Raw genomic sequence first — 71,757 nt, forward strand, 5'->3', positions numbered from 1 at the left:
GTATTTGTGTGACGTGGCGAGTGTAAGCCAACTATGTGAAGGAAATATGCCCTAGAGGCAATAATAAAGTTATTATTTATTTCCTTATATCATGATAAAAGTTTATTATTCATGCTAGAACTGTATTAACTGGAAACATAATACATGAGTATGCCTCTACTTGACTAGCTCGTTAATCAAAGATGGTTGTGTTTCCTAACCATGGACAAAGAGTTGTCATTTGATTAATGGGATCACATCATTAGTTGAATGATCTGATTGACATGACCCATTCCATTAGCTTAGCACCCGATCGTTTAGTATGTTGCTATTGCTTTCTTCATGACTTATACATGTTCCTATGACTATGAGATTATGCAACTCCCGTTTGCCGGAGGAACACTTTATGTGCTACCAAACGTCACAACGTAACTGGGTGATTATAAAGGAGCTCTACAGGTGTCTCCAAAGTGTAGGATCGAAGTATGTCTAGAGGGGGGGTGATTAGACTACTTGACCAAATAAAAACTTAACCTTTTCCCAATTTTAGTTCTTGGCAGATTTTAGCTATTTTAGTACAAGTCAAGCAATCGTCACACAATTCAAGCAAGCATGCAAAGAGTATATTGGCAGCGGAAAGTAAAGCATGCAACTTGCAAGAATATAAAGGGAAGGGTTTGGAGAATTCAAACGCTATTGGAGACACGGATGTTTTTCCCATGGTTCGGATAGGTGGTGCTATACTACATCCACGTTGATGGAGACTTCAACCCACGAAGGGTAACGGTTGCGCGAGTCCACACAGGGCTCCACCCAAGGGCAACGGTTGCGCGAGTCCACGAAGGGCTCCACCCATGAAGGGTCCACGAAGAAGCAACCACCCACAAAGGGTCCACGAAGAAGCAACCTTGTCTATCCCACCATGGCCATCGCCCACGAAGGACTTGCCTCACTAGCGGTAGATCTTCACGAAGTAGGCGATGTCCTTGCCCTTACAAACTCCTTGGTTCAACTCCACAATCTTGTCGGAGGCTCCCAAGTGACACCTAGCCAATCTAGGAGACACCACTCTCCAAGAAGTAACAAATGGTGTGTAGCTAATGAACTCCTTGCTCTTGTGCTTCAAATGATAGTCTCCCCAACACTCAACTCTCTCATAGGATTTGGATTTGGTGGAAAGAAGATTTGAGTGGAAAGCAACTTGGGAAGGCTAGAGATCATGATTCATATGGTAGGAATGGGATGTCTTGATCTCAACACATGAGTAGGTGGTTCTCTCTCAGAACAAATGATTTGGAATGATGTGTGTGTTCTGATGGCTCTCTCTTGGAATGAGAAAGAGGTGGAGTGGTATATATAGCCTCCACACAAAATCCAACCGTTACACAGTTTTCCAATCTCGGTGGGACCGAATCATAAAACTCGGTCTGACCGAAATAGTAAACCTAGTGACCGTTAGGAATTTCGGTGGGATTGACATGCAACTCGGTAGGACCGATTCGGTTAGGGTTTGGGCATAATGTAATCTCGGTGAGACCGATTACACAAACTCGGTGAGACCGAGTTTGGTAATTAGCTAACCAGAGAGTTGGTCAGGCAAACTCGGTGGGACCGATTTGCTCTTTCGGTGGAACCGAGTGGAACTCGGTGAGACCGAAAAGTTACAAAGGGGAAACACTGAGTTTACATTGCAATCTCGGTGGGACCGATTCGCTCTTTCGGCGGGACCGAAAAGTTACGAAAGGGAAACAGAGAGTTTGCAACCCCATCTCGGTGGGACCAAGATCCTTATCGGTAGAACCGAATTGCTAGGGTTTGGCAGTGGCTAATGACAAGTGAAACTCGGTGGCGCCGGATAGGAAGAATAGGTAGGACCGAGTTTGGCTTAGAGTTTAGGTCATATGTGGATATTGGAAAGTAGTTGAGGGTTTTGGAGCATATCACTAAGCACATGAAGCAAGAGGCTCATTAAGCAACACCTCATCCCTCCTTAATAGTATTGGCTTTTCCTATGGAATCAATGTGATCTTGGATCACTGAAATAAAAATGAAGAGTCTTGAGCTTTTGAGCTTGAGCCAATCCATTGTCCTTAGCATTTTGAGGGTTCCACTTTCATATCCATGCCATGCCAATCATTGAGCTTTCCTGAAATAATCATCTTGGAATAGCATTAGCTCAATGAGCTATATGTTGTTATGAATTACCAAAACCACCTAGGGATAGTTGCACTTTCAATCTCCCCCTTTTTGGTAATTGATGACAACATATAGATCAAAGCTTCGACAAATGATAATAAGCATGAAATATATCGTCGCTTTGAGAAGTATGTGATAAGTAAGAGCTCCCCCTAAATTTGTGCATATTTAAAATTTGCTTTGGACTACAAATGCACAAAGAGTTAGAATCATGGGTTACTCTTCCATGTCACATACATCTTGGTGGAGCGCTCAAAATGATAAGATTGAAATACATGCACTCATCACCAAGAATAGTGAATGATCACAAACAATAGATAGAATGATAATATTTAAGCAAGCATTAAGCAAACATTAAGTGTAGCTTATGATCAAACACATGATCATCGATGTCTCACAAATAATGACATAGTATCAAGCACTCAAAAGCAGAAAAGGTTCGAAAAACCACTAAATAAAACAAGAGAGAAAAGCAACACTCTCTCTCTCGAAGCCTATGATCTATACATCTTCTCCCCCTTTGGCAACAAGTTACCAAAAAGTTCCTAGAAAATGCATAGTGCTAAGTCGTCGCTCAGGCTTGATCTTCCGGTGGTGGTGGAGTCCGGATCACTCCAAGGAAGAAGGCTTCTGTAGATGTTGAAGTAGTTGCTGGAGTTGGAGCTGAGGTAGACGCTGGAGCTGAGGCTGTAGCTGGTGCTGAGGTGGTGGCTCTGGTGTCAGCAACTGGCAGTGCAGACGACCTCGGGCCTCGTGGCACTCTAGAAAAAGCATGAGTGGTAGTCCTGCCTCTCCTCTCATTCATGTCCTCCTGGAGCTGCTCCACTGCAGACTGAACTTCTGTTACCTTGACATCCAAGTCATAGAACTTCTGTTCCATGATCCTCTCTAGGCTCTGCTGATTCTTAGTGAGGTTGGCCAGACTTTGCTCAATTCTCAGCGTGGATGCAATCAAGTAACTGAGCTGCTCTTGTTTGGTCTTCAAGAAGTACTTAGATGCCTCCGCTTGAGTAGGCATCCTAGCAGCTTTTTCCTTCTTCGCCTTCTCCTTCTTTGCATATGCTTGTGCAGACGATGGCTCATTCTCTGTCATCACAACTTCATTGTTCTCAAAATCTGGACGGATGGGCAGGTGTTCCTTATCCAACAAATATACGCCCATGCCCATCTTGGAGTTGATGAGCTCCTGAATCTGAGGGGCATATCCACAGCTCCTCTTCTGATCTGCAGCTGTCCTCTTAATGGTTTCCACAATGAGACTCATGACCTTGAATTTCTGAGGCACGTCAAAGACATGAAGCAAGTTGATCGTGTGACCTCTAATCATCTTGTGATCTCCAGACTTGGGCAGAAGGGTGTGCCTAAGGATCCAGTTGATCGTAGGCAATCCTGAGAGCAGATAGTGCACTGACCCAAACTTGAATGTGTCAAGAGCTTCATTGGGGATCTCCTTGTACATGTTGGACATGGAGTTATGGTCCATTTTCTTCTTGGCATAGATATCCAAGTCCTCATCTTGCTCTTCTGGGGCATTGATGATCTGTGCCCACTCAGCCACTGTAGATTGGTACCTTGTACCCTCTGACATCCATGTGATCCTTCCATCCGGGTAGAAGTGAGCTGTGGAGTAGAACTGCATGATGAGTTCCTCATTCCACTTTGTGAGCTTCTACCCAACAAAGTCCTCTACTCCACATGCTCTGAAGCTGTCCTGAACTCCTGGGTAGTACTCTTCATTCTCCTTGATGTAGGTCCAGTCGACCCATCTCATGTCACAAACGATTGGCTTCTTGTCAAGCAAAACAGTCTCATAAAAATCTTGTTGCTCCTTGGTGTGAAACCTGTAATCCACGGCAGTCCTTCTCCTAGAAGCATACGGGTCTGCTTCTCTCCACTTTCTGAGCCCTGAGTCTCTCCTGAGCTTCATGTCCTCAGCCACAGGATGAGCATCATTGTGGTCTGGGATCTTGGGCTTGAGCTTCCAAAGGACATTCTCTTCCTCATCCTCAGCAACAGTCTCAGGTACTGGGGACTTGTTCTTTTCAGCTGCAGGTATACTCCTTGTGTTTCTCTTTGGTGCTGTCTTAGGCTTAGATGCAGCCTTGGGTGCTTCCTTGGGCTTGGATGCAGCTGTTCCTGACCTTATGGCATCTCCCATAAGTTTGGCTGCCTTGGGCGCTGGTGCAGCTGCCTCTTCTTCCTCCTCCTCTTCTACCATGATGGAGGCTCTCCCAAGCACTTTGGCTACAGTCTTCTTTACCCTCTCTTTCCTCTTTTTGCCCTCAGCAGCAGTGGGCTCAATGGGAGCAGGTGCAGGCTTCTCAGTTGAGGCTCTAGCCTTTGACATTGGCTGCCTCCCTGCTGGCCTCTTGACTTTCAGGCCTGCCTTTGAGCCTTGAGCTGGCTCAACTCTTTTGGAAGTGGCCTCTTCCTCTGCCACATAGTCTTCATCCTCAGAATTAGACGTTCTCTTCTTCCTTTGATGTGTGGCAGCCTTAGGCAGATTGCTGGGTGTGCTCCTGCTGCCATCATCAGAAGAACTTGAGGGGCTAGTGCCCTCACTCATCACAACTTGCTGCTCTGAGAGGTTCTGGCTGTCACTTTGATCAGACATGTTGCAAACTGGCTGCTGACCCTGTGAATAGATCATGGATAAGATAGAGTGGATGAGCATCACAAAAAGCAGAGATTTTTGCAAAAGAATAATCCAAAAACTTAGTTTTAGTTTTCCACAGAAAGCATCTCGGATCTACCGATTTTCAAACTCGGTGACACCGAAGCAGTTTTGGCACCAGAACTGGTGAACTCGGTCAGACCGAGTCACAGTTCGGTGGCACCGAGACTGCTAGGGTTTCACAGAATTCCAAAATCGGTCGCACCGATAAGTTATTCTCGTTTAGACCGAGTTTCACTTGTGCAATGGCAAAAGCCAGATCGGTGGGACCGAGTTTTTCAACTCGGTGGGTCCGAGATGGTTTCGGCGGAAACCTAAACCTAGAATTTTCGAATCAAACCTAATCTATGAGTGTTTTGACTGGATAGAAGTGTTTCAATCGTGGCAAGAATCAATATGATCACAATGTGCTAGGAATCAGATTGAGGAATGGCACAAAGATCAAGTCCATACCCTAGTACGGCGTGGACTTGCTACGGCGGCAACAGCGGGGCAGAAATCTGTTGACGGCGACGGAGACCAGCGACTGGAGGCTGCTGGCGGCGAGAAGACGATCCGGAGACCATGAAGGCAGAGCAGGCTATCGCGCGGGCGAGGAGGTTTCGGAGAAATTTCCAAAATTCTGCCCGTCACTATATATAGCCCGACCCTGTCGGTGTGACCGAGTGTAACAACTCGGTGGCACCGAGATGCAAAACTGTGTGCAGTTATTGCAACTCGGTGTGACCGAAAAGTTCAAATCGGTTGCACCGAGATCGAAAACCTAGATCAACTTAATGAACTCGGTAGGACCGAAATGGAGTATCGGTCAGACCGAGATTCATAAAGAGGTTTTGGAAGTTTAAGTCTATGACGAATCGGGGACTCCGAGCGCTCCTCACACAGAGTGGTTCGAATCTGACTTGATCAAATTTTGTGATGCAGCATGAATAGAGTTTGAGACGAGAAAAGCATAGATAGCTAGAGGAGGTTCTTAGGCATTCTTGTCCATCCACTTGGCAAAAAGAAATAAAATCGAACAATCAAAACAACAAGTGGATGTCCTCGAATGAGTAAAATATGCAATCAGCATGCTCACACAATAAGATAGCAAATGAAACATGTGGCAAAGCATGCACAACCAATTCTAGCATCTATCAAGCAATTTGCAATGACTAGGTCATCTATATATGAGTATATTGACTTAGGAGTCAAGTGAGAACACTTGATCGTAGGTCATACTCATCGTTTAAGCTCAAGTGGGGTTACCACTTTTACGTAAAGCATTGTTTGGTTCACATCTTTAGAGTTGCGTTAGCTCAAGTCTTAGAGCAAAGCTCCCCCTAGATGTGATATCCCCCCTAAGAGGGATGAACTAACCTTGGGTTTTGTCGATGATGACTTCATGTAGATGTTGAAGATGTGGATGCTCAATGTTGATGTAGATCTCTTGGAGCTATCCATTTGAGTGAATTGCACTTTCAATACCTACATGGGTTAGTCCCACAAGGAACAAACAAGGATATCCATAGACATAGAGTGATGCACACAAAAGATGATGTCCATGAAAACTTTAGGTTACCTTGTCCCTTGTCTTACCAACAAGAGGGTTTGTGACTCCTTGAACTAGTGCAAGATGTGGAAGTTGATTGCACTTGTTCTTGCCACAATGATAAGAGTGAAGTATGTTGGTGGAGTCACCCTCAAGAACTCTCTAGTTCTTCTTCTTTTGGATCCACATCATCTTGATGGGAATCCTTGGAGTTGTAGTCGTACTTGATGAAGTGGAACTTGAAGAAGTCTTGGGAATCCACTTGACTAAGGTCTTAGGAGCTTCTTCAAATGCATCAATTTCCTCTTGAAGCTTGTCCTTGCCTTTTTGCTCGTAGTCTTGTGGTGGAAGATCATCTTGAACTTGTGTCCCCTTGAAAGAAGTATACTTCTCTTGTTGAGGGACAAACTTTGTCTTGGGGTATTGATCTTCTTCCCACTCAACTCCATTGGCATTGAACTTTCGTTCAAAACCAACACCTTGATTCTTCCGGTGCATTCCTTGCTTGCGCACAATTTCCTCGAATTGCTTACTCCCGGCAAGGCTCTTGTACACTCCTTTCTCTATAATTCCCTTCAATAAGCTATTTTCTTGCTCAAGTGTAACTTGGCTAAGAGAATCATTAGTGGAATCAAGAGAACTACTAGAGGCAACAATATTGGATTTAGCATGATCATTGTTACTACTAGAGGAGGAATCTTTCTTGTTAGATTTGACTTGAGGCATGTAAGTGGATAAGAGTAAACGTTTGGCAATGTAAGAAGAACTTTTCTTACGGAGATCATCATTGATTGCCTTTAAGAACTCATGCTCTTGCTCAAGATTGAGCTTTTCAAAGCGTAGCTTCTCATGAGCTCTTAAAAGTTCTCGATGATCTTTGAAGATAGTGTCATGAGCTAACTTAAGAGTTTTTAGTTCTTTAGTTAGAGCCTCAATCTTCTCCTTATCATTGTCATTCGTTTTATCTTGATTAGCATGATTAATTGGTCTTTCATCATAGTATTCATCACTAGAGTTGTCACCAATTAAATCATCACCTAACAAGTCATCTTCATCACTATTGAAATCAACATACTCGGGGTGTGTTACCTTAGGACCTTTGGCCATGAAGCATCTTCCAATTCCTTCATTTGGTGAGTCAAATATGTCGTAGGAGTTGGTTGACACAAGTGCTAGACCGGCAACACCTTCATCTTGAGTATCTTCGGAGTCGGAGTGATAACTTCTCTCAGAGTGGCTGTCGGAGTCGGAGCCGGATACCCATTCACCAACATGAGCTTGATATCTTCGTCTTGTGTAGCTCCTTGATGATTTTTCCTTCCTTTCCGAATCCTTGCTTCTCCGTGAGTATCTTCATTCATAACGATCATCTCTGCTCCTTCTCTCTCTTGGTGGTGATCCTTTGCTTCTTCTTCTTGGAGAATCTTCTCTTCTCTTGTAGGGAGCCGTACACTCATTAGAATAGTGTCCGGGTCTTCCACAATTGTAACAGTTTCGCTCTCGACTGGAAGATCTTTTGTCATTGTAGGACCTTGATTTGGAGCTTCTATCTTTGCTTCTACTCTTGTAGAACTTGTTGAAGTTCTTCACCATTAAGCTCAATTCTTCATTTAAGTCTTGTTTCTCACTTGATGATGTAGGGGCTTCACATGAGGCTTTGTAGGCACCACTTGATTTGTTGTGAAGTTCCTCTTTATCCTTAAGTGACATCTCATGAGCAACAATTCTTCCAATCACGTCCGTTGGCTTGAGATCTTTGTAATTGGGCATCATTTGGATCAATGTGCACACGATATCATATTTTCCATCCAAGGCTCTTAGGATCTTCTTGATGATGAATTTATCGGTCATCTCTTCACTTCCTAAGCCGGCAATCTCATTTGTGATGAGAGCAAGCCTAGAGTACATTTCAGCGACACCTTCACCATCCTTCATCTTGAACTTGTCAAGTTGGCTTTGAAGCACATCCAACTTGGATTCCTTGACGGAGTCGGTACCTTCGTGCATATCAATCAAAGTGTCCCAAATTTCCTTTGCATTCTCAAGGCGGCTGATTTTGTTGAATTCTTCGGGGCACAATCCGTTGAAGAGAATATCACAATCTTGAGCATTGTATTGCAACATCTTCAACTCTTCCGCGGTAGCTTCACGGTTTGGTTCTCTCCCATCAAAGAAGTCACCTTGCAAACCAACACACACAATAGCCCAAACGGCGGGGTTATGTCCAAGAATATGCATTTTCATTTTATGCTTCCAACTAGCAAAATTAGTACCATCAAAGTAAGGACCTCTATGGTGATAATTTCCCTCGCTAGACGCCATACTCTCCTAGGTTGTGAAACCAAGGCTATGACCACCAAAAGCTATGGAGATCAAGCAAATGGAGACCAAAGCTCTGATACCACTTGTAGGATCGAAGTATGTCTAGAGGGGGGTGATTAGACTACTTGACCAAATAAAAACTTAACCTTTTCCCAATTTTAGTTCTTGGCAGATTTTAGCTATTTTAGTACAAGTCAAGCAATCGTCACACAATTCAAGCAAGCATGCAAAGAGTATATTGGCAGAGGAAAGTAAAGCATGCAACTTGCAAGAATATAAAGGGAAGGGTTTGGAGAATTCAAACGCTATTGGAGACACGGATGTTTTTCCCGTGGTTCAGATAGGTGGTGCTATCCTACATCCACGTTGATGGAGACTTCAACCCACGAAGAGTAACGGTTGCGCGAGTCCACACAGGGCTCCACCCAAGGGCAACGGTTGCGCGAGTCCACGAAGGGCTCCACCCACGAAGGGTCCACGAAGAAGCAACCACCCACAAAGGGTCCACGAAGAAGCAACCTTGTCTATCCCACCATGGCCATCGCCCACGAAGGACTTGCCTCACTAGCGGTAGATCTTCACGAAGTAGGCGATCTCCTTGCCCTTACAAACTCCTTGGTTCAACTCCACAATCTTGTCGGAGGCTCCCAAGTGACACCTAGCCAATCTAGGAGACACCACTCTCCAAGAAGTAACAAATGGTGTGTAGGTAATGAACTCCTTGCTCTTGTGCTTCAAATGATAGTCTCCCCAACACTCAACTCTCTCATAGAATTTGGATTTGGTGGAAAGAAGATTTGAGTGGAAAGCAACTTGGGAAGGCTAGAGATCAAGATTCATATGGTAGGAATGGGATGTCTTGATCTCAACACATGAGTAGGTGGTTCTCTCTCAGAACAAATGATTTGGAATGATGTGTGTGTTCTAATGGCTCTCTCTTGGAATGAGAAAGAGGTGGAGGGGTATATATAGCCTCCACACAAAATCCAACCGTTACACAGTTTTCCAATCTCGGTGGGACCGAATCATAAAACTCGGTCTGACTGAAATAGTAAACCTAGTGACCGTTAGGAATTTCGGTGGGACTGACATGCAACTCGGTAGGACCGATTCGGTTAGGGTTTGGGCATAATGTAATCTCGGTGAGACCGATTACACAAACTCGGTGAGACCGAGTTTGGTAATTAGCTAACCAGAGAGTTGGTCAGGCAAACTCGGTGGGACCGATTTGCTCTTTCGGTGGAACCGAGTGGAACTCGGTGAGACCGAAAAGTTACAAAGGGGAAACACTGAGTTTACATTGCAATCTCGGTGGGACCGATTCGCTCTTTCGGTGGGACCGAAAAGTTACGAAAGGGAAACAGAGAGTTTGCAACCCCATCTCGGTGGGACCGAGATCCTTATCGGTAGAACCGAATTGCTAGGGTTTGGCAGTGGCTTATGACAAATGAAAACTCGGTGGCGCCGGATAGGAAGAATCGGTAGGACCGAGTTTGGCTTAGGGTTTAGGTCATATGTGGAAGTGGGAAAGTAGCTGAGGGTTTTGGAGCATATCACTAAGCACATGAAGCAAGAGGCTCATTAAGCAACACCTCATCCCTCCTTGATAGTATTGGCTTTTCCTAAAGACTCAATGTGATCTTGGATCACTGAAATATAAAATGAAGAGTCTTGAGCTTTTGAGCTTGAGCCAATCCTTTGTCCTTAGCATTTTGAGGGTTCCACTTTCACATCCATGCCATGCCAATCATTGAGCTTTCCTGAAATAATCATCTTGGAATAGCATTAGCTCAATGAGCTATATGTTGTTATGAATTACCAAAACCACCTAGGGATAGTTGCACTTTCACAAAGGTACATGTTGGGTTGGCGTATTTCGAGATTAGGATCTGTCACTCCGATTGTCGGAGAGGTATCTTTGGGCCCTCTCGGTAATGCACATCACTGAAGCCTTGCAAGCATTGCAACTAATGAGTTAGTTGCGGGATGATGTATTACGGAATGAGTAAAGAGACTTGCCGGTAACGAGATTGAACTAGGTATGGGATACCGACGATCGAATCTCGGGCAAGTAACATACCGATGACAAAGGGAACAACATATGTTGTTTTGCGGTCTGACCGATAAAAGATCTTCGTAGAATATGTAGGAGCCAATATGAGCATCCAGGTTCCGCTATTGGTTATTGACCGGAGACGTGTCTCGGTCATGTCTACATTGTTCTCGAACCCGTAGGGTCCGCACGCTTTAGGTTTCGATGACAGTTATATTATGAGTTTATGCGTTTTGATGTACCGAAAGTTGTTTGGAGTCCCGGATGTGATCACGGACATGACGAGGAGTCTCGAAATGGTCGAGACATAAAGATTGATATATTGGAAGCCTATGTTTGGATATCGGAAGTGTTCCGGGTGAAATCGAGATTTTACCGGATTACCGGGAAGTTACCGGAACCCCCCCCCCCCCCGAGAGGAATATGGGCCTTAGTGGGCCTTAGTGGAAGAGAGGAGAGGTGGCCAAAGATGGGCCGCGCGCCCCTCCCCCCCCTTGGTCCGAATAGGACAAGGAGAGGGGGCCGGCCCCCCTTCCTCCTCTCTCTCCTCTTTCCCCCCCTCCGTGAATCCTATTCCAACTAGGAAAGGGGGGGAGTCCTACTCCCGGAGGGAGTAGGACTCCTCCTGGCGCGCCTCCTCTTGGCCGCCCCCCCCCCTTTTGAACCTTTATATACGGAGGCAAGGGGCACCCCTAAGGACACAAGTTGATCCACGTGATCATATTCTTAGCCGTGTGCAGTGCCCCCTTCCACCATAGTCATCGATAATATTGTAGCGGTGCTTAGGCGAAGCCCTGCGACAGTAGTACATCAAGATCGTCACCACGCCGTCGTGCTGATGGAACTCTTCCCCGACACTTTGCTGGATCGGAGTCCGGGGATCGTCATCGAGCTGAATGTGTGCTAGAACTCGGAGGTGCCGTAGTTTCGGTGCTTGATTGGTCGGGCCGTGAAGATGTACGACTACATCAACTAAGTTAACGCTTCCGTTGTCAATCTACAAGGGTACGTAGATCACACTCTCCCCTCTCGTTGCTATGCATCACCATGATCTTGCGTGTGCGTAGGAAATTTTTTGAAATTACTACGTTCCCCAACAGTGGCATCCGAGCCTAGGTTTTATATGTTGATGTTATATGCACCAGTAGAACACAAGTGAGTTGTGGGCGATATAAGTCATACTGCTTACCAGCATGTCATACTTTGGTTCGGCGGTATTGTTGGACGAAGCGGCCCGGACCGACATTACGCGTACGCTTACTCAAGACCGGTTCTCCCGACGTGCTTTGCACATAGGTGGCTTGCGGGTGACAGTTTCTCCAACTTTAGTTGAACCGAGTGTGGCTACGCCCGGTCCTTGTGAAGGTTAAAACAGCACCAACTTGACAAACTATCGTTGTGGTTTTGATGCGTAGGTAAGATTGGTTCTTGCTTAAGCCCGTAGCAGCCACGTAAAACATGCAACAACAAAGTAGAGGACGTCTAACTTGTTTTTGCAGGGCATGTTGTGATGTGATATGGTCAAGACATGATGCAAAATTTTATTGTATGAGATGATCATGTTTTGTAACCGAGTTATCGGCAACTGGCAGGAGCCATATGGTTGTCGCTTTATTGTATGCAATGCAATCGCGCTGTAATGCTTTACTTTATCACTAAGCGGTAGCGATAGTCGTGGAAGCATAAGATTGGCGAGACGACAACGATGCTACGATGGAGATCAAGGTGTCGCGCCGGTGACGATGGTGATCATGACGGTGCTTCGGAGATGGAGATCACAAGCACAAGATGATGATGGCCATATCATATCACTTATATTGATTGCATGTGATGTTTATCTTTTATGCATCTTATCTTGCTTTGATTGACGGTAGCATTATAAGATGATCTCTCACTAATTATCAAGAAGTGTTCTCCCTGAGTATGCACCGTTGCGAAAGTTCTTCGTGCTGAGACACCACGTGATGATCGGGTGTGATAGGCTCTACGTTCAAATACAACGGGTGCAAAACAGTTGCACACGCGGAATACTCAGGTTATACTTGACGAGCCAAGCATATACAGATATGGCCTCGGAACACGGAGACCGAAAGGTCGAGCGTGAATCATATAGTAGATATGATCAACATAGTGATGTTCACCAATGAAATTACTCCATCTCACGTGATGATCGGACATGGTTTAGTTGATTTGGATCACGTAATCACTTAGAGGATTAGAGGGATGTCTATCTAAGTGGGAGTTCTTTAAGTAATATGATTAATTGAACCTAAATTTATCATGAACTTAGTACCTGGTAGTATCTTGCTTGTTTATGTATGATTGTAGATAAATGGCCCGTGCTGTTGTTCCGTTGAATTTTAATGCGTTCCTTGAGAAAGCAAAGTTGAAAGATGATGGTAACAATTACACGGACTGGGTCCGTAACTTGAGGATTATCCTCATTGCTGCACAGAAGAATTACGTCCTGGAAGCACCGCTAGGTGCCAGGCCTGCTGCTGGAGCAACACCAGATGTTGTGAACGTCTGGCAGAGCAAAGCTGATGACTACTCGATAGTTCAGTGTGCCATGCTTTACGGCTTAGAACCGGGACTTCAACGACGTTTTGAACGTCATGGGGCATATGAGATGTTCTAGGAGTTGAAGTTAATATTTCAAGCAAATGCCCGGATTGAGAGATATGAAGTCTCCAATAAGTTCTATAGCTGCAAGATGGAGGAGAACAGTTCTGTCAGTGAGCATATACTCAAAATGTCTGGGTATAATAATCACTTGATTCAAATGGGAGTTAATCTTCCAGATGATTGCGTCATTGACAAAATTCTCCAATCACTGCCACCAAGCTACAAGAGCTTCGTGATGAACTATAATATGCAAGGGATGAATAAGACTATTCCCGAGCTCTTCGCAATGCTGAAAGCTGCGGAGGTAGAAATCAAAAAGGAGCATCAAGTGTTGATGGTCAACAAGACCACTAGTTTCAAGAAAAAGGGAAAAGAGAAGAAGAAGGGGAACTTCAAGAAGAACAGCAAGCAAGTTGCTGCTCAAGAGAAGAAACCCAAGTCTGGACCTAAGCCTGAAACTGAGTGCTTCTACTGCAAGCATACTGGTCACTGGAAGCGGAACTGCCCCAAGTATTTGGCGGATAAGAAGGATGGCAAGGTGAACAAAGGTATATGTGATATACATGTTATTGATGTGTACCTTACTAATGCTCGCAGTAGCACCTGGGTATTTGATACTGGTTCTGTTGCTAATATTTGCAACTCGAAACAGGGACTACGAATTAAGCGAAGATTGGCTAAGGACGAGGTGACGATGCGCGTGGGAAACGGTTCCAAAGTCGATGTGATCGCGGTCGGCACGCTACCTCTACATCTACCTTCGGGATTAATATTAGACCTAAATAATTGTTATTTGCTGCCAGCGTTAAGCATGAACATTATATCTGGATCTTGTTTGATGCGAGACGGTTATTCATTTAAATCAGGGAATAATGGTTGTTCTATTTATATGAGTAATATCTTTTATGGTCATGCACCCTTGAAGAGTGGTCTATTCTTATTGAATCTCGATAGTAGTAACACACATATTCATAATGTTGAAGCCAAAAGATGCAGAGTTGATAAAGATTGTGCAACTTATTTATGGCACTGCCGTTTAGGTCATATCGGTGTAAAGCGCATGAAGAAACTCCATACTGATGGACTTTTGGAACCACTTGATTATGAATCACTTGGTGCTTGCGAACCGTGCCTCATGGGCAAGATGACTAAAACGCCGTTCTCCGGTACTATGGAGAGAGCAACAGATTTGTTGGAAATCATACATACTAATGTATGTGGTCCTATGAATATTGAGGCTCGTGGCGGATATCGTTATTTTCTCACCTTCACAGATGACTTAAGCAGATATGGATATATCTACTTAATGAAACAAAGTCTGAAACATTTGAAAAGTTCAAAGAATTTCAGAGTGAAGTTGAAAATCATCGTAACAAGAAAATAAAGTTTCTACGATCTGATCGTGGAGGAGAATATTTGAGTTACGAGTTTGGTGTACATTTGAAACAATGCGGAATAGTTTCGCAACTCACGCCACCCGGAACACCACAGCGTAATGGTGTGTCCGAACGTCGTAATCGTACTTTACTAGATATGGTGCGATCTATGATGTCTCTTACTGATTTACCGCTATAATTTTGGGGTTATGCTTTGGAGACGGCTGCATTCACGTTAAATAGGGCACCATCAAAATCCGTTGAGACGACGCCTTATGGACTATGGTTTGGCAAGAAACCAAAGTTGTCGTTTCTGAAAGTTTGGGGCTGCGATGCTTATGTGAAAAAGCTTCAACCTGATAAGCTCGAACCCAAATCGGAGAAATGTGTCTTCATAGGATATCCAAAGGAGACTATTGGTTACACCTTCTATCACAGATCCGAAGGCAAGACTTTTGTTGCTAAGTTCGGAAACTTTCTGGAGAAGGAGTTTCTCTCGAAAGAAGTGAGTGGGAGGAAAGTAGAACTTGACGAGGTAACTGTACCTGCTCCCTTATTGGAAAGTAGTGCATCACAGAAAACCGTTTCTGTGACACCTACACCAATTAGTGAGGAAGCTAATGATAATGATCATGAAACTTTAGAACAAGATACTACTGAACCTCGTAGATCAACCAGAGTAAGATCCGCGCCAGAGTGGTACGGTAATCCTGTTCTGGAAGTCATGCTACTAGATCATGATGAACCTACGAACTATGAAGAAGCGATGGTAAGCCCAGATTCCGCAAAATGGCTTGAAGCCGTGAAATCTGAGATGGGATCCATGTATGAGAACAAAGTGTGGACTTTGGTTGACTTGCCCAATGATCGGCAAGCAATTGAGAATAAATGGATCTTCAAGAAGAAGACTGACGTCGACGGTAATATTACTGTCTACAAAGCTCGACTTGTCGCAAAAGGGTTTCGGCAAGTTAAAGGGGTTGACTACGATGAGACCTTCTCACCCGTAGCGATGCTTAAGTCTGTCCGAATCATGTTAGCAATTGCCGCATTTTATGATTATGAAATTTGGCAGATGGATGTCAAAACTGCATTCCTGAATGGATTTCTGGAAGAAGAGTTGTATATGATGCAACCAGAAGGTTTTGTCGATCCAAAGGGAGCTAACAAAGTGTGCAAGCTCCAGCGATCCATTTATGGACTAGTGCAAGCCTCTCGAAGTTGGAATAAACGCTTTGATAGTGTGATCAAAGCATTTGGTTTTATACAGACTTTTGGAGAAGCCTGTATTTACAAGAAAGTGAGTGGGAGCTCTGTAGCATTTTTGATATTATATGTGGATGACATGTTACTGATTGGAAATGATATAGAATTTCTGGATAGCATAAAGGGATACTTGAATAAGAGTTTTTCAATGAAAGACCTCGGTGAAGCTGCTTACATATTAGGAATAAAGATCTATAGAGATAGATCAAGACGTTTAATTGGACTTTCACAAAGCACATACCTTGACAAGATTTTGAAGAAGTTCAAAATGGATCAAGCAAAGAAAGGGTTCTTGCCTGTATTACAAGGTGTGAAGTTGAGTCAGACTCAATGCCCGACCACTGCAGAAGATAGAGAGAAAATGAAAGATGTTCCCTATGCTTCAGCCATAGGCTCTATCATGTATGCAATGCTGTGTACCAGACCTGATGTGTGCCTTGCTATAAGTCTAGCAGGGAGGTACCAAAGTAATCCAGGAGTGGATCACTGGACAGCGGTCAAGAACATCCTGAAGTACCTGAAAAGGACTAAGGATATGTTTCTCGTATATGGAGGTGACAAAGAGCTCATCGTAAACGGTTACGTTGATGCAAGCTTTGACACTGATTCGGACGATTCTAAATCGCAAACCGGATACGTGTTTACATTAAACGGTGGAGCTGTCAGTTGGTGCAGTTCTAAACAAAGCGTCGTGGCGGGATCTACATGTGAAGCGGAGTACATAGCTGCTTCAGAAGCAGCAAACGAAGGAGTCTGGATGAAGGAGTTCATATCCGATCTAGGTGTCATACCTAGTACATCGGGTCCAATGAAAATCTTTTGTGACAATACTGGTGCAATTGCCTTGGCAAAGGAATCCAGATTTCACAAAAGAACCAAGCACATCAAAAGACGCTTCAATTCCATCTGGGATCTAGTCCAGGTGGGAGACATAGAGATTTGCAAGATACATACGGATCTGAATGTAGCAGACCCGTTGACTAAGCCTCTTCCACGAGCAAAACATGATCAGCACCAAGGCTCCATGGGTGTTAGAATCATTACAGTATAATCTAGATTATTGACTCTAGTGCAAGTGGGAGACTGAAGGAAATATGCCCTAGAGGCAATAATAAAGTTATTATTTATTTCCTTATATCATGATAAAAGTTTATTATTCATGCTAGAAATGTATTAACCGGAAACATAATACATGTGTGAATACATAGACAAACAGAGTGTCACTAGTATGCCTCTACTTGACTAGCTCGTTAATCAAAGATGGTTGTGTTTCCTAACCATGGACAAAGAGTTATCATTTGATTAATGGGATCACATCATTAGTTGAATGATCTGATTGACATGACCCATTCCATTAGCTTAGCACCCGATCGTTTAGTATGTTGCTATTGCTTTCTTCATGACTTATACATGTTCCTATGACTATGAGATTATGCAACTCCCGTTTGCCGGAGGAACACTTTGTGTGCTACCAAACGTCACAACGTAACTGGGTGATTATAAAGACGCTCTACAGGTGTCTCCAAAGGTACATGTTGGGTTGGCGTATTTCGAGATTAGGATTTGTCACTCCGATTGTCGGAGAGGTATCTCTGGGCCCTCTCGGTAATGCACATCACTGAAGCCTTGCAAGCATTGCAACTAATGAGTTAGTTGCGGGATGATGTATTATGGAACGAGTAAAGAGACTTGCCGATAACGAGATTGAACTAGGTATGGGATACCGACGATCGAATCTCGGGCAAGTAACATACCGATGACAAAGGGAACAACGTATGTTGTTATGCGGTCTGACCGATAAAAGATCTTCGTAGAATATGTAGGAGCCAATATGAGCATCCAGGTTCCGCTATTGGTTATTGACCGGAGACGTGTCTCGGTCATGTCTACATTGTTCTCGAACCCGTAGGGTCCGCACGCTTAAGGTTTCGATGACAGTTATATTATGAGTTTATGCGTTTTGATGTACCAAAGGTTGTTCGGAGTCCCGGATGTGATCACGGACATGACGAGGAGTCTCGAAATAGTCGAGACATAAAGATTGATATATTGGAAGCCTATGTTTGGATATCGGAAGTGTTCCGGGTGAAATCAGGATTTTACCGGATTACCGGGAGGTTACCGGAACCCCCCCCCCCCCCCCGGGAGGAATATGGGCCTTAGTGGGCCTTAGCGGAAGAGAGGAGAGGTGGACAAAGATGGGCCGCGCGCCCCTCCCCCCCTTGGTCCGAATAGGACAAGGAGAGGGGGCCGGCCCCCCTTCCTCCTCTCTCTCCTCTTTCCCCCCCTCCGCGAATCCTATTCCAACTAGGAAAGGGGGGAGTCCTACTCCCGGAGGGAGTAGGACTCCTCCTGGCGCGCCTCCTCTTGGCCGGCCGGCCCCTCCCTTTTGAACCTTTATATACGGAGGCAAGGGGCGCCCCTAAGGACACAAGTTGATCCACGTGATCATATTCTTAGCCGTGTGCAGTGCCCCCTTCCACCATAGTCCTCGATAATATTGTAGCGGTGCTTAGGCGAAGCCCTGCGACAGTAGTACATCAAGATCGTCACCACGCCGTGTGCTGACGGAACTCTTCCCCGACACTTTGCTGGATCGGAGTCCGGGGATCGTCATCGAGCTGAACGTGTGCTAGAACTCGGAGGTGCCGTAGTTTCGGTGCTTGATCGGTCGGGCCGTGAAGACGTACGACTACATCAACCAAGTTAACGCTTCCGTTGTCGATCTACAAGGGTACGTAGATCACACTCTCCCCTCTCGTTGCTATGCATCACCATGATCTTGCGTGTGCGTAGGAAATTTTTTGAAATTACTACGTTCCCCAACACTATGTACCTTTACCCCTTTTATCTATTTACATGGGTTATTGTGAAGATTACCTTACTTGCGACATTGCTTTCAATGCGGTTATGCCTCTAAGTCGTGCTTCGACACGTAGGAGATATAGCCGCATCGAGGGTGTTACACTTATACATGTTCCTATGACTATGAGATTATGCAACTCTCGTTTACCAGAGGAACACTTTGTGTGCCACCAAACGTCACAACATAACTGGGTGATTATAAAGGTGCTCTACAGGTGCAAAAGGAGTTTTGCGGAGGCCAGGGGGCCAAACGTCGGAGACCCTGGCGTCTTGCCCTGGGCGAGACGCCGAGGCCCATGGCGTCTGGGCCAGACGCCAAGGATTGTGGCGTTTGGTCCTGGAGTCTGAATGGGACTCTTGCCTTTCGGGCAAAACCGACTTTGAGGAGGCTTTTGCTCCAAGTTTCGACCCCAGGGCTCAACATATAAATAGAGGGGCAGGGCTAGCACCAAAGAAACATCAAGAAACACCAAGCCATGTGCTGGCTACCCCGTCCCCTCTAGTTTATCCTCCGTCATAGTTTTCGTAGTGCTTAGGCGAAGCCCTGCGGAGATTGTTCTTCACCAACACCGTCACCACGCCGTCGTGCTGCCGGAACTCATCTACTACTTTGCCCCTCTTGCTGGATCGAGAAGGCGAGGACGTCACCGAGCCGATCGTGTGCAGAACTCGGAGGTGCCGTGCTTTTGGTACTTGGATCAGTCGGATCGTGAAGACGTACGACTACATCAACCGCGTTGATATAACGCTTCCGCGAACGGTCTACGAGGGTATGTAGACAACACTCTTCCCTCTCGTTGCTATGCATCACCATGATCCTACGTGTGCGTAGGAATTTTTTGAAATTACTACGTTACCCAACACTTTGATAACTAGATGATGCCCTGCACGTTGTTGCAGGAATATTTTGCAACATATTTCAAAAAATATAATGCTTCCGCGAACGGTCTACGAGGGTATGTAGACAACACTCTTCCCTCTCGTTGCTATGCATCACCATGATCCTACGTGTGCGTAGGAATTTTTTGAAATTACTACGTTACCCAACACTTTGATAACTAGATGATGCCCCGCACGTTGTTGCGGGAATATTTTGCAACATATTTCAATGTGATTCGTTGTATGAATAATGAATAACTGAAGTAATAATATAAAAAGCTAAAACTGAAAATACATATAATTTATTATGTTTGATTACTATATAATTGTAATTTTTTTATTAACAATAAATAGCATAGTAGAATGAAAATTCTTTTGGATGTTTGCATGTTGAGATGAGTCTTTTTTTCATGCATGTTTAATGATGAAGTGACATGCTTGCATGATGGGAGACATATGATAGTGGAGGCGGGCATTTTCTCATGCATGCTATGGGATGATGTGGCATGCTTGCATGTTGAGAGAAATAGTTAGTGGGGGCTAGCTATTTAGATATAAAAGATTTGGTATGTGGGTGGACCGGTGCTTGGGTATTGTCCTTACTTGGACAAGCATCCCACTTATGATTAACCTCTATTGCAAGCATCCGCAACTACAACAAAAGTATTAAGATAAACCTAACCATAGCATGAAACATATGGATCCAAATCACCTCCTTGCGAAGCAACGCATAAACTAGAGTTTAAACTTCTGTCACTCTAGCAACCCATCATCTACTTATTACTTCCCAATGCCTTCCTCTAGGCCCAAATAATGGTGAAGTGTCATGTATTCGACGTTCACATAACACCATTAGAGGAGAGACAACATACAACTCATCAAAATATCGAACGAATACCAATTCACATGACTACTAATAGCAAGACTTCTCCCATGCCCTCAGGAACAACGTAACTACTCACAAAGCATAATCATGTTCATAATCAGAGGGGTATTAATATGCATATAGGATCTGAACATATGATTTTCCATCAAATAAACCAACTAGCATTAACTACAAGGAGTAATTAACACTACTAGCAACCTACTAGCACCAATCCTGGACTTGGAGACAAGAATTGGATACAAGAGATGAACTAGGGTTTTGAGAGGAGATGGTGCTGATGAAGATGTTGATGGAGATTGCCCTCTCCCGATGAGAGGAGCGTTGGTGATGACGATGGCGATGATTTCCCCCTTCCGGAGAGAAGTTTCCCCGGCAGAACAGCTCTGCCGGAGCCCTAGATTCGTTCCGCCAAGGCTCCGCCTCCTGGCGGCGGAGTTTCGTCCGAGAAGATGGCTTATAATTTTTTTCTCATCAAAAGACTTCATATAGCAGAAGATGGACATCGGAGGGCCACCAGGAGGCCCACGAGGTAGGGGGCGCGCCCAGGGGGTAGGGCACGCCCCCCACCCTCGTGGGCAGGGTGTGGCCCCTGGTGAACTTCTTGCGCTCGGTATTTTTTATATATTCTGAAAATGTCTTTCGTGAAGTTTCAGAACTTTTGAAGCTGTGCAGAATAGGTTTCAAATATTTGCTCATTTTCCAGCCCGGAATCCCATCTGCCGGCATTCTCTCTCTTTATGTAAATCTTATAAAATAAGAGAGAATATGCATAAGTATTGTGACATAATGTGTAATAACAGCCCATAATGCAATAAATATCGATATAAAAGCATGATGCAAAATGGACGTATCACACCCTCACTTGTTGGATCAAGGAGAGGACACCACCGAGCCGTACGTGTGCTAAACTCGAAGGTGCTGCACGTGCGGTACTTGGATCGGATTGGATCGCGACACGAGTACGACTACACCAACCACGATCTCTAGATCGTTAACGCTTTCGGCGTACAAGGGTATGTAGACACCACTCCCCTCTCATAGCTTTACATCTCATCTTGGGTGTTTCATAGATTTTTTTTTTGATTTTCATCTTTGTTCCCCTTCAAAAAATTCCTCAAATATTCAACATGGCTCCTTCAGAATCTCTTCCCTATTCATCATCTTAATTGAGGCACTCGTAATTGGTATTGAATAAATAAAACATGTCCGCCTCCATTGCAACACACGGACAATTAGGTTGCTAATAATAATATATACTCCATACTTGACGAACAAAAAAGAGAAATATATATATATTACTATATCATAATGGTTTTTTTCTCTTCTTGGGTTGAGATTTGTTTTAGCTTACAAATTATTATATTTTCAAATAATTTTTTACAGACTCATTGTGAACACGAACAAGTTCTCACAAATATATTTTTTTGCAACTTTGAAGTATGCTTTCTGATTTTTTTTTCTCTACTACTTCCTCCGTAAAGAAATATAAGAGTATTTAGATCACTAAAGCAGTGATCTAAACGCTTTTATATTTCTTTATAGAGGGAGTACTTATTTAAAACGAATGTAAGGTTTCGTCTTTTATTTTTGTTCCCACGACCCCTTCGTCCAATGTTTTCATCTGATAATCAATCACCTTAATTTATTTACCTTCTGAGCAAATTTCACTTTAATTTACTTTACCATATTTATATCTCGTTGCACGTGTGGGCATTGTCCTAGTACTTTTTTTGAAAAAACAGCGAGCCCGTCCTCCGTAACATTGCATTCACGTATTGCCGTCTTAATTATTGACGAACGGGCGGGGGCTAAATCGAGCTGGGTTGTATCAGTACCTGGCCATGGGCCGGGCCGGGCCAGGCTTGGGCCAGGCCTTAAAAAGCCCATGGCAGAAAACTGAGGCCCAGGCCCTCCCATGCCCTATCACCAGGCCTACTTTTCAAGCCCAAGCCTGGCCCATTTGGTAAAAAGCCTTAAAAAGCCCTTAGGGCTTAGGGCCATGGACCGGGCCTCTTCCTTAAAATGCCAATATCCCAAGCCCAAGCCCGTCCAAGCCCTGCTGGTGGGCTAAAAACTCAGGCCCAAGCCCGTCCCATGGGCAAGCCCATTGGGCCTAGGCCCTGGATTTTAGGGCCGGGCCTGGGTGGGCCGACAGGGTTGGGCCGGAGATGGCCAGGACTAGGCGTATGCATGAGCTCTTTCCGTAATTTTCGTTTAACACGAGACGATCTTTTTTTTTCGTTTGAGATGAGACGAGCACGAGACGATCTTAAAACCTAACACTTTTTTTGGAAGCTTCTTAAAACCTAACACCGAATTATTACTTCCAACTAGTAAGCGTGCACATGCAACGCACGTAATTCTTTAGCAAGGATGTATACAACTTTGTTTTCACAAGGTTACTTTAAAACCAACATTTCACAAATGATATGCTTTTTTATTGAGAACACATCTTATCTTGTTTCAGCATGCAAGGTTCCAGCAACAGATGTGCCTGGGTTAACTGTTAAAGTTGTGTAAATTCTCACTGCATTATCATACATTGTATTATCTCTATAAGCTGGACATTAGTCTATAACCCATGTACTCTTTAATATATAAGCGTGCAAGTTACATTCAGAGTGAACATAGCCCAGCTGAACAAGAAAGGGGGCACTTAGCCTACCGAAAGAGTGCTATGTGTTTCAGCACTTATTGAATGCAAAAACCGTCTGCATAATTTGCAGACCATAGCACAAAACAAGATCAAATCTTTGAAAGGACTTAAATTTAGGAACGGATGGAGTATATTTTGCACTGCTGTTTTTAGAGAAGAATATAAAATAGGATTAAAGGAGACATGCAAGTAATGGAGCAGGGAAATGATCTTGTCCTATTCTATACAGCTTTGCATTGCAAGTGTAGACCGTACATAGTAGGAAAATGACCACAGTGCAAACACATATTCACAAAGGACACTAAACACATGATTCAAATACGTCGTTTGGATTAAAATATGCAAGTTCACATCATGATAGCCAACTTTCACTACAACTCTCTTTCAAATTGTTTGTCCTGTGATGTGGCAAAGATATTCTCATACACTTGCAAGGATCATAAACCACCATGATTTCCCATCATCGATTAAAAAGTTCCTCTGCAGTATTTGGTCATCCTGTGCACAAATCATATATATGTAAATCTCAAATGAATGATTGAGATGGAACTATAACATCAAAACTATAATTGTCGAATGATTGATAATGTGAATCGCACAATCAGAATAACAAAGGAGATAAAAAAACATTCGACACTCGATACCCTTTAGGTACAAATGCCACCCGCTCATCACCCAAGTTCACAAGAACAGCTCCAATGTGTGACCAAACGCGACTCGGCTCCAGCCTGCAGGCATCCAAAGTGAGATGGTGTGACAGCTTCATGTTGCGGAAAGTAGTGGCTACTCTCGGGTGTAGTACACCCGAGTTAGCAAAAGATTGAAAAAATGTGATCAAACATTGTCCAAAAAATCTAAACTTTTGGGACATAAAACATTATCAGATGTGTGAGGTCCTTGCAAAATTTCATCTAAATATAACATCTGAGGAGCTCTCACCAAAAATAACAAAATCACTGCTCAAACAGTGCACAAAACTTTCAGCAGCGATTTTGTTTTTTTCGGTGAGAGCTCCTCGGATGTTATTTTTCGATGAAACTTGACACGAACCTCAAACATATGATAAAGTTTGATGTAGCAAAATTTCAGATTTTTTGGATTTCGTTTGATAAACTTTTTTCAAAGTTTTTGCTAACTCGGGTGTAGTACACCCGAGAGTAGAAAATCCAGTCTCTTCATGTTGCTGTAACTCTTCATAGTATACAACAAAATCTGATTCAAGCTTAACCACAACAATAGAAAACAATTGCTAGACAAAATATATTTTTTGCATAACCAGCAGGCACACCTCAAATTACCCAACTTTAATCAAAGTGATATATATGGTTCACGCTCAGCTCCCATAGCCATTCTTGTGCAGAAGAATGTTGGGCACATCACCTGGAAGGCACGGACATGCATGACTCACGGTAGTCTTGGTATATCAGTTTTTAATACTTTTGCATATAAACATCTTACTACAGTAAAGTGTGCTACCAAGTTATATTTGTATAGCTACAGAGGTTTCCGGTATACCTGAATATTTGCTTGGCCATTAGCATGTTTAGATGACGGAACATCTTCAGTTAACTGTGCTAAGTCATGCTGAAAAAAAATTACAGGGATCCTGAAGGAAAGAACACTGAATATGTCGAAGATAAGAACACTGAAGACTTGGAAAATTTCCTATGATACAAAGTATTGTCCCAGGTTACATTGTCCATCTTGGTCAGATCCAGAAAAAACTTCACCATCATAGAAGTGTTTACTATAAAATTTAATTGTATATTATGAAAAATATTCATGTGCACACAATCGCCTATACAAACCGGGGACTTCCTTCGCCATAAGAACACTGAAGACAACGAAGAAACTGACTCCAATGCTGAAACTATTTCAGGGTCATTACAAAAAGGAAGAAAAGACTTGGAAAAAAATATTAGTGATTCGCACAAGGAGATGTGGAAACAGTAGCACACCTTCTGTTACACTTAAGTGCGCAGCAAACTGCTTCTGATAGAATATTGACAAACATGCAGGCATGTGCGTGCACCATGCTTGTTGTGCAGCAAATCCTAATAAGAATTATCGGTGGTATAATCCTATGCTACCTAGACAAAATGAGGAGCAAAATAATAATATTAAAAAATTGTCTCGCACTGAAACAAAAATCAATAGCTCACCCAAGAATGCTACCTGAATATGAGCATCTAAATCATGTTCATGCTTAACTACAAAAAGGATAATGCCAAGGAGGCGGAGATGCAAGATAAATTAACAACATCGGCAGTGAGTTGTGAAAGAAAGCCCTAGTGGATAACATCACCAATTACTTGTTTATAGTTTGGATCCTTTCCAATGTAGACATTAGCAATAATTTTCTATGATACCGTGCATATAGGCTAATAATTAAAATGCAAAATGTCAAGATTTGGAAAGTAAAAGGAATCTAATTAGAGTTTTCTGCGAGAGGATTGTTACCAATCAAACAATCAGGAGTATCGTGTTTTGGGTGCATCTCTGTTAGCAAGTGCAGACTCAAGATCGAGTGTTGCAGAAATGATTTCTTCAGTAATATCAGTGTTATATCAGTGCCTTCTCAAATTACAGCAATCACACCTGCAAGAAATTTAGCAGTAAGCATGTTGGTTTCTAGCCACACTGAACATATAGAAACACAACACCATACTGATTCCTTTGGAGTTGTTGCCTCTGCAGCTTTATGTGCTCCCTTTCAGTGGTTCAACCTGGACAGGATTTGAACAAATGTCAGTGTTAAATCTAGCAAAAAACCGAAACAAAAAAAGATCATATATGGATGAACAAAGGCGTGGAATATATGAACACAGAGAGACTGAAATAGAGAGAGGGCTAGCTATATAGAGAAATCAATTAGGGGAACTCATCGAACATGTGGTGGGTATCCAGACGCTACATGGTGCAGTCCCTACCAGTGTGCCTCCCTGTAGGAACGGGCGCAGGGGCATTATGCATCCCTGGTGCGAGTTCGAGGAACAGATTTGCGGAGTCGATTGCCTAGCCGGAGAAATCCATCTTCACGGCCGAGCCCGGGGTGTCCCACGCCGTCGCTGATCGACGGAGAAGATAGACCCCGCCGCCGCCGACGCAATCTGAGCCCGCTGCCGACCGCCGCTTGTGCAGCCCACCTGGTCGAGATCAGCCGCCTCGATGCCCGGGCGCGCCGCCCCCTCCGACAACCGCCAGGCGCTCTCAGGAGAAGCGCCGCACACCAGCACCTCATCCACAATCCCGCGGCCGTGCTCCGCCTCCCTGTGCGCACCTCACCGCCCGCCGCGCCACCCGCCTCCACACCGGAGAGACCACCGCGTCGCCCGCATGACGCCACTCCCCCGCGCGTGGGAGGCCCGTCGGGGCGCACCGACTTCGCCCGCCGCCTACGACGGCCGGGCGCCGCCACCGCCGCCGGCGTCGACAGCCAGGGGAGCTCGGGGAGGGAGGCACTCACGGGGCTAGGGTTAGCGCCTTCAGAGCCGCCCACGCGAGCGGCACAGGAGGAAGGGGAAAAATCGATCGGTCCTTGTCGATCCGGAAATTCAGGGTGTCGCACGCGAGGACCAGGACGCGGAGGACAAAAAGTGGCAGACCATCTGCTCGGCAGAACGTTTGATCTCGGACGTTGATTTGGATGGCTCACTGTTGATGCAATATGGACAGTAGGATAAGTTTAAGTTGATTTGATTAGAGGGTTCTGATTATCCTGTGTACAATTTATTGTGTGGAGTTAGGGAAAATTATGTTTGCTCTTTTAATAGTAGTATAGATATAGATATAGATGTGCCTGCAGACGAGGACGACGACTATATAGCCGCCGATGCGGAGACATTGACAAGACTTTACGAGCCGATCATGGTCGCATCAAAGTTCGCCGTCGGCAAGGTACGAGATGAGGTGCACGCCGTCGCCACGTCGACCTTCGCACCGAGCAACGGCCACGCGCACGCAGATGGGGAAAGGGCAGATGCGATCGAGGCCTCGCTGAGCATCGACGTTGGGGCCGGCACTGGCAGGCACACCGGCGCGCTGGTTGGTGCGGCGGCGGAAGAGGAGGCGTCACAGAGCAATGTCTTCGACCCTGTCAACGTCTCGGCCGACAAACACGCACGCGCCTCGCCCGGCGTGGCGGCGAAAAAGAAGGTGCCGGCTGGTGCGGCGATGGAGGCGCGGACCAAAGCTCCCGACGCCATCGCCGCCGTGGAGGCCATCCTGGGTTACACCTTCGCGGACAAGGCCCTGGTAGAGGCGGCACTCACGCACGGCTCCTTCAGCGGGTCGCGGGCCGGCGGCGCGGGCGCGACGTACGAGCGGCTCGAGTTCCTGGGCGACCGCGCCATCAACGTGGTGGTGGCGAGCCACCTGTACAGCGCGCACCCGGCGCTGCGCCCGGGCCCGCTCACCCGCCTCCACAGCCTCAACGTCGACCGCGAGAAGCTCGCTCGCGCCGCCGTCGCGCACGGCCTCCATCTCTTCCTCCGCCACGCGACGCCCTTCCTCAAGCAGCACGCCAAGGACTTCGCGGCGGAAATCGCCGCCTACCCGGTCCACTCCAACGGGCAAGTCAGGGCGCCCAAGTGCCTCTCCGACATCGTCGAGTCGCTCATCGGTGCCGTGTTCGTCGACTCCGACGGCGACAACGAGCAGGTCTGGCGGGCGTTCAGGCGTCTTGCAGACCCGCTGATCGGGCCGGAGATGGTGGGGAAGCAGCCGATGATGGAATTCAACGAGCTATGCCGGGGCAAGATGCAGGCCAAGATCGTGAAGAAAGACTGGGCCAAGAGCCACACTGTGAAGGTGGTCATCGACGGGGAGACGGTGGCGGTCGCGACATACGGCAAGAACAAGCACGCCGCGCGGAACCGGGCCGTCAAGTCGGCGCTGGACATTATCAAAGCTAGGAAGGAGAAGGACTCGACGGGCACACTTACGTCGGCGCCGCATGATAAAGACAACAAGTCGGTGGGCGGTGACCATTGCCCTCCGACGAATGAGCAGCCGGTGCTTCTGAGGAAGAGGACGGCGATGACAGAGGCTAGACAAGAGTGGAAGCCGCCAACCTTGGAGGAATTGCTCAATCGAGTCTTTAATTTCACTGGATAATTGCTCGTGCAACGACATACATATTTTAGAGGATCAACATCAATCGTGTTTGACATATATCTTGCATCCATCATATTCTAGATTTTGTTAAGATTTGATTTCATTATGGATAGAGTAAGGTAATGAAAGTTTTGAATTAGTTGATATTTCGGTAAATGAGTATGAATAGGAGAACACAAGGAAAGTTTTGGTTTAATTAACATTTTGAAAGATTTTATTTGATATGATTGAGTTAGTGCAAAACATGATTTTGATAGGGTGTGTCTAGGGCACATCTAGATGTGCTCTAGTTATTGCACATCTAAATGAGTGAATCAAGTATAAAGAGGAAAAGAAAAATATCCACACGAATCTCAACGCAAGATCAATGACATAGGACTTAGATGTGCAATACTTATGGCACATCTAGATGTGCTTTAGCAAAACTGATTTTGATAAGATTTGATTGAGTTGATGTAGAACTTAGTTTTCAAGAAAAGTACCGATTCAGTTTAGATTATTCTAAACCAAAGAAAGGGGAGGCGGCGAAACCAAATTTGGTTTGGTTTGATTATATGAGTAGGGGAAAGCAAAGAAAGTTTTCATTTAGTTCAGGTTTTGATATGATTTGGGTATGGATAGGGAAGGAAAGGAAAGTTTGATATAGTTCATATTTTGAGAATATTTGATTTGATTTGATTGAGTTATTAATGTAGGACATGGTTTGATAAGATTCAGTTGAGTTAATGTTGAACATGATTTTTAAGTAACTAGCAAAAATACCTGTGCGTTGCAGCGAGAGAAAATTTAACTTCCCTAGCATAGACTAAAATATAAACCATTATTTAATTTATGATCCACGACAATTATTCCCAAGATGAAAAAGAATTATGCTTTCAATCATACAGTCTTTGCAAAATGATCATAGTTCAGTTTGCCGCTTCATAGTTTCATTCTCACCTCCATGCCACAATCAAATGGGAAGAACGAAAAGAGTGTTTCGGAATAAGCCCATCTTAGCCGACTTAGGGGAGAAATAGAAACGTATTATTTTTCGCCGCTCCACAATTGAATCGAAGAAGAAAAAGAGTGGAGTGTTGGGGAACGTAGCATAAATTCAAAATTTTCCTACGTGTTACCAAGATCTATCTATGGAGTCATCTAGCAACGAGGGAGGAGTGGATCTACATACCCTTGTAGATCGCGCGCGGAAGCGTTCAAGAGAACGGGGTTGATGGAGTCGTACTCGTCGTGATCCAAATCACCGGAGATCATAGTGCCGAACGGACGGCACCTCCACGTTCAACACACGTACAGCCCGACGATGTCTCCCACGCCTTGATCCAGCAAGGAGAGAGGGAGAGGTTGAGGAAGACTCCATCCAGCAGCAGCACAACGGCGTGGTGGTGGTGGAGGAGCGTGGCAATCCTGCAGGGCTTCGCCAAGCACCACGGGAGAGGAGAAGTACTTGGGAGAAGGGGAGGGCTGCACCAGAACATTGGTATGGCTGCCCTCCCACCCCCCACATATATATAGGGGCAAGGGAGAGAGGGGGGGCGCAGCCTTGGCCCTTCCTCCAAGGAAGGGTGCGGCCAGGGAGGAGTCCCTCCTCCCCAAGGCACCTAGGAGGTGCCTTCCCCCTTTAGGACTCTTCCTTTCCTTATCTCTTGGCGCATGGGCCTCTTGGGGCTGGTGCCCTTGGCCCATATAGGCCAAGGCACACACCCCTACAGCCCATGTGGCCCCCGGGGCAGGTGGCCCCACCCGGTGGACCCCCGGGACCCTTTCGGTGGTCCCGGTACAATACCGGTGACCCCGAAACTTGTCCGGTGACCAAAACAGGACTTCCCATATATAAATCTTTACCTCCGGACCATTCTGGAACTCCTCGTGACGTCCGGGATCTCATCCGGGACTCCGAACAACATTCGGTAACCACATACAAACTTCCTTTATAACCCTAGCGTCATCGAACCTTAAGTGTGTAGACCCTACGGGTTCGGGAGACATGCAGACATGACCGAGACGTTCTCCGGTCAATAACCAACAGCGGGATCTGGATACCCATGTTGGCTCCCACATGTTCCACGATGATCTCATCGGATGAACCACGATGTCAAGGACTTAATCAATCCCGTATACAATTCCCTTGTCTATCGGTATGATACTTGCCCGAGATTCGATCGTCGGTATCCCGATACCTTGTTCAATCTCGTTACCGGCAAGTCTCTTTACTCGTTTCGTAACACATCATCCCGTGATCAACTCCTTGATCACATTGTGCACATTATGATGATGTCCTACCGAGTGGGCCCAGAGATACCTCTCCGTCACACGGAGTGACAAATCCCAGTCTCGATTCGTGCCAACTCAATAGACACTTTCGGAGATACCCGTAGTGTACCTTTATAGCCACCCAGTTACGTTGTGACGTTTGGTACACCCAAAGCACTCCTACGGTATCCGGGAGTTGCACAATCTCATGGACTAAGGAAATGATACTTGACATTAGAAAAGCTTTAGCATACGAACTACACGATCTAGTGCTATGCTTAGGATTGGGTCTTGTCCATCACATCATTCTCCTAATGATGTGATCCCGTTATCAACGACATCCAATGTCCATGGTCAGGAAACCGTAACCATCTATTGATCAACGAGCTAGTCAACTAGAGGCTTACTAGGGACATGGTGTTGTCTATGTATCCACACACGTATCTGAGTTTCCTATCAATACAATTCTAGCATGGATAATAAACGATTATCATGAACAAGGAAATATAATAATAATCAATTTATTATTGCCTCTAGGGCATATTTCCAACAGTCTTCCACTTGCACTAGAGTCAATAATCCAGTTCACATCGATATGTGATTAACACTCAAGGTCACATCCCCATGTGACTAACACCCAAGAGTTCTGGGTTTGATCATGTTATGCTTGTGAGAGAGGTTATAGTCAACGGGTCTGAACCCGTCAGATCCGTGTGTGCTTTACAAATCTCTATGTCATCTCCTAGATGCAGCTACCACGTTCTATTTGGAGCTATTCCAAATAACTGTTCTACTTGAAACTATTCTAAATTGTTGCTCCATTATACGTATCCGGTATCTCTACTCAGAGCTATCCGGATAGGTGTTAAGCTTGCATCGACGTAACCCTTTACGACGAACTCTTTTACCACCTCCATAATCGAGAAAATTCCTTAGTCCACTAGTTATTAAGGATAACTTTGCCCGCTGTCCTGTGTTCCATTCTTGGATCACTCTTGTACCCCTTGACTGACTCATGGCAAGGCACACTTCAGGTGCGGTACACAGCATAGCATACTGTAGAGACTATGTCTAAGCATAGGGGACGACCTTCGTCCTTTCTCTCTATTCTGCCGTGGTCGAGCTTTAAGTCTTAACTTCATACCTTACAACTCAGGCAAGAACTCCTTCTTTGACTGATCCATCTTGAACACCTTCAAGATCATGTCAAGGTATGTTCTCATTTGAAAGTACCATTAAGCGTTTTGATCTATCCTTATAGATCTTGATGCTCAATGTTCAAGTAGCTTAATCCATGCTTTCCATTGAAAAACACTTTCCAAATAACCCTATATGCTTTCCAGAAATTCTACGTCATTTCTGATCAACAATATGTCAACAACATATATTCATCAGAAATTCTATAGTGCTCCCACTCACTTCTTTGGAAATACAAGTTTCTCATAAACTTTGTATACACCCAAAAATCTTTGATCATCATCAAAGCATACATTCCAACTCCGAGATGCTTACTCCAGTCCTTAGAAGGATTGCTGGAGCTTGGCATACTTGTTAGCATCTTACAGGATTGACAAAACCTTCCGGTTGTATCACATACAACCTTTCCTCAAAATCGTCGAGGAAACAATGTTTTGATATCCTATCTGCAAGATTTCATAAATAATGCAGTAATCGCTAATATAATTCCAACAGACTCTTAGCATCGCTACGGGTGAGAAAGTCTCATCGCAGTCAACTCCTTGAACTTGTCGGAAAAACATCTTAACGACAAGTTGAGCTTTCTTAATGGTGACATTTACCATCATTGTCCGTCTTCCTTTTAAAATCCATATGTACTCAACAGCCTCACGACCATCGAGCTGTTCTGTCAAAGTCTACACTTTGTTTCCATACATGGATCCTCTCTCGGATTTTATGGCCTCGAGCCATTTATCGGAATCCGGGCCCACCACCGCTTCTCCATAGCTCGTAGGTTTATTGTTGTCTAGCAACATAACTTCCAAGACAGGATTACGTACCACTCTGAAGTAGCACGCATCCTTGTCATCCCACGAGGTTTGGTAGTGACTTGATCTGAAGTTTCATGATCACTATCATAAGCTTCCACTTCAATTGATGTAGGTGCCACAAGAACAACTTCCTGTGCCCTGCTACACACTAGTTGAAGAGACGGTTCAATAACCTTATCAAGTCTCCACCATCCTCCCACTCAATTCTTTCGAGAGAAACTTTTCCTCGAGAAAGGACCCGATTCCAGAAACAATCCCTTATTGCTTTCGGATCTGAGACAAGAGGTATACCCAACTGTTTTGGGTGTCCTATGAAGATGCATTTATCCTCTTTGGGTTCGAACTTATCAGCCTGAAACTTTTTCACATAAGCGTCGCAGCCCCAAACTTTTAAGAAATGCCAGCTTAGGTTTCTCTAAACCATAGTTCATACGGTGTCATCTTATCGGAATTACGTGGTGCCCTATTTAAAGTGAATGTGGTTGTCTCTAATTCCTAACCCATAAACTATCGTGGTAATTCGATAAGAGACATCATGGTATGCATCATATCCAATAGGGTGCAGTTATGATGTTCGGACACACCATCACACTATGGTGTTCCAGGCTGTATTAGTTGTGAAACAATTTCCACAATGTCTTAATTCTGTGCCAAACTCGTAATTCAGATATTCATCTCTATGATCATATCATAGATCTTTTATCCTCTTGTCACGACGATCTTTCAACTTCACCCTGAAATTACTTGAACCTTTCAATAATTCAGACTCGTGATTCATCAAGTAAATATACTCAACATCTACTCAAATCATCTGTGAAGTAAGAACATAACGATATCCACTACATGCCTCAGCACTCATTGGACTGCACACATCAAAATGTATTACTTCCAACAAGTTGTTTTCTAGTTCCATTTTACTGAAAACGAGGCTTTCAGTCATCTTGCCCATGTGGTATGATTTGCATGTCTCAAGTGATTCAAAATCAAGTGAGTCCAAACGGTCCATTTGCATGGAGTTTCTTCATGCATATACACCAATAGAGATGGTTCGCATGTCTCAAACTTTTCAAAAACGACTGAGCCCAAAGATCCATCAACATAGAGCTTCTTCATGCGTTTTATACCGATATGACTTACGTGGCAGTGCCACAAGTAGGTGGTTCTATCATTACTATCTTATATCTTTTGGCATGAACATGTGTATCACTACGATCGAGATTCAATAAACCATTCATTTCAGGTGTAAGACCATTGAAGGTATTATTCAAATAAACAGAGTAACCATTATTCTCCTTAAATGAATAATCGTATCACGATAGTCATAATCCAATCATGTCTATGCTCAACGCAAACACCAAATAACAATTATTTAGGTTTAACATCAATCTCGATGGTAGAGGGAGCGTGCGATGCTTGATCATATCAACATTGGAAACACTTCCAACACATATCGTCAGCTCACCTTTAGCTAGTCTCCGTTTATTCCGTAGCTTTTATTTCGAGTTACTAACACTTAGCAACCGAACCGGTATCTAATACCCTGGTGCTACTAGGAGTACTAGTAAAGTACACATCAACACAATGTATATCCAATATACTTCTATCGACCTTGCCAGCCTTCTCATCTACCAAGTATCTAGGGTAATTCTGCTCCAGTGGTTGTTCCCCTTATTACAGAAGCACTTAGTCTCGGGTTTGGGTTCAACCTTGGGTTTCTTCACTAGACCAGCAGCTGAATTGCCGTTTCATGAAGTATCCCTTCTTGCCCTTGCCCTTCTTGAAACTAGTGGTTTCACCAACCATCAACAATTGATGCTCCTTCTTGATTTCTACTTTTGTGGTGTCAAACATCGCGAATATCTTAAGGATCATCATATATGTCCCTGATATATCATAGTTCATCACAAAGCTCTAGCAGCTTGGTGGTAATGACTTCGGAGAAACATCACTATCTCATCTGGAAGATCAACTCCCACTCGATTCAAATGATTGTTGTACTCAGACAATCTGAGCACAAGCTCAACAATTGAGCTTTTCTCCTTAGTTTGTAGGCTAAGAAAATCGTCGGAGGTCTTATACCTCTTGACGTGGGCACGAGCCTGAAATCCCAATTTCAGCCCTCGAAACATCTCATATGTTTCACGACGTTTCAAAACCGTCTTCGGTGCCTCAATTCTAAACCGTTTAACTGAACTATCATGTAGTTATCAAAATGTGTATGTCAGATGTTCGCAACATCCATAGACAACGTTCGAGGTTCAACACACTGAGCGGTGCATTAAGGACATAAGCCTTCTATGAAGCAATAAGGACAATCCTCAGTTTACGGACCTAGTCCGCATAATTGCTACTATCAACTTTCAACTAAATTTTCTCTAGGAACATATCTAAACAGTAGAACTGAAGCGCGAGCTACGACATAATTTGCGAAGACCTTTTGACTATGTTCAGGATAATTAAGTTCATCTTATGAACTCCCACTCAGATAGATATCCCTCTAGTCATCTAAGTGATTACATGATCCGAGTCAACTAGGCCGTGCCCGATCATCACGTGAGACGGACTAGTCAACGTCGGTGAACATCTTCATGTTGATCGTATCTTCTATACGACTCATGCTCGACCTTTCGGTCTTCTGTGTTCCGAGGCCATGTCTGTACATGCTAGACTCGTCAAGTCAACCTAAGTGTTTCGTGTGTGTAAATCTGTCTTACACCCGTTGTATGTGAACGTTGGAATCTATCACACCCGATCATCACGTGGTGCTTAGAAACGAACGAACTGTCGCAACGGTGCACAGTTAGGGAGAACACTTTCTTGAAATTATTATGAGGGATCATCTTATTTACTACCGTCGTTCTAAGTAAACAAGATGCATATACATGATAAACATCACATGTAATCAAATAATAGTGACATGATATGGCCAATATCATATAGCTCCTTTGATCTTCATCTTGGGGCTCCATGATCATCTTGTCACCGGCATGACACCATGATCTCCATCATCATGATCTCCACCATCGTGTCTTCATGAAGTTGTCTCGTCAACTATTACTTCTACTACTATAGCTAACGGTTAGCAATAAAGTAAAGTAATTACATGACGTTTATGTTGACGCGCAGGTCATAAATAAATTAAGACAACTCCTATGGCTCCTGCCGGTTGTCATACTCATCGACATGCAAGTCGTGATTCCTATTACAAGAACATGATCAATCTCATACATCACATATATCATTCATCACATCCTTTTGGCCATATCACATCACATAAGTTAGACGTCCTCTAATTGTTGTTTGCATGTTTTACGTGGCTGCTATGGGTTTCTAGCAAGAACGTTTCTTACCTACGCAAAACCACAACGTGATATGCCAATTGCTATTTACCCTTCATAAGGACCCTTTTCATCGAATCTGATCCGACTAAAGTGGGAGAGACAGACACCCGCTAGCCACCTTATGCAATTAGTGCATGTCAGTCGGTGGAACCAATCTCACGTAAGAGTACGTGTAAGGTCGGTCCGGGCCGCTTCATCCCACAATGCCACTGAATCAAGATTGGACTAGTAACGGTAAGCATATTGAACAAAATCAACGCCCACAACTACTTTTGTGTTCTACTCGTGCATAGAAACTACGCATAGACCTAGCTCATGATGCCACTGTTGGGGAACGTAGCATAAATTCAAAATTTTCCTACGTGTCACCAAGATCTATCTATGGAGTCATCTAGCAACGAGGGAGGAATGGATCTACATATCCTTGTAGATCGCGCGCGGAAGCGTTCAAGAGAACGGGGTTGATGGAGTCGTACTCGTCGTGATCCAAATCATCGGAGATCCTAGTGCCGAACGGACGACACCTCCGCGTTCAACACACGTACAGCCCGACGATGTCTCCCACGCCTTGATCCAGCAAGGAGAGAGGGAGAGGTTGAGGAAGACTCCATCCAGCAGCAGCACAACGGCGTGGTGGTGGTGGAGGAGCGTGGCAATCCTGCAGGGCTTCGCCAAGCACCACGGGAGAGGAGAAGTACTTGGGAGAAGGGGAGGGCTGCACCAGAACATTGGTATGGCTGCCCTCCCACCCCCACATATATATAGGGGCAAGGGAGAGAGGGGGGGCACAGCCTTGGCCCTTCCTCCAAGGAAGGGTGCGGCCAGGGAGGAGTCCCTCCTCCCTAAGGCACCTAGGAGGTGCCTTCCCCCTTTAGGACTCTTCCTTTCCTTATCTCTTGGCGCATGGGCCTTTTGGGGCTGGTGCCCTTGGCCCATATAGGCCAAGGCGCACACCCCTACAGCCCATGTGGCCCCCCGGGGCAGGTGGCCCCACCCGGTGGACCCCCGGGACCCTTCCGGTGGTCCCGGTACAATACCGGTGACCCTGAAACTTGTCCGGTGACCAAAACAGGACTTCCCATATATAAATCTTTACCTCCGGACCATTCCGGAACTCCTCGTGACGTCCGGGATCTCATCCGGGACTCCGAACAACATTCGGTAACCACATACAAACTTCCTTTATAACCCTAGCGTCATCGAACCTTAAGTGTGTAGACCCTACGGGTTCGGGAGACATGCAGACATGACCGAGACGTTCTCCGGTCAATAACCAACAGCGGGATCTGGATACCCATGTTGGCTCCCACATGTTCCACGATGATCTCATCGGATGAACCACGATGTCAAGGACTTAATCAATCCCGTATACAATTCCCTTGTCTATCGGTATGATACTTGCCCGAGATTCGATCGTCGGTATCCCGATACCTTGTTCAATCTCGTTACCGGCAAGTCTCTTTACTCGTTTCGTAACACATCATCCCGTGATCAACTCCTTGATCACATCGTGCACATTATGATGATGTCCTACCGAGTGGGCCCAGAGATACCTCTCCGTCACACGGAGTGACAAATCCCAGTCTCGATTCGTGCCAACTCAATAGACACTTTCGGAGATACCCGTAGTGTACCTTTATAGCCACCCAGTTACGTTGTGACATTTGGTACACCCAAAGCACTCCTACGGTATCCGGGAGTTGCACAATCTCATGGTCTAAGGAAATGATACTTGACATTAGAAAAGCTTTAGCATACGAACTACACGATCTAGTGCTATGCTTAGGATTGGGTCTTGTCCATCACATCATTCTCCTAATGATGTGATCCCGTTATCAACGACATCCAATGTCCATGGTCAGGAAACCGTAACCATCTATTGATCAACGAGCTAGTCAACTAGAGGCTTACTAGGGACATGGTGTTGTCTATGTATCCACACATGTATTTGAGTTTCCTATCAATACAATTCTAGCATGGATAATAAACGATTATCATGAACAAGGAAATATAATAATAATCAATTTATTATTGCCTCTAGGGCATATTTCCAACATGGAGCAGCCTAGCTTAGCCCACGTGTCTGAGAAATATAAACGGTGTGTGGTACATTCGTATATAGATGACGGCCGAAACTATAATTGGACGGAAGAATCCTTCCTTCCTTTAATATTAATATATAATAATTAGTATACATAAAATGGGATTAGGGCAAAAAAAATCGAGGACCTCATCGAGGAGATGACGGAGTTTGCAACATCTGGTTCATGACCATGGAGGGCACGGATCATGTTGCGTGCAGCCAACAACAAAAATTAAACCATCAACAAAATATAGGAGGTTGACGGCATCTCGATGAATATTGTTGTCAGTAATTGGAGAATTTTCGTACAGAGCACGATGATTATTTTTTGAATGGATGAACATTTTTTATAACTCGTGAACATTTTTTTAAATAGGTACACATTTTTGGAATGGGAGAACATTTTTTGAAATTAATGAACATTTTTATTTGACAAAGATTATTTTTTAATGCATGAATATTTTAAATCAGCGAACATTTTTTGAATTGATAAACTTTTTTCTGAAATTCACGATCATTTTTTATTTTTGTGAACATTTTTAAAAAAATTCATGAACATGTTTTGAATTTGCAGAACTTTTGTTAAAATTCATAAACATTTTTCTACTTATGAGACATTTTTCAAAATTCAAATTTTATTTTAGAACTTTTCTGAAATCGCAAATTATTTAAAGAAGAAAAAAGGGGAAGTTCCTCCCTGCTAATGGGCCGGCCCAATAGGGCGCGCGGGAGGGTAGCATATAACATAATATTCCTCTATCCTGTTAAAACGTTGTGGGTAGATGGAAATGTATCTGGTGCACCCGCACTTGTGGTGCTACCGGTGCACCGGATGCCATAGAATATTTTTTTAAATCTGAAAAAAAAATTCTACCATGTTAACACAACATCAATTTATGATGTCACAAAATTTCGGATAAAAAATTGAAATGTTTTTTGAGATACAAAAATAACAAATTTGACACCAGTGTGATAATGGACCAAATCTAAAGCCCAAGTTATGTTGTGTACTATTCAGTGTTGAATTTATCATTTTTGTTTTCCGAGTTATGTTTAGAATTTTGACTTGAAATTTTGTTACAACCTACATTAATGTTGTATGACTATGCTAATTTTTTTCCAGAATTTTTTAAACATTTTAAAAGCACAATATGAGTCCGGTGCACCGGTAGCACCACAAGCTCCGGTGCACCAGATATTTCCCCGTGGGTAGATAGATTGGTTGTTGTGTTGTGGCTGAACATAAGAGGGCTGGGGTTCGAGTCCCAGCAAAAGCATTTTTTTATTTTTAACATAAAACGGCAACGGACGGACGGACGAGATAGTGGGGAAACAATCCGTTTTTTAATATTATTAGGTATTAGGTATAGGTATAGATAGATAGATAGATATAGATATAGATATAGATATAGAAGTATCAGTTTAGTTTGGATTGTTCAAAACCATGGAGGGGAGGAGAGGAACGAAACCAAATTCGATGACGTTCAAACAGCAACTCCCCTTTGATAATAGAGAAGATTAGATGATCCGTTACATCCATGGTACAAGAACCCATTATTAGAAAAAAGTTATTTAATTATTGTAGTAATGTATGATATTGGTAGCCCCAATGAAATGAAACAATAAGCACTATCGTGCCATTCATATAACATATAATCAAAGGCCACTACTAGGCGCCGACGCTTTCGGCCGGTCGCCTGCCAGCCGCGTGATATAAGTCATGTGGGCCAAACGATTCTTGTGTCATCCTTGTTTTACAACTGTTTCGCAGGCAAAAAAAACAAGGAAAACTGCCCCCGACCTCGTCAAACTGCCGCAAATCTGGGCTCGCGCATGTTCCTTGCCGCTGCCTGCTTCCAACACGTAGTGCGCCCTTATCGGCGCCGCACTTTTAGGCTCCACCATGCGTCGCTGAATCCGGTTGTAGCGCTTCGTGGCCCTCGCCGAGCTAGCACTATGCTGCTGGCGAGCTCGTTGCTCCACGCTGCCCCGGTCGCAGCACCCGCCATCGAGCCGGACGTACTCCATGGATCATCACCGTCCTGCTCCATTAAACGCATGCAGCAAAAAAGCTCATTAGTCCCAGCAAAAAAATTGTTAGCCGTCGCGGGTCAGAGCTGGGACATGAATGGTTGAAGCTTTCTTCATCCCCGGTTGTAGCTTTTGTCATCGACAGTTGCAGCTTTTCATCGTCATTCATAACTTGTGTCATCTATGGTTAAAGCTTTTCTCGTCACCGGCTGAAGCTTTTCCCATCACCGTTTCTAGCAAAAAAAAGCATTGTAGCATCTTCTTCTCCCCCACCCAGTCATCGGTGGCAACTTTTTCGCCGCGGGTTGCAGCTTTTCATGTCGCCGATCGCAGCTTTCGCCATGCCGACTGTAGCATTTGTGATCACCGGTATTGCTTTCCCCAGGTTGCCATTGCAACTTTCCCAACGCCGGTGAACGCTTCTGCCATCACCGATTGCAGCACCCCATGATGCCGCTTCCTGCAAATGTGCAGCTCGTGATCACCGCCGATGTAGCTCGTGGTCACCGCCAATGCACCCCATGACGTCAGTTGAAGCTGTTTTGTTTGTTGGTTGTAACTTTTCCCCTAGCCGGTTCCATCTTTTTTCGTGGCAGCAGCTTCCGCAATTCTCCGACGCAACAAAAATACTAACCGGTCCCAGCAAAAATTCCTGCCGGTTGTAGCCCTGTGTTATGCCGGTTGAAGCACATCGACTCGCTGCATGTGCCATACAGCGTTCACGCTCCAGTCATCTACGGGTGCCCCCTGTTTTGCAACTGCCAGCGATCATCGTTCCCAGCTCCGGCGGGTGCTGGTCATCGTGTGCCCCCTGTTCTAGGATCTCCGGCTGACGGCCATGTCGTCCATAGCAAGGAGCAGCGCGAGGTGTGCGGGATGGGCACTGGATAGAGATATTTGGGGAGGGAAAGACGAGACAGAGGTGGGAGAAGATAAGGCAAATCCGTCATTGTGTGGGCCTCCCCAGGGCCCCGCGTGGGTGCAACCAATCAGGCGTGTGCGAGCGGGAGCGTCTGGCCGAGTGTTCCGCCGGCGCTCCGTTCCCAAACGTTTTCCATAATCAAATGAGAAACAAAATATATTTTTAGATAGCCCTTCTATATATTCAAAGTTAAGCTACCTTGGAGCATAAATTGATGCGTGCCTTAAAATTTTAATGTGGAATGTAAATAGGGCAAATCAAATAAAAGTATGCCTATCCTATTCGACAACAAAGAAAAAATAAAAGCAGCCAACCAAAATGCTAAATTAGTCTTGATGCGGTGGAAGCTATATTCTGACAAGCAACCATCAAAGTAGAACAAATTTAAGATTTTTATGGGTAGAAACATAACATAGTACTCCCTCCGTTTCTTTTAGTTTGCAAGTAAAATTTGGTCAAAATTAAACTTTGTACAGTTTGAGTTTGACTGAGTTTGTAGAAAGAAAATATCAACATTTATAATACTAAAAGTATATTTTATTACTGATTTCATATTGTGAAAGTTGATATATTTTTCTATAAACCTAGTCAAAGTTGATAAAGTTTGACTTTGACCAAATTTTGTATGCAAACTAAAAAAACAGATGGAATACTACCTTTGTAAAACCAATTCAAACGAGATGGGCGCTTAGTAGTACCCTATACCTGTTCGACACTAATAAGAAAGCGTTGTATGTGTATATCATTGCCTTTATCATTATTTGTAAAAAGAAGATTATTGTCTAATTAATCATGAAAATTGGGCGAAAATCATGTAACTTTTTTTGGAGACAACGAAAAATCGTATAACTAGAGCCAAGCTCACATAAAACCTCAAACACTTGGGCTGAAGCCCACGACAAACACAAACATGAGACGTCCAACCAAATACACACACAAATCAAAAGGAACCCATACCGCCAAACTAGCCAGCTATCCACTACCACCAAAAAGAGAAGTTGTGACTTCTATGGAAGAAGCAGCCCTGAAACACTCCCACAGAGGTGAAGAAGTCAACACTCCATCAGAGGCAGCGTCCAAAGCAACGCTTGATATGTCGACGATCAACATCAAGGACAACCTTGCTGCTCCACGACGCAAGGCGAAGTCCAACAATGCTGCCAAAGCCTTAAGCTGACGGAAGCGGATCCTCTAACATCCTCAAAGGATGTCACGAAGCTACAATGAAGTGCGTGTATAAAGCGAAGAAGGGATGTCAGGTTACTGTAGCAACTAATGTATGGATTTACTGTAGCATGTAAAAAATAAATCAAAAAATAATTTTATTGCACCATAATTTTGTTTGTATGTAATTTTTGTAAATGTATACAATAGATTTGCAATTTGCAAATTAATTATAATCATTTTAGGCTTAACCATATGGATGCGAAGAAGGGATGTCACGGTTATTGTAGCTTACGTGACATCCCTTGAGGATGTTAGAGGATATGGTTCCTACGCTGACACCCCTACTTCCAACCACCATACGCTTGTGCGTAGCCCACCGACACCACTTTCTGCCGCCCTGACATACCACCACCCATCCTCGAGCTGCAACGCCGCACAAGCAGTGACAAAGCCAGGAAATATAAGCGAGGGGAGCCGAGTATTCTTAATTCTTATTGGGGAGGGCCAGACCACTAAATTACACTATTTAGCTGCTACGTAATAATCATCTATTCACATGTATAGTAGCCCTAACTCAGTGTTGTTAGGAGGGGCCAGGCCCCCGCTGATCCCCACTGTCTCCACCACTGTGCACGACCCAGTTACCCGCAGTCCAAACTACATAAGACCACGACCCTCAGACCATGGCGGTCGCACCAGTTTCAGTGCCACCGCTCGACGTGTCGTCTGGCCGTTCCTGCTAGGATGTTTCGACGAGACACAACCTCACAGCCCTCGCTGCTCACGGTCACCACCCAAACCGTGCCGAGCAGAAGCCCTGCCCCATGGAGTTGTTCTCACGCGACAAATCCAAGACCGCTGCCTCGGTGCACATCAAACATCCCAGGCCGCTATCCTGACGCCCACCGACCATGACCGTAGAGAAAACCCACGCAACAACCACAAGTTGCCTCTCCAAAACGACGCCTTCAAGAATATCACGACGTAGACGTCGTCATGACCCACTGCAGAAAAAATGGTTCTTGCCCGACCAGCTTGTCTTAAACGAGTACTAATGAATCAAAAGCTTTAGAGGCACGACTTGACCTGCGAGAATTAAGAAAAGAACAAGTTGATCGTGAGAAAGAGACGGGAGATACAGCAGGTCGCCATCGCTCACTGAATGATTGCAGTAGTAGCTCCATTGCTCGCATCTTGTTCCACCTCTCATCTCGCTCTCCCCTCGCCCACCACCACCAGCCGCCTCCACTGCCACCGATGAAGCTCCAACCATCGCCCAATATGCCGTGTACAGCTCCGTCCCTGGCATGAATCAGTTTCACAACCCGGTTCAGTCTTGCTCTCGTCCACTGCAGATCAAGCTGCTCCCTCGACTCCGCTGCAGATCCCGTAGTTTCCATCAGGTACTCTGTTCTGAGCCAGAGAGTTCAATCACACGTACAGTAGTAGTTTCTCGTAATCCCACGGCTTCATGTCTTCCAAATAAGCTTTAGCTTTGGATGCTTGCCTGCAGTTTTGCTAGAGAAAAGGTTTCGCCTGTCATGCGTTCGACAGATTGTCCCACCGCCAACTAGAGGCCGAGACCGGCTGCCAAAATGGTCAATCTTATTGTACTACTAGTAGTATGCACAGTACAGTGATCTCACCCTGTTCTTGCCTCTAGTGAATCTTGTGCATCTTAAAAGTCGAAGCTCTTAACTGCGCCTGCATATGTGTCCTTGCCTGCATAGTCTGATGTTCGACTTCTCTCTTCTTATGCTGCAGAATTGATCGCACTGGTCGTTCATTCGGCATGTAAGCGCCGTCCTGCTCCATAGGCCACACACTACAAGTCTCTACAAGGTGAGTATTGGTTAGCTGATGATGTGAACCACCGGCATCAAAAGTTACCCTTTCGAAAGATAACTCTTGCCCTCTAGTTTATCAAATGTGATAAATTAACTTGTATTAAATCTGCGACAATTAATATGGATCGGAGGGAATAGATAAATGGGTTAATTGGATTCATGCCACTACAGCTTTCATGACTTGGAAATATGCCATTACAAAAACCAAACTTGGAAATATGCCACTACAACTTTCCTATACCTCTACATATGCCATTTTCTTCAATACGTGACCAAATACTGCCCATATACCTGACTGATGCTCTGCCCAAATTATCCCCTCCTCTGCTGCCTACTCTCTCTCCTCGGCCTCGCCTACCCAACGCCGCCGCGAGCTCCGCTCAGCCTAGATGCGCACGCACCACTCGCCAGCTAGCTAGATGTACCTCACCGACAAGCATGAGCCAAGGGGCCAAGGGGTATAAACTACTATTTATTCATGCATGAGCTAATTCGGTTAATTCTAGATGGCTTTTCTACTCTGTCATGTAACATGCATTATCTTTGCTGAACAGCTCAAATGGCCGAGGCTGTACTTCTTGCTGTGACGAAGATTGGTTACATTTTAGGAGATGAAGTCATCAAGGCCATCATATCTGAGCTCTCCGTAAAAGTTACTAATCTGAAGGAACTGCCGGTAAAGGTTGAGCAAATAAGAAAGCAACTGACTATGATGAGTAATGTAATAATGCAGATAGATACTGTATACCTCATTGACAAAGGTGTCAAGAATTGGATTGGGGAAGTCCGCAACGTGGCCTACCATGTTGAAGATGTAATGGATAAATATTCATACCATGTACTTAAACATAAGGAACAAAGTCGCCTGAAGAAAATATTTAAAGGAAAAGATTATGCAGTTTTCAGTCAAATTGCGGATGAGGTAGTTGTGGTAGAGGAGGAGATTGAGCAAGTTATAAAGTTGAAAGAACGGTGGTTGCAACCCTTCCAGCTTGTCCCTGACCCACTTACTGAGATGGAAAGACGGTGGTCCCAGGACAGCTTCCCTGAATTTGTCAAAGATCAAGATCTAGTAGGAATTGAAGAAAACAGGATATTGCTGACCAGATGGCTGGACACCGAAGAGACGGAGAACAATGTGATAACAGTATCAGGCATGGGCGGGTTAATTTCTTGATTTGAAAGCTGATCGTGCGGTAGACATGATCCGGCACATTGCTGCTGTTAAACCTATGAACGACTCGGAGATAGATGCGCTTGGGGTTAGGGTTCTTGATGGCTTGTGTGCCGATCTTGACCCTGCACTACACGAGACGGAGGAGGGCACCATTCCTGAGGTGTCTCTTCATGTAGACGAGCCCGAGGCACTAGAAGCAGAGAATGACTGTGCTGATCGGGCTGATGGTCTCCCTAAGCCAAAACGGACGTGGAAACGGAAGGTTTATCCCGTCTCGGCAGCACGTAGGAGTGCTAGGATCCGCACTGCAAAAAAAATTCATGATGAATTATGAGAGGCATTTTCTGGAATAGCAGAGGTCTTAGGGACTTGGCTAAAAGAAGATTTCTAGCGGAGGCTTCTCTCGAACATCATTTGGATTTTATTGCATTGTCGGAAACCGGAAGAAGCAACTTCACTTCACAATTTCTTGCCACTTTGTCCGGGGGGGGGGGGGGGGGGGGGGTAGATTTTGACTGGCATTGCCTCCCCCCTCGAGGAAGATCCGGTGGGGTTTTACTTGGGGTTAAGTGCGAAACGTTGGAAGTTCGGAGTGTAGTTTTGGGGGATTTTGCTGTCAAGTTTCGAGTTAGAACTAAGGCAGATGGGTTTGATTGGACTTTGGTGGCGGTGTACGGAGCTGCGCAACCAGATCTCAAGCCAGACTTTTTGGCGGATTTGGTTCGTATTTGTGGTAACGAACAGCTCCCCCTCTTAGTAGGGGGGGGGGGGGGGGATTTCAACATTATCCATTGGCAGCATGTTGTCTTCAAGACAAAAATTAGATGTTTATAAACAAACGTACAATCAGCTTGGACACGAGTTGTCAAACAATGATCATGTCCGAGCAATTTTAAATCTGAGCTACCATGACCTTTCAGACGATCTCAGAAACTGCTTCTTGTACTGCAGTCTCTTCCCTGAAGACTACCCCATGTCACGTGACAGCCTTGTGAGGCTGTGGGTTGCAGAAGGCTTTGTGCCGAGTAAGGGAAAGAACACGCCAGAGATGGTAGCTGAGGGAAATCTCATGGAGCTGGTCCACCGCAATATGCTTGAGGTGGTGGAGTATGATGAGCTTGGCAGGGTCAGCTTCTGTAAGATGCATGATATTATGCGTGAACTGGCTAGTTCTGTTGCTAAAGAAGAGAGATTTGCTTCAACAGATGATTACGACACGATGATGGATATTCGTCGTCTGTCATCATGTGAATGGAAAGAGGACACTGCACGGAAAGCTGAACTTTCACATCTTCGAACAGTAGTGTCAGTAATTCCATCCTCGCCTGACATGCTATCATCAATTTTATCTGCATCGAACTACCTTACTGTTCTTGAGCTGCAAGACTCTGAAATAACTGAAGTGCCAAAATCGATTGGGTCTCAGTTCAATCTGCGTTACATCGGGTTACGGCGCACCAAGGTCAAGGCACTTCCGGACTCTATTGAGCATTTGTCTCGCCTCCACACCCTCGACATCAAGCAAACCAAAATAGAGAAGCTACCACGAGGGCTTTTCAAGATCAAGAAGCTGCAGCATCTTTTCGCCGATAGATATGTTGATGAGAAGCAGGTGGAGTTTCGGTACTTTAATGGAATGCAAGCACCTAAAGAGCTGTCGAACTTGCAAGAACTGCAAACTCTTGAGACCGTGGAATCCAGCAATGACCTGGCCGAACAGCTGCAGAAATTGATGCAACTAAGAAGTCTGTGGATTGATAACATTAGTGCCGCTGAGTGTGCAAATCTGTTTGTTACCCTTTCAAATATGCCGCTTCTTTCAAGCTTGCTTCTTTGTGCAAGGGGTGAGAATGAGGCACTTTGCTTTGAGGCTCTCCAGCCAAGGTCTACAGATCTACACAAGTTGATTATCAGAGGGAAATGGGCCAAGGGGACACTAAATTGCCCGATATTTCTGAAGCATGGGACACATCTCAAGTATCTAGCTCTAAGCTGGTGTCACCTTGTGGAAGATCCACTGGAGATACTTGCGCGGCACATGCCGAACCTCACGTATCTGAGACTTAACAACATGCATGGTGCAAATACTCTGGCTCTTTCTGCAAATTCCTTTCCAAACCTGAAGACACTTATCTTAACGTGCATGCATGATGTCAGTGAGCTAAACATCAGTGACGGCGCTCTTCCATGCGTTGAAGGTCTGTATATCATCTCGCTACCGAAGCTTGACAAGGTCCCTCAAGGCATTGAATCCCTTCGCGCCCTTAAGAAGCTCACGCTGCAGTGCTTGCACAAGGATTTCAGAAGTCAATGGGACACCAACGGAATGCATCAGAAGACACTGCATGTTCCAGAGGTTCGTGTCTAGATGCAGCAGGTCGGTTCTACCTGCAATGTTTGTCTTGGATGGTGCATCTGTCATTCACAGTCGTGTGGTACATTTAATCATTCCAGTAAAATTTGTGATTATTCATACCATCAGCAACATTTTACAGTGCTTATATGTGTAACATATTTACTCAAAGTTTGGTTTCCATTGCCTTCTAGTGGCCCCCATCTGGTTTTATGTTGTTAAAGTCATATGTGCTAGTACTGATTTCATGTAATGATATGTATCATTCTTATAGAACACCTTCTGTGAATAATCCTGTCAAACATTTCATCTTATATGTGGATATATCTTGATCTTTGTCACTGTATGACCCTATGGTTTGATTCACCAAGAGGTATTGCACTGTCATTTCAGCAGCTGATGCATGTGTGTGTTTTCCTGATTAGGTGCTCAAATTTCAGATTAACAAGATCTAGAGTTAGTATCATTTTTTAGCAGCACTTATGTGTCTTCCACGGGAGTTTGGGTCCTCCTGTTTGAAGGAGACAGACTGGTATCATTTTGGTTCATCTTGATATGATGTCGGATACTCTAGGGAGAAGTAACACAAAGTGGTATATGCATTTTATGAACATGTCCTCTATGTTGACAATATGATGCGGAAAACAGTTTTCCTGGACATGAATACCTCATCTTGTGAGATTAATTGATATCAGGGGAAATTGCAGTCGGAAATGTCAATGTGGGTATGTTGTTTCCTGCCCCGGTTAAGTCCCTGCTTCAGAGGCCAAGAGCCAGAGCTTGGTCGAAGTAGAGCAAGTGTGTTTTGCTGCCATATTTTAGAGGACACAAGGATCGAAAACTTGCAATAGCAATGCAATATCTGTCTTTTCATGACAGTTATGGTGGTCTGCATTTGATCATCTTGGTATTGTTTGAGTAAATCGGTTGAATTACACGAAACCGTGTGGTACAGTTAGTGGTTGGGGACAGTTATTCGCAACACCTGGTGAACCGAACCTATTAATCCACACCCTTTCTTGCTCTTTTGCCTTTCTTCTTTGGATGATAGGGTAGCTTGCAGTTTTGTTCATGCTGCAGTCAGTGGCTACTCACATGTTGCATTGATCCACAGCAGAACAGCCTGCATGCAGTTGGCTCCGGCCACTGCCGACGTCTGCGATTTTTCTTCAGCTTGTAAGTTATGTACCATAGTACCAGTGCCAACGGGGCGACCGCCGTTCCCACTCCAACTGAGTATCATTAGAACTTTGCCAGACGCGTGAAGTGGTCGTTCGACCGAAAACCCGCATTATGGCCAGCGCACGGCCTGTCGTCGGCCACCACGACCGCTAAAACCGAGAGAAGCAAAATCAAGCATCAGCTACAGCTAGTATAACGAGAAGCCAAAACTCATGTTGTATCCCTACCTGAACCCGCCATAAGGAGAACCACAAGCAGAAGCTAGTTAAGTTGATAAGTCAGGGGGCTATTGCCCCCCCCCCCCCTCCCCAATTGTATATCTTCGACATTTTTTTATGTTTCAGCATTTAAATAGTAAGAAAAGGACACATTTCAAACTCGAATTAATCACTCGGTTTGAATTATAACCCTTATCTTCGAAACCGGGCGTATTGCACCCTCCACTTACCACAACGTTTAAAAGACAACCCTAGTCCCGTTTTTGGGCTGGTCAACCAGTCTTGACTAAAGCCAAAGCTGACTGGTGGGTCAGAGCAGCTCGGGGCTGGAGATGGCTTGGGGGTGCAGCGCGTGCGGCCGGTCTACGGTCGTCGCCGGCGGCGGTGGGCCTTGGCGATGGAGGAGTCCCAGGCAGCGGCGACAGGGGACTGGGGGTCGGGCTCGGAGTTGACTCAATCGAGATGAGAGAGAGGGGTGGGTTTAGATACTGCTTCACGTGAACCGGTTTAGCCCAGGCATGCGCATCTACTTTTATTTGGTCTATGCTGGTGGAGTGAGATGGTTGGGTGCCCTTGAAGACGCATGTGTTACGATTTCCAGATTGTCCAAGCTGTAAGCGCGATGATAGAGCACACACCAATCTACGGACTGGTTGGTGACGTGTGAGAAGCAGCAATCCACTAGTCGATGAACCCAACAGTGTCGCCGGGTGAAGCAATGGTGAGGCGCCACCAGTATAATCTCTCGTGCCAAACAATACGAGAAGCAACACATCCAGAGACTAGATGGTTGATGGTTTCGTCCTCTTGGTCAGATAGGATGCAAGACTAAATGTGAGGTAGTCCATGGTGAGCAAGCCTCTCAGCTGTCCAACACCTGTCCAGGCTCACTAGATAGAGGAAGAACTTGACGCTCAGGGGAGCCCAAGGGTTCCATATGAATTGTTAGTGAGGCGTCATAGTGGAGCCATGAAACAACGCAAGGTAGCAAGACTTGACAGTGCAGGAAGTGTTGTCCGTCCATCTTCATTAGATGCTGTCAGAAGTTAGGGATAGAAAGTAGCCTCGTAGGCGTCATCAAATGTCGATGTATTGGACCCTAGCAGCCTGGCGGACCCATGCCACCATTGATGTCTTGAATCCACACTAGGTGGTGCTTGCACTGCCGCTTCAGCACCAAGTTAACCAGGTCAGGTGCGAGCTCGGTGATGAATTGGCTATCAAGCCAATGCCAATGGTCTTTTCAGAAGTGGCAGGTGCGGCTGTTCCCAAGGGTCCACGTGATGAAAGCACGGAAAATTTGTCGCACCTTGGGGTCGGGGGAGGGATTGGTTAATAAAATATTGTTGATTTATTTGAATTTACGTCAACTTTGGTTAATAGTATGATGTTGACCGAAAATACAAAAATAATATATTGTATATATGCCGTATTTACCGAGAGCCATACTACTTTACCGAGCCGAATTAACTTTTTTTTAGGCAACTGAACCGAATGCAAGACGCCACTACAACCAGCCCACCCCCAGCCAAGTGGGGCCACGAATAATAGAAGATGCCACTCTTCCCCACTCCACTCCGAGCCCTATTCTCCCCCGGCACCGCCGCCTCCTCCACCTCCGCGCTGCCGCCGCCCCGTCGACCGCCGCTCGCGGGAGCCCTCCTCTTCCTCAGCCTAGGAGCCGTAGCGGGTTGCGCCCTCTCCACCCGCCGTCTCCCCTTCCTCCGGTAATCCACACCCCTCTCTCTTCCCCCCTCCCTCTGCCCTCAACTAACAATTCGTGCCTAGATTCATGGGATTTCGCAAAAAAGGCTGCGCCGGTTGGTTGTGAGCGTGTAGCGTATTTAGCTCCTCTGTTTGCTAGCTCGTAGGCTAGTTGTGTAGCTGCAACCCCGTCGATGAGCCTGGAAATAACCAATCAGGCAATCACGCGCGCTTCAATTTTACAATCCTTCATGGATTGCTGTTACCTAAAAGTCTGAAACCTGTGTCCCGCTCTGCTTGGCTGGATAAAACAATGTTTGTCTATGAAAGATAACACGGAGAACCAATGGACTGCAGCGTTACTTCAGTGAACTGGTACTCCCATATGTTTCCAACCATTAGTTCTGGTCCATACTTCTGCAAAATCATCGCACAGATTTTCAGATAAAAATTATGTGTTTCTGTGCTTGACTAATGCTAATAATTTGATAATCTAGAAGTAGTACTACATTAATATTTACAACACTGTGATTTCTATGTGAGCCTGTGGTTATTTTGTTTCTCCTAATGTAGAATGTTTTTTTTGACCCGTAATGTGGAATAGTTGGTATAATCAATCATCAGTTCTGAAACTTTACAGGGCAATAAGCTCTGCTCGAATGGAGTCTACTTCCACGACCGTACCTTCCATTGTTGTGTATGTGACAGTTCCGAATCGGGAAGCAGGTACTTTACCCATGCTGTTGGTCTTTTTTTATTACCTTTGCATGCTACCATTGCCATTAATTAATCACAGATACACGCCATACTATCAGTTGACCAACTGAACTTACTTCCACATCTGATAGTGCATTTGAGTTACATTTGAGCTATGTTGTTCAATGGTCCAATTATAGATGGCTGTATGGTATTGTTTTGGCGAGATTGATCTCTTTCTTTAAGCAGCACTAAGAAATCTAAAATGGCTGTTTTTTTTCTTTTCAATAATCTTATTATTATTTTTCCTTTGCTGCAGGCAAAAAGCTATCAGCAAGCATTATCAGTGAGAAGCTTGCTGCTTGTGTGAACATAGTGCCTGGTAGGAACTGTGTTCTCTCTCTCTCTCTCTCTGTTTATTCTGTGCTGCTAGACACTCAAATGTAGTAGATTCTTTTTTTGTTTTTTGCGTGGAATAGTTGATTCCTGTCAACTGACCATCTTCTACAGTAGTTTTCAGTTATCATTTGAACCTCGTCATCTCTTCCAGTTTCCATACATATCCCATGTTGTGCACGTTAGCAAATTGGCTTCTCTACCCCTTGCCTTGAATCAAATGTCATCACTCATCAGTGGACCAGGATGACCATTAAACATCTGAGTTTTCCAAAATGTGACACGGCTAGTCATGTGGCTGTGTACATCATCATTTGGCCTGTCAGGTGCAGCATCGTGAAATCACCACTGTTGGAACTAAACTTGATGAAAGGTATTCAATTGACGAAACTTATGGGGTCTCAACTGTCAAGTGAAAATCATGGTGAAAATGAAGGGCTGAAGGGAACTATCTTAATAATTATAGAAGTAGGGATTAGCGATGGTATTAGAGATGGAGTATAAACTATAAACATGTTATGCTTGATAGCCAACTCTACCTGGTCAATGATAAAAAATATTTATATGATAGAGCAACTTTCTGTAGAGGTTCAACATAATTACTGTTTGAGATTTTCTACTTGAATTAACCACAAACGTCTGACCATCATCAAGATCTTCAAGATCCCTTTAACAGTAGACCATAGTGAACTGGACTAGTTGTGGACATAGTGATGTGTGGGCAAGTTGACACATGGGTGACTTTCTTGTTTGTGTAGAACATATGGGTGCAATGATTACGAAATCTTTTATCAAATTGTACTCTTTACTAACAATAAAAATATGCATTAAACTGATGGATATGCATTTGGCCATCAACAGGTAAGCTACCTCATCTTCTCACGATTTCTGTTGTATGTGGCTTACTGAGAAATCTTCTTTTCAGTCATCATCATATCATATCATCTTATTTGATGATCGTTTCTGTTTCCAGGAATTGAATCTGTTTACTGGTGGGAGGGAAAGGTACATTTCTACTGATGCTTTCCTGGCCTGGCTAATTTGCAGTGCCTGTTATTCATTCAACGCTTTTCACCATGAAACGAGAGAATTTCTGGACCATGGTCCACCCACACCTATGCTCGGCGTCGTTAGATGTAACACTACTACCATGTGGATACTAGATACGGGTCAGGTTAGGATTCAAGATTTGTAGATTATGCTAATTCGGACATCCGGTCCACCACCAGCTCCATGTGTAGGTCTGTGCACACTCGCCCTTTTTTGAACTACGTGGCTGGCACAGTGCGCTAAACTACTCTAGCATATGAGCCCAACCCTGAGATTGTTTAAAAACAATCTTATCACCAGCTCCTTGTCCTGCGCTAATGCCGACATTTTTAAAGTTTGTCTGCGAGGGTCACCAGAGGTCAAACGTTTTAGACACTGCATCACATGGCGAAACATTGAAAGTGCATTTAGGTACTTACATACATGCTTTTCAACAAGATAACAACAAAAAGCAGACACCTTAAACAAACTGCTTAGGTCCCAATATACTAAAAATGATGGCATGCAAGCCATAGCGCCCTGGTTGTTGTGCATAAGGCGTGCAACAAAAATCTTAAATGGTCATACCGCATGGGGGACAGGATTGTGCACAACGACGCATCCCTCCTATTTTATTCCCCTATACGGAGTATCTCTCACCATGTAGTAGGTTGATTAAAAAAACCAGAGACCTGATAATCAGTGGTTGATGATTCCTGCCATATGCTAGGAGGGCAGAATGTCACATATCTCAAGAAATGGTGTGAGGCGATGGATGGTACCGAGCGTGGGTGCCGGTGGACCATGGTCTAGAGCCACATTTCTAACCATGAAACTCCTTTACATGGGATGTCTTACCAATCCATTACAAAAGTACATATATTTAGTAGCTCTCCACAACCTGTTGATTCCTCAGGTGCAAACCGATGCTGAAGAGCTGCTCATCATCAAGACCAGAGAATCTCTTCTAAACGCCTTGACTGAACATGTGAAAGCAAACCATGAGTATGAGTAAGTTCTGTCCTTTTTTATCAAGCTTGGTCTATTTGTTGGTACAGAGTATGGACCAGCAAGTTATAATCAAACATGTTGTCTGTCCTGAACGGAGGTTTGTACTGTCTGATCTTTCCATGCAGTGTTCCTGAAGTCATCGCGCTGCCCATCAGCGGAGGTAACCTCAAGTACCTGGAGTGGCTCAAGAACAGCACCAGGGAGAAGTGATCTGGCTAGAGCTTTCCATGGACCTCATCTGTGAGTAGAGTACCTAGTGGTGTGGATTGTGGAGTGTCTGTTCTGGTTTGAGACGCCGAGCTTGTTCATAAAGACTTTAGTAGCCTCTCTGCCTCGATGGCGTTGCCGTGACAAATCGGTCGATCTGTACTGTCTCCTAGGGTCAAATAAAATTCAGAAGCGTGTAGCGTCGAGACGATTGCACATGAAATCCTCACTTGGCGCCTGCGGATTATCTCATCATTCTTTTCATCTAATCTCTTAAAAAAACATACATACTAGGTATTTTTTTGTCATGAAACTGTACTTGTGTTCCAAAGGGGGAATAGGAGCTGAAGGACATGGGCGTCATTTGAGCTGAAGGAGTAACAGTCAAGTATGATTGAGAAGGGAAGTTAAAGAAGCTACAGTACCCTAACTTCCCTTCTTTCTATTCATATGATTAAGGCTAAAATGAGTCAAATTAATTTGTAAATTGATGATCTACTGTGTACATTTATTGTAGTAATTACACACAAATAAGTTGATGGTGAAATAAAATTAATTTTAAACTATTATATCTACTGTAAATATCAACAGTAAACAACTTGCTAACTACCTACTAACAGTCTCTAACTTTATTTTTTCATTTTACACTGGGCTAGCACTGTAGCACCATGACTTTCTTCTCTATGCTAGAGGATCCAGTTCGTAGTACTTGGCGTATGTTGGAAAAAGAAGAGAGAAACGATGCGCGCTTTACCTCGTCGCTAAGCTACGAGAGTTCCATGTAAAAAGAGTAGAGATCTATCAGTAATCAGTAGGGTAGGCAACTGACACGAGTTTGCCGACCACTCCTACTACTGATGATTGCCTGATGGCTAGGCAGTAGGCACGGCAAGAGAGTTATCGATGCTGAGGACACCGTCACTGTGTGGTGTGTACCACAGTTATAAAAAGTCTCTCCAATAATGTATCCTCTTTTGGCTTTCTCTAATATAAGCCCTTTTACTTTGGAATGATAGTACTAGAGTATCTGCAGGCTGCACCACTGAGCTGAATCCGACATGTGGCTGGTCTGGTCTGGAGATCTGGTCACATGATGCGCTGGGCCGGCAACAGGCTTGCAGTTTTGTTCATTCCAAGGTGGTTAGGTTCAGTGGGAATCTGCCTACTGATTCAGATGCACCCCTACATTAAAATACTGATTCAGATGCACTTGTACCAACACCGAGATCGATAATATGATCCTACCTACCCACCCACATTGGCACATAGCTAACAAGATAGCAGTAGCAGCTGCTTAAATAATAAATAATCAGAGAAAGTTCAGTATAATAACCAAATCATCTGGGTATCTGCACTTTTGTGGTGCCGCAAAGATCACCCCAGAGAGAAGAACTCTCAGCTCACTGGTAACAAGGGGAGCAAAGAAGAGCAAGCACCTGTCAGACAGTCCCACACACACAACTGTATTAACGGGCAAGTGTGCGCACAATACACTGAACCATCATATTTTCAACCCAAAAACAAGCACACACGCATGTACTACTAATCGACAACAATTAACCTTAGCCAGTAGCCAAGTCACACGCCCTACTCCCCTCTAGCGGGAAGGGGCACACACATCAGATCAGATCAGATCGGATCAGATTCAGAGTCACACACACACCGGAACCGAGCGAACAGCACTCGGAGAAGATTCAGAGACGGCAAAACCGCTATTTTTCGATGACTATGTCAGGGAGAGTGGTGACAGCAGAGCCGAGCGAATCGTCGTCGGAGGCGTCCACCATCTTGTGGAGCTCGTCCGGGTTGGCGCCGACGATCTTCTTCACCACCTCCTTGCCCTTGATGAGGAAGAAGGTGGGCATGGCCTTCACCCCCAGCTTGGAAGACACGCCCTGCATATACGCCCAGCACACATCGTTGAGGCTTTAGCTTAAAGTAGGCCACATGTTCAGAACAGATTACAAACTTGAGTAATTCTTGTTTATAGAGAAACGAGTATGCCATAATCTTTTGAGATAATTGACAAAACGTCAAGTCAATTTATCATTTGATTGAGTGAGTAGGTAGCCCCTCTCTGTTTCTCTGAAGAAAGTTCAGTCTAAATCTTGTTGTCGAAGAATGATGTGATACTATAAACAATAATAAGCCATGAGGGGAGAATAATTAGGGGAATGAATGAATGATTGGTTACCGGGACATCATCGACGTCGACGAAGAGGAAGAGCATGTCTGGGTGGGTCTGGGCGAGCTCCTCGAACTTGTAGTTCATGGACAGGGACGTGACGCACCACGACGCCCCAAAGTGAGCGGCGACCTGCACAACATGGAGGGATAATGTAACCAAAGCCACCTTTTAAGTCTACGTAAAAGAAAGGCAATTTGAGTGCAGAACACAGTAATCACAAGCCCCATGCATTCCTCATCAATTTGCAGGATTTTTTGTTTTCTGTATGTAAAAGGCACACGAGCAGCAGAAGAACAGGATGGAACACGCAAAGGCAGTTAATTATGCCGCAAGATCTCCGGCTATAAATGCGGGATTTCGAGGATCCACGGCGCGAAAACGCCGAGAATCCGGGCTCAGAGAATTGAACGGAGTATGAACAAGAAATTGGGCCGAGAGAAGGGCGGCAAAGAGTTGGGGGAAGAAGGAGGAGGAGGAGGAGGAGGAAAGATGAACCGGGGACGCACAGTGCGGCCTTCGTTGGCGGCCTGGGTGGTGAAGAGCTCCCAGGCGGCCTCCTTGTCCACCTTGACCACCCTGCAGCTGCCCACCTCCCGCGGCCGCTGGATCTCCACGTCCATGCCGCCGCCGCCTCCCTCCTCTACCTCCTCCGGCAACAAGAACAACAACAACAAGAAGGAAATCACAGGCTGTCTGTCCCGAGAGAGAAAAGGCAAGGAGGCAAGGAAGGAAGTGGCAATCCACTACGGCCTACGGGCTGCGCTCACATCAGATAAGCCGCACCGCGCAGCGCACAGGATTATATTCCGCGGCTGCGCGCCGGGTCCGGCCCGGTCCCGCCTCGCTTTGTCCGCTTCCGATATTTATTTGTTTGAGGCCTCTATTTGTTTTACTACCAACTAGCAGGAACAATGACCCCAGTACTAGTATAGCAGCTACGCAGATCGTGAAAGGGCGTCCCAACTCCAACACACGACCTTAAAAACGTCCGTTTTATCTGAATTTTATCCGTTTGAATAGGACAATGAAATGGCGTCCAATCGTTTTTTTGAATGCGCTGGCCGTGCGCCTAACACGCCAACACATCTCGTCCGGTCGCCTGGAATATTTTGCAAATGAAATTTTACCACCACGGCGTAGTTCATGCCAGTGGCCGTCATACATATGCGAGCCTGCAAACTGATCAACCCATCGAGTTTCCGCGTCGGCAACAAATCCAGAGGCCGGCACACCTGCCAGCCTTCAAAATGAACAACCTTCAAGTTTTCTCGCCGGCAACAAAGTTAGCGGCCGGCATACTTGCCGGCCTTCAAAAAGAGCGGTCATAGTCCATGGCCGAGTCCTTCCTAGTTCATGGCGTCTCGGTCAAACATCTTCTTTTGCTGGCTCTCGAACCAACTTCTTCTCTTCGGGGACATGTTGGTCACATCAACGCTCATGGTTACTAGCGCCACCTCTTTTGCCTTGGTGTCGCATTGGTGGCCTCGGTCGCGAGCTTCTTCGTTTGGACGACCTCCTCCATGTCGAGCTTCCTCCTCTTGGTGGCCTCCTCCATGTCAAGCTTCTTCGTTTGGAGCTCCAAGTATATCTTTCATTTGCTCCTCCTTTCCTTGTCGCTTCCTCTCGCCCCTTACTTCCTTTTGAGTCATCATGTCGTGCAAAGTTTCTTGCAAGGCGATAGATGCCGCATCACGCTTCTCGACCTTCGAGTTGGTCTGGCCCCTCGGCCTCTTCAACACATCTCCAATCCCAGCCACGGCCGCCGGCCCTCCTTTCTTCTTTGGAGCAACATATTGATCTTTGAACTTGGGGCAATCTTTGATGAGCGACCAACAATGGGTGTGAGTGAATGGCTTGTTTTTATGCCGGGCCTTGAAGGCTTCCAAAGATTGGAATGCCAGCACAATCAAAGAGAAGGCCACAAATGTAATAGCGAAGGACACAAGATGCAACAAATATGAACATGGCATAGCAACAAAATAGGAGAGGTCATATCAAGTCACCCACGCCAAGACCACTCACGGGACGATGCTCTCAAGCACAACACAATACTGTTGCATTCTTTTTGAATGAACCCCCATCTCTTTTGGATTGACTTGATGCCACGGTCGCTCGCAAACTTGTAGGACGCAAACTTCCTCCGCTCATGAAAGGTTGTATGAACTCTTGTCCAAAAAACGGATCCTTTTTGCTCGGCACCGGTCTTGGGATCTTGGCCTATCTCCATCCAACTCTCGCAAATCAATATGTCCTCTTGTTTGGTGTATGACCCCGTGCGAATGATTTGATTCCTTATTTGTGCGTCTGCTCTTTGGGTGAGCTCATCGATAAACAATGGCTTCTCCGCAATGTTGACCTCTTCTTCCTCATCTTCGCAATACATGCCCTCATCTTCATGCCATGAGTTGCCATGGTCGTCGGTCTCTTCTTCTTCATGGACACTGTAGTGGTCGGCACCATCTTGGCCTTGGGTCTCTTCGGGATCGAAGCCTTGGTCTTGCCCCTCGGTGTGGATGGCTTGGCCACGACCCTCGTAGATGAGTTCTCCATGGACGAGTTGTAGTCGGGGCCGTCAGCCGCCGGCGTCAGGATTAGCATTTCGTCGAACAGGTTGCACGCGCCGGGAAGGTTGGTCGTAGGAATCGACCGGGGATGCTTCCTTTGCATCCCGTCAGATGACTGGCCAGCGCCACTGTACCCAAGCGTGGTGTTATACCTGGGCATATCTCGGCTGGGCCGAGCCAAAAAATAGCCCGGTGCTAAAAACCCAGGCCCGAGCCCGGCCCGGCCTGACCGCCAGGCCTACTAAATCGGGCATGAGCCCGGCCCAAGCCCAAGCCCAAAAAAGCCCGACATGATCTGGTCGGCTCGGCCCGACTACGGCTAAAAATTCTATTTTTCACAAGCCCGAGCCGGGCCTGATCTGCCCGTCGGGCTCAACTTCTAGGCCCGAGCCCGGACTAGTGGCACACTCGGGTTTCGCCCGGCCTGGGATTTTCGGGTCGGGTCGGGTCGAGCCATCCGGGCCGGGCTTCTCATGGCCAGGTATAGGTGAGGTCGATGACGACCGGATGGGCGTAGGTGTGGCCGGCGTGATCACGCTGCCGTCCGACGACGTGGAGAACTAGGTTTGAGCGTGCTGCGGCGGCAGATGAAAACCGGGCGTCTTCGATGTTATGGAGAGCTCGACGACTGGTACTACGGAGGACGAACGACCGGCGAGCCTGTGCTCGTCGCGGCCATGGTGGCGGCGAAGAGAATGGCTGGCTCGGGTCGGCACAACCCTAACATGATGAGGGCATGCGTTGCCACTGCCTGCATGGCCTTGGCGATAATGGCCTCGTTGTGGTCGACAATGGCCTTTGTGCGGCGCGGCTTGCTACGCGGCCGCGGCGTCGGCGACATAGTCGGTATCGTCTTTCTTCTCTGCCGCAACGGTCCGTCCGGCCCTCCTCTTGGCCGATTCAATGTCGAGACGGGCGACCTTGGTCGTTGTCCGTTATTCTCAAACGAACGCGGTCGAATCATTTAGAGCCGTGCCTTGGAGTTGGAGTTGGCCTTATGTGTGTCGACCACACAAAAGATATGGCGGTAGAAAACAAAACCTGTGACTTAGGGAGGGTGGCAATGGCATGTCGACGGAGATGGCTGTCTCATTCGCGGAGCGGGAAAAAGGAATGGCTATCAGGTGAGAAGTAGCTTTAAAATAGCACCAGCAGCAGCGTCACATGGCCTTTGGCTGGCCAAATAGCAGGAGAGAACGGGCAGCTTGGGAGATCCGCGTCACGGTGCACCGGTTAGTGGTGACGCTAGGTAGCCTCTGGAATCTAGCTCGCTCGCTCGCTCGCTCGCCGCTTGATTTGGAGCTGGCCAAACTGCTGGCCGAGGCCCGAGAGGGTATGCTAGATTGTTTGTTTGTTTGCCACAACACTCTTATAGTTAGCCTCTCTCCGCTGTTATTTCTAGACTCTTCTAATGGGATACTGCTAGCACATGGTTTTGTGCGCTTCTTCTTCTTCTTCCCTTGTCGTCACCATCAGGCAATGCGTGTGCGTGCTTGCTGTATTCTCCTATGCACCAATACTTTGGGCTGTCATATACTTTTATAGAAAAACCTGGAATTTACCCAATTAATATGAACCATCCATTTCGTGTCATCTGATGGTTAGTACTACTCCTATTATCTCTTGAAAGGCAAGATATGGAGAACAATCTTGCAGGAGATATATGAACCTTTTCTTTCCGGATCTGTTTAGGACACATCTAGATGTGATATAGTTATGTCACATCTAAACTGACGTCCACTTTGTTTGTGGTTTATTTTTTTGTCCTAGTTTTTTTTATTTCTTGTTGCTGCATTATATATTTATGGGAGTTTAGATGTGACATCCTTAAAAAACATCTAGATGTGAATTAGACAAACTGTTTCCTTTATATGCAAATACAGAAATAAATCATTTCGGCATTGAAACATGGTGCGAAACTAGAGAATATATCATGCATAGTGCAACAGTTTTCATGCCATTTGTCTATGTGCCACGTCTCCGCCATTAATACCCACGAGGTGCCACCCCTCCCTCACTCGTAACATAGTACTAGATCATGACACACGCTTTGCTGCGTGGTTCTTCCGGCGTGAGTGAAGTCTCGTCTATTTATTTTCTATGTGGTTTTATTACAGTATTAGTTAATTATCTTTCATAGTATTGTTGATCATAGGTTAAATTGTTACTACATAATGAAATGTGTCGACCAATCAAGTTAGATGAGCTATCTGTCATCAGCCTCTTGCATGCATTGCAAAGGACAAAGCCATCATCTTTTGGTATAAATTCAAATACTCCTTCTGTTCCATAATATAGTATATATAATTTTTTTAAAGTGAAAGTTTGTGAACTTTGACCAAGTTTATAGAGAAAACTATCTATATCTATAATCCCAAATATCTAAAATATGAAAATACTTCTTATAATGAATCTAATGATATATGCTTGGCATTATAGATGTAAATGTTTTTCTAAAAAAACTTGGTCAAAGTTTGTTTCATTTGACTTAAAATATATGCACTACATTATGAAATTGCGAGAGTACTCAATTCCGCTCTAGGGAGCATTTGGTCATGTTTACCGATTATTTTTTGTAATGATAAAAATTATTTAAAAAAATCAAACATGCACATATTCATGTATAAAATGCCAAAGTATTTCAATCTGTGTAAAAAAAAAACCAAGTTGGATGACAAATTTTTGACATTTCTCAACTACTTAGCTTTGTTTTTTCATTGATGAAAAACTATTGTTCCATCTCTCGTGAAAATTTTCATGCATGTTTTCAACACTAACATGGACATGAAAAGAAAATTAACATTTTCTAAAGTGGTTTGCTATTTGTTTTTAATTTACTATCATCAACAAATGCTCCCTAGAGCGAAAACGCCATGCCCATCTCCAGTTCAGCTATACAGTAGGTTGCCCTTCCTTTTAAGGCATGTGATGTTGTGGGTAGCTAGCAGGAAAATAAGAATCACATTGATGTTCTTATATACTGCATTTGTTTATTTTTACTTTGTATTAGATTTCTCTGAAGTCAAACTTTGTAAGGTCTAATTGAGTTTATATTTAGCAATATATTCCGCGATATATCTAACGATATTGTTTTTGTATTGTGCATGTTAATATTTTCTGAAAACTTGATCAACTTACACTGAGTTTGACTTAAGACAAAGTGTATATACGGAGGAAAAGGAAATAAGAGTATAATATACATATACTTTTCATTTGAGAGACACAATAACATGTACTAATATACATTCACATTTAAGCAATGGACGCATATTGAAAAATGGGCCAACAACTCTCCCCTCAGCCCTGAGCCACCAGAGGCAAGAAATTCAAGGGAGCTTAGTAACTAGAAAGATTTCTTGAGACAGATAGAAACAAGTCTGATAGGGCTCATGCTGATGCTCAAACCAAGAACAACCCAAGCAATTATCAATCACCTATATTATCCACGTTTCTCCTTTAATCCATCCATAACAATAAATAAATAAAAGGGTATCTTTGTGAGTTTGAGGAACATGCTCATCGTATTTTTGTGCCACATTATATTAGATTACTTTATATAAATGACAACACTGACAATAGTTCTGACAAACAAATATATTACAATCAGTTCAGACTTAGACACTATACACGCTTGACTGCTTTGGTGAGGTGAATACATGGAACCTTTACCACAGTACATAGTTCACAATATCAACACACACCTACACACACAATCATAAAACGAGTCCGGTAGTCACATAGTACATAGGAATAATATAGCATGGTAAAGCATACCATTTTAGCTCATGATTGTCATTTTGAGTTGTCCATCAGATGTCAACACTTCCCCTTTTCAGAAGATCAACCAAATAGTCTTCTTATGATCGACGTTTTCCTTTCAACAATTTCCTTTTTGAGATCAACCATAAAATTCTTCTTATTATCTGTGTTTTCCTTAATAAAGAGACAATAATATTCACCATAGTGGGAGTGAATATCTAACTCTTTGAGTTTTGGAAGCGCATTGTTTGCCTCGACTCTCTTCAGTTCTTCCACATCCATCATGAGTTTCTTCAGGCAACGAAATCCACCAGCAGAGAAGACAAGATGGTCATCCTTGCAGGAGTTGGAATACAAGGAAAGGGTGGCAAGAAAGGGCAGCTCAGCCAACTTGTCAATGAATTCTTGAGATATACTTGTTTTCACCAGTGAAAGAGTAATGAGATTAGGAAGGAAAAAGACACCATCCAACTTAGATGGCAAATCCAGCTTTCCTTCTAGCACTATGAACTTGAGGCGGCGATGGGTGTAGCTAGTGAACACACTTGATGGAATATTGTCACCTTTTATGATCAGAGTCCTAAGGTTCTCAAGCCTATTTAGAGCATTTGAGAGAGACGCCACATTGACTTCTGGAGAATACCCAACTCTTAAGTACTCAAGATGGATCATCTCACCTAATGTCCCAACCAATTCTTCCTCCAATGTATCAATTTGTATGGAGTCAAGTGTCTGTAGGTGCTTCAACCTGCCAATTTTCTTAGGAAATTTCAGGAAACTACCAAAAACATGCCTTAGTGTCTTAATCATCCAGAAGGCCAATGGGAGCTCCCGAACTTTAGTTTCCCTCACATCTAGTGTTTGAAGACTAGTGAGCCTTCCAATGGATCGTGGGATTTCCTCTAATGAACAAGATGTAATTCCAAGGTAATGCACATGCACAACATTTCCTATTTCATCTGGCAACCTCTTACCAATCTCAATGCCTTGTAGATTGATGACACGAAGGAACTCAGATCTATGCAATAATCCTTGTATATGAGATTTGATGTCTTTGTTCCTCTTCCACTTAGAGATTTCCCTAATTTGAGGCGAGCAACATAAATAAGTTTGATTCTCTTTGGGATCTTTGGCATCTTGTTCAAAATGTGAGAAGATGGATCGTAGCTTCGGCAAAGAACTGGCTAGGACAGCATATTTATCTGTGGAATTCTGCAGAGAGAGGCGACGAGCACTTGTCAATGTGGGGATGTCATCACCGCTGTGGACTTCCACAAAACTTGCCTCTTGTGCTTCAAACTGCAAAAATTCATGGACTTTGTTCTGGATGGTGACAAAGATACTCCCAGCACTAGATGTATCTTCCTCATCCATATGCACAGGCTTAACTAGATTTCTTGCAATCAACTCATTCAAGTAGATGTATCCCACCTTCTCCATTGTCTTCCCCGCTCTTGGTCTTAGGAATCCCTCTGCCATCCACATGCACACCAATCTATGGGACTCAATCTTGATGTTGGCCGGCAATGCAGCAAAGTAGAGGAAGCAACATTTCAGCTCATGTGGAAGATCATCAAAGCACACAGATAGTATCCTGTGTAGTCGCTTTGATTGGCTGGACTTAAGATAGTCAAATACATTGGTCCACTCACTAGGAAATTCCTTTGTTTGTACAAGACCTGATAAAAGAACAATACCAAGTGGCAACCCTTCGGTGATATTGTGGATTTCTTGGTGGTGCTCATGCAATTTTTCATCTTGTACTTCAATATGGAGTAGCCTCTTATGGAACAGTTCTATAGCAGTCTTTTGTCCAAGTGATTCTAACTTGATGATTTCATGATGATAGCTGACAGGTGGCTCTTCTGGTTTATGTTGTGTGATATGTAGTATTCTACTGCCTTCAGCACCAACTTTGAGGTTATGCAGAATGTTCTTCCAGTCAGTGCTGCTAACTTCACCATCTATCACTAGCAAGTATTTTTTTCCTCTTAGTTGATCTTTAAAAATTTTGTCGACATCACTTCTAGTGCAATTCTCATCATCCTTTGCCAGCTTTTGAACGATTTGCCACATGATATTGCTAGCCGTCATATAGGGTGCAAAACTCTCCATAGCATGAACAGGGAAAATTTTCTTCTTAGCTATTTTATCATATACTTCTCTCACGAGAGTTGTCTTGCCAACACCGCTTTTTCCAAACACTGAGATCACGACCGGATGGTGATGTTGACTCTGTAGTTTCTCATGATCAATGGGAGTAAGAAGAACATTCTCCAGTTGCTTTTGGTAACCTTCGTGTATTGGCACATGTGGTGGCAGTAAATCATCCCTTCAATTCAACCGTTGTTACTTGTTAGTAATTTGTAGTAGTTAGGAAGTTAAATTTAATGGATCATTTTACATCTCAATATTATTGTAGTGCGATATAAATCATATCTACGGACTTGTAACATTCAAGGTTGAACCTAGGTAACTTTCCTTTCCAATAACCTACTCGTAATTCATATTGTGTATGGAAAAACCATGATTCGAATAATTATTAAGTATTTAATTTATGTACTTATAACGAGCATTTGTGGAATTTCAGATTTTCTCTTGATCACGTGCCTAATAAATAACTACTTCTTAGTAATGATTGCAACATTTTTTCAAGGCCCTCATACTACCACTTGGATCTCAAACATTACGTATGGTAATAATCCAAAGGAAAGGTAGAACAAATTATCAATATGAATTTACCGATAATTTGGATTGAGTTAAAAATGCTAATATTTTCTTCAACGTTATCAACAATATAACAAATCATCATATGTTTGCAACATATCCAACCTTTGGTCACAACAAAATCAAAATAGTATTGCACCAAAATTGAGTGCGGGATTGTAGCATAATTGTCAAAGTGAATTACTATTACACATTTGAATGGCGTGTTGCTACACATATGATAAACCATATTAATCTTCATTCAGTATACTACATGGGATAAGTGTTGAAGATATGATGTCGTTGGTTCGATCTTAAGGTAAATGACCTTATATGTATCAGTTCTCCACATGGTTTGTGGATGTTTGGATTTGCCTAAGAGGCTAAGATCGTACTGGGGTATTGAGGACACATTTCCGTTGAAAGATATGGCTTGCGAATTTTCAAGTAGAAAAATAGATATGAGAAGGTAATGCCTTCAATTAACTATAATTACACAATTGTATGTGTGTTGTATGCTTGTATTATAATGTGTTTCCGTATGGGTTGTTATCTATCTTTTGTCAATGCATAATGGCACTCTGCTATGACGAGGACAATGCTCTGTTTCACACTAGCCTACATAAGCTTTGGGTGGTTACACAAGGAAACAAAAAAATGATGTATCAAAGATGGTTTCACTATAAAAACCACTATAATAAATGTATCACGTGTTAGCATTTGAATAACCGATGATGATAAGTCAACCACTTCACTAATCGCTACATCTCAGAAAATGTGTGTGTAATATGGTTTTAGAACCGACTGGATGTATATATGGGTGAGGGGAGGGGGTTGTACAAGCATTGGTGGAATGTCAGTCCTCATTAGGGTCACCTCGAAGGTTACATTTCACTCGACACGATACACCATGGACGAAAGCACACACCACGCAGGCACCACCACCATATGCAGCGGCAACCAACGAACCCATACCGGTCAAGGAGACTAGATCTGGCCGATAGCACCCTTCCCCATCTGGCTCCACCCTGCAACCCAAGCACGTGTGGCCACTCCGGTGGCACTCCAGCGCCAGCGAGGAGAGGATACAATCGCGTCATGTCCACTACCTCCTAGGGATATGAAGATCCACAATGCTAGTAATCCAAACCGCGACATGCCACTTGATCCAGATGCCACAACCTCCCATGGAGAAGTAGCCTGTCGCGAGAACAACTCGCGCCGCTAGCCACTAGGATGGCTGGATCTCGTGTTCAACTAGCTGGATCCATGCGTAGGTCGAGTAGAAGAGACGCTAGAGAAGGAGGGATGAGGGTATCGTGGCCGCCCGATCTATCAGCCTGCCATGACGCGCATCGTTGTTGCCCACAACTCTTCATGTTGCCAAGAGAAAACCGCGACTCTTCCGCTAGCTCCTGAGGCCGCGCCGCCCTGCCCCATACTCAGTGGCATGCTGCCATCCGATGGCCTCGGCCTACGCAAATCCACACCAAATGGAGGAAGAGGGGAGACCCTGCCAATGATGGCGTTGGCCGGGCTTTGCCTGCCAGCGCCAAGGCGGCTATGAGGGGAGAGCTGGGGGATATGATCGGCTGGCTAGGGGTTCCTCCCGCCAAGCACTCACGGGAGCGCCTAGAATAGACCCATGACATTATAGTCCTCGCTCTGATCATGAAACCTCAGTAGGCAGTACTTAGGCTTGCTACCCATCTGGGGAAATGACTTGGTAAAACCATCGTGTCACCATCATCAACATCAAGATCCCTTAGGGCACCACCCGTCCCTCTACTCTCTTCCACGACCTCTAGTAAACGGTACATTAATCATCGATACATGGTCAATGATTGCTATTGATGACCGGTTGATCACGATCTTACATATACCCTTGTGTATGTCACTGAGTGTGTGAGGTGTCGTGTTTGGAATATGTCGATGAAGACTCAGGACACAATGTATACATGTTTGAGCCTTCTTGAGGAGCATCTATATTATAGACATATCAAAATGGGTGTACTGTACGAGGCATGAATCTATTACCTAGGAGTTGAGAGGTGTTTTCCCATCCAACCTATATAGATCTAGGCTTATGAAGGTAGCTAGGGCAGAAGATAAATTAGATGATAAAGCCTAATGGTGTTGCTTGATGTGAGATCTTCCTCGGAGGATGCAAAACTCGTTGTCCTTTGCAGAGTTTATTGGACTCCTTATATAAGGTCAAAGTGTCATCAATAGTGGTAGGCACAAACTCCTCTAGAGCATGTCTCCTTTTTCCATAGTCGTAGGGACACCTTCCCTTATCCTTGTAGAGTCTAGATATCTATTTGGATCAACCTTACAGAGAATTTCCTGAGTAAACCCAACTAAATTATTGGGCATCAAAAAATATCCTTAGGCATTCTATATCAATATGGTCATCGTATAGTGGTAGTTACATGGTAGATACACATCACATAACGACAACATGCGAACAGGGTATCTAGAAAAAGGGGTGTGCCGCAATGATTATTTTGAGACAATCATTTTGGGCCATCTTATAGTCATAAATGTCATATATCTAGGGTGATAGCACAGTATGACAATGATACTTTAGTAAAATTTGTGGTGAGAGTCTGAAAGGACATGCGGTGCCCCCATGTGTGGTTTTGGTAATTGATGACAATCTCTATGGACTAACGATTGCCTTGAGTTATATTTGAAGCATTTGTCCATAGGATTGTCTTGAAGTCCATGTGTTGGTTTCAAGGAGTTTATGAGATGGCCAAAGTGCTTTTCAAGGAATTATCCAAAGATTGGTCATGTGTGAGTTGAGATGGCCAAAGTGCTTTTCAAGGAATTATCCAAAGATTGGTCATGCGTGAGTTGAGCTTATTGCAAGCATGTCTTGAAGAAGAAGATTGTGTGATCATTCATGTTTACCTTCAAGACATCATCCAAATGAAGAGAGTTGGAAAGATTCAATGTTGATCAAGACTAAGTCAAGAGTGAATCAAGTTGATCAACTCACAAAGCGTAGAAGAAGTACCGAGAGGGATCAAGTGATCCCATGGTATGGTAAGCATTGTCCATTACGCTTTGTGTACTAACCCATGGTCTACGTGAGAGTTCTTTGTGGGGTTAGGTATGTTTCCATGGTCTTGCATCAAGAGGAAGATCTCATACAACCCATGGAGGATGACATCAAGTGGTGATCGTCATCAAGTTTGAAGTGTGCAAGTTCAAGTGGAGCAACTCGAAGAGTGGCTCACCCATAATGGAGTATGGGGGAGCAATCAAGCTTGAAGCTTGCCGTCCATTGTGGTGTCAATGGAATTGTGAAGTGTGCCAAAGAGTGGCTCACCCATAGTGGAGTATGGGGGAGTAATCAACTAGTCTTCATCGAGCCAACACAATCAAGAAAGGTGGTCCAACTTGAGGAAGTCAAGATCGTCATCATCTAGCTCAAGTGGACTATTTGCAAGGCAAAGGTTTGCCCTTGATAGGTTTTCTATTTTACCGGTCTCATAGTGGTAGTTGAGAGACCGGGTTGTAGGATCGATTGCCGTACTATCAAGGGGGGCTCTCTAGGGAGTAGCTTGATCATATCATTAGTCGAGAGCTCAAACCATTGCATCCTTGCATCATCTTTCTTGGTTCTTGTTTGGTTCCATTTGTGAGTCTTAGAGCTTATGGTCATCTTGATGACAAGTTTGAGTTCATCGAAAACGGAGTTCGCATGCATCTTCTATGATGTTTTCGGTGTTGGAGGTTTTACCGGTCTTTTCCGAGGAAGGGTTCTCACCATTTTATTATGGTCCTTTTCTCATTTGCTTCTTATTGATATTTCTCTCAATATTGTGTTAGCCCTTGTCGTTATCTTTCCAACAAACTTGGTTTCATTGAATTCGGAGCTCGTATGCAAAAGTTGTGGCTATTTTGATATTGCCTGTTTTACACAGAGAGGTTGTACCGCCCCATGGAGAGGTTGTACCGCTTGACCGGTACAACCGGTGTTTGGAGCGGTTGTACCGCTCCAGAATTGGTCCGGAGGTTGTACCGGTCATGTACCGCTCTACCACTGGACTGGTCTCTGTTGTGGTGTGGTTGTTGGGCGGTTGTGGGCCGGTTGTACCGCTTATTGCCTGTTACCGGTTGTACCGGTGCTCATAGAGGTTGTACCGCTCCTATGTTATTCTGTACATAACGGGCAGATTCGTGGGGACCTATTTAAGGGGGTCTTCTTCCCCAATGGTTCCCCATCTCTTGAGCTCGTTTTTGCCCCCACTTTTGACCTTCTTTGAGCTTGCTAACTCTCAATCCCTCCATGGATTCTTGCTAGTTTTTGAGGGAAAAGAGAGAGGAGATCTAGATCCACATTTCTACCAATCACTTTCTCCTCTATGTGAGGGGATCCCCTTGGATCTAGATCTTGGAGTTCTTGGTGTTCTCCTTCTTGTTCTTCCTCTCATTTTCCTCCCTAGCATTAGTTGCTCCGGTGGGATTTGAGAGAGGACTTGGGCACTCCGTGTGCCCTTGCCATTGCATTTGGTGCATCGGTTTGAGTTCTCCACGGTGATACGTGGAAGTGAAGTTTGAGAAGCTTATTACTCTTGGGTGTTTGGGCACCCTAGAGCTTGTTCCTCTTGGGTGCCTTGGCGCCCTAGACGGTTGGTGTTGTTCAGAGCTCAATCATTGTGGTGTAAAGCTCCAGGCAAGCGTCGGGGTCTCCAATTAGGTTGTGGAGATCGCCCCGAGCAATTTGACGGGTACCGGTGACCGCCCCCAAGGGTTGCCAAAGTGTACGGGTTCGGTGACCGCCCCCAAGGGTTGCCATTTGTACGGGTTCAGTGACCGCCCTCAAGGGTCCCTTAGTGGAATCACGACATCTTGCATTGTGTGAGGGCGTGAGGAGATTACGGTGGCCCTAGTGGCTTCTTGGGGAGCATTGTGGCTCCACACCGCTCCAAACGGAGATTAGCATCCGCAAGGGTGTGAACTTCGGGATACATCGTCGTCTCCGCGTGCCTCAGTTATCTCTTACCCGAGCTCTTTACTTATGCACTTTACTTTGTGATAGCCATATTGTTTCTTGTCATATATCTTGCTATCACATAGTTGCTTATCTTGCTTAGCATAAGTTGTTGGTGCACATAGGTGAGCCTAGTTGTTTTAGGTTTTGTGCTTGACAAATTAACCGCTAGGTTTATTCTGCATTTGTTCTAGCCTAAATCGTAATTATTTTAAAACGCCTATTCACCCCCCTCTAGGCGACATCCACGATCTTTCAATTGGTATCAGAGCCTCATCTCTCTTTATTAGGCTTTACCGCCTAGAGAGTAAAGATGTCGACTAGGGGATTAGGATTCTCTGACACTCTTAGTTTCGATGGCACAAATTTTGATGTTTGGGTAATTCACATGCTTAATCTCTTTAGGGTCATGGACCCAAATTTAGAGCGAATTGTAGATATGGGTTTTTCTCCTCCAAAGGATCCCCAAAGATTATCTTTAGAGGATGATAAAAACTCTTATCTCAATGCTCAAGCTTCTAATGTGCTTTTCGATGCTTTGAGCAATGTAGTTATATTTCAACTCATGCCGTTCCGGGATGCTCATGAGTTGTGGACAAAGCTTCAAGATAAATATGGCGTGTCCAAGTTTTGTGGGGATGATTGTTCTCCCTCCACATCCGACCGTATAGTCTTCTCAACTTCTTCTACTTCACCTACATGTGGTTTGCCACAAGGTAATGATAGATATGGTGAGTAGTGTTGGTCATTGCAATGATGATAGTATGTTTATTATGGATGATCCTTCATCACTATCTTATTGCAATGCTCCTTATTTGGGCTTTAACACTTCGAGCACTCCAAATGTTTCACATGCTTGTGTTGATAGTCCTTGCATATCATGTAGAAATTTCTTGACTAAATCTCATGACGATATGTTTACTATGTCTTGTTGCCATGATAAAAATGCATATATGTCCTCGAATTGTTGTGCTAACAATGTAGAGGAAACCCAACACCCCATGGAACAAGATGTGGTCTTGAATGGTGCTTCAACGGATCCTACATCATCATCTATTGCATTTTTCCTTATGGCCAAGGCTTCAAAGGTATCTCCCACTTTGAATCCCAATATATCTTGTGATGATGGCAAGAGTGATGATGATGTTGATTATGATGAAGAGAATGATAATGTTGCCTCCTTAAAAACTAAGGGGGAAATGATTTTTAAAGCTCTTCACAAAAATAAACTTGCTCGTTCCAACTTCATGGAAATCATGTCTATTGCCATTGAAGGCAAGAAATACATTGAGGAGTTGGAATCTCATCTAGAGGAGCATGAGGTCACCATTGAGAAAATGGAAGCTCATGAGCGTGATTACGCAAATGAGATCGCGGAGCTATCTCAAGCTCTTGAACATGAACAAACCTCATCCGAATCTCTTGACAAGACCTTTGCTATAGAATTATCTAGAATAAAGGAATCTCATGATAGAGCATTCGAGGT

The 71,757-nt window shown here is 44.5% G+C and overlaps 4 protein-coding genes and 1 long non-coding RNA gene across 13 annotated transcripts in view; 2 read left to right on the plus strand and 3 right to left on the minus strand.

The window, feature by feature from the left end:
- Positions 1 to 23,501: 23,501 nt before the first annotated feature.
- Positions 23,502 to 26,898, minus strand: LOC125539821 (uncharacterized). 8 transcript variants are annotated; one of them, XR_015617450.1, is made up of 5 exons: positions 26,239 to 26,897; positions 25,977 to 26,034; positions 24,597 to 25,906; positions 23,953 to 24,036; positions 23,502 to 23,806 (listed from the first exon to the last, which is right to left on the minus strand). It is a non-coding gene; the product is annotated as an uncharacterized LOC125539821 (long non-coding RNA). The 8 variants fall into 8 exon arrangements; XR_015617445.1 differs by having other exon boundaries at positions 23,953 to 25,906; positions 26,239 to 26,898; XR_015617449.1 differs by having other exon boundaries at positions 23,502 to 25,172; positions 25,267 to 25,906; positions 26,239 to 26,896.
- Positions 26,899 to 43,325: 16,427 nt separating this feature from the next.
- Positions 43,326 to 47,935, plus strand: LOC125539816 (disease resistance protein RPM1). Its single transcript, XM_087544987.1, has 4 exons — positions 43,326 to 43,632; positions 43,743 to 44,071; positions 44,631 to 45,044; positions 46,099 to 47,935. The coding sequence occupies exons 3-4, from the start codon at positions 44,636 to 44,638 to the stop codon at positions 47,619 to 47,621; spliced, it is 1,932 nt and encodes a 643-aa protein (XP_087401113.1). The 5' UTR covers positions 43,326 to 43,632; positions 43,743 to 44,071; positions 44,631 to 44,635; the 3' UTR covers positions 47,622 to 47,935.
- A 2,599-nt stretch (positions 47,936 to 50,534) lies between these two features.
- CUTA (Nitrogen regulatory PII-like, alpha/beta) lies at positions 50,535 to 54,272 on the plus strand. 2 transcript variants are annotated; one of them, XM_048703334.1, is made up of 6 exons: positions 50,535 to 50,733; positions 51,351 to 51,436; positions 51,726 to 51,788; positions 52,776 to 52,807; positions 53,748 to 53,842; positions 53,968 to 54,272. In XM_048703334.1, exons 1-6 carry the CDS (start codon positions 50,561 to 50,563, stop codon positions 54,050 to 54,052), a joined length of 534 nt encoding a protein of 177 aa, XP_048559291.1. In that variant the 5' UTR covers positions 50,535 to 50,560; the 3' UTR covers positions 54,053 to 54,272. The 2 variants fall into 2 exon arrangements, with proteins under 2 accessions (XP_048559291.1, XP_048559292.1); XM_048703335.1 differs by having other exon boundaries at positions 50,556 to 50,733; positions 51,335 to 51,436.
- A 1,214-nt stretch (positions 54,273 to 55,486) lies between these two features.
- Positions 55,487 to 57,019, minus strand: CXXS1 (thioredoxin family protein CXXS1). Its single transcript, XM_048703341.2, has 3 exons — positions 56,744 to 57,019; positions 56,244 to 56,366; positions 55,487 to 55,944 (listed from the first exon to the last, which is right to left on the minus strand). The coding sequence occupies exons 1-3, from the start codon at positions 56,855 to 56,857 to the stop codon at positions 55,762 to 55,764; spliced, it is 420 nt and encodes a 139-aa protein (XP_048559298.1). The 5' UTR covers positions 56,858 to 57,019; the 3' UTR covers positions 55,487 to 55,761.
- A 5,358-nt stretch (positions 57,020 to 62,377) lies between these two features.
- LOC125534174 (putative disease resistance RPP13-like protein 2) overlaps positions 62,378 to 71,757 on the minus strand; it is a 27,587-nt gene continuing 18,207 nt past the window's right edge. Inside the window, exon 3 of the mRNA XM_048697456.2 lies at positions 62,378 to 64,892. Within this exon, the coding sequence (XP_048553413.1) occupies positions 62,642 to 64,892 (2,251 nt within the window). The 3' untranslated portion in view covers positions 62,378 to 62,641. The remainder of the gene's footprint in view (positions 64,893 to 71,757) is intronic.

The sequence above is a fragment of the Triticum urartu genome, chromosome 2A, assembly GCF_056163025.1.
Source record: "Triticum urartu cultivar PI428250 chromosome 2A, HENAU_Tu73, whole genome shotgun sequence".
NCBI classification, from domain to species: domain Eukaryota; kingdom Viridiplantae; phylum Streptophyta; class Magnoliopsida; order Poales; family Poaceae; genus Triticum; species Triticum urartu.

Bases quoted from the DNA above. Each gene is read 5' to 3' on its own strand.
- CUTA (XM_048703334.1), top strand. From the start codon at position 50,561: ATGCCACTCTTCCCCACTCCACTCCGAGCCCTATTCTCCCCCGGCACC. The intron at 50,734-51,350 runs GTAATCCACACC...GAAACTTTACAG, and splicing joins CGCCGTCTCCCCTTCCTCCG to GGCAATAAGCTCTGCTCGAA. The intron at 51,437-51,725 runs GTACTTTACCCA...CCTTTGCTGCAG, and splicing joins AGTTCCGAATCGGGAAGCAG to GCAAAAAGCTATCAGCAAGC.
- CXXS1 (XM_048703341.2), bottom strand. From the start codon at position 56,857: ATGGACGTGGAGATCCAGCGGCCGCGGGAGGTGGGCAGCTGCAGGGTG. The intron at 56,367-56,743 runs GTGCGTCCCCGG...CATGTTGTGCAG, and splicing joins CCGCCAACGAAGGCCGCACT to GTCGCCGCTCACTTTGGGGC. The intron at 55,945-56,243 runs GTAACCAATCAT...GCGTATATGCAG, and splicing joins TCGACGTCGATGATGTCCCG to GGCGTGTCTTCCAAGCTGGG.
- LOC125539816 (XM_087544987.1), top strand. From the start codon at position 44,636: ATGGCCGAGGCTGTACTTCTTGCTGTGACGAAGATTGGTTACATTTTA. The intron at 45,045-46,098 runs AACGGTGGTTGC...AACAAACGTACA, and splicing joins GCAAGTTATAAAGTTGAAAG to ATCAGCTTGGACACGAGTTG.